The 72,089-nt window shown below is 45.5% G+C and overlaps 3 protein-coding genes across 3 annotated transcripts in view; all 3 read left to right on the top strand.

Annotated features, from left to right (window-relative positions):
- The window catches only part of LOC135912099 (trypsin-like), a 30,169-nt gene extending 23,231 nt beyond the window's left edge, over window positions 1-6,938 (top strand). The window contains exons 5-8 of the mRNA XM_065444481.2: window positions 587-719; window positions 1,416-1,530; window positions 1,997-2,148; window positions 6,526-6,938. Coding sequence (XP_065300553.1) covers window positions 587-719; window positions 1,416-1,530; window positions 1,997-2,148; window positions 6,526-6,699 — 574 coding nt within the window. The 3' untranslated portion in view covers window positions 6,700-6,938. The remainder of the gene's footprint in view (window positions 1-586; window positions 720-1,415; window positions 1,531-1,996; window positions 2,149-6,525) is intronic.
- Window positions 6,939-14,990: 8,052 nt separating this feature from the next.
- Window positions 14,991-48,781, top strand: LOC135912100 (venom peptide isomerase heavy chain-like). The gene is made up of 9 exons (XM_065444482.1): window positions 14,991-15,114; window positions 17,498-17,593; window positions 30,487-30,514; window positions 31,212-31,288; window positions 32,969-33,084; window positions 37,328-37,466; window positions 39,857-39,971; window positions 42,372-42,523; window positions 48,472-48,781. Exons 2-9 carry the CDS (start codon window positions 17,513-17,515, stop codon window positions 48,649-48,651), a joined length of 888 nt encoding a protein of 295 aa, XP_065300554.1. The 5' UTR covers window positions 14,991-15,114; window positions 17,498-17,512; the 3' UTR covers window positions 48,652-48,781.
- A 13,070-nt stretch (window positions 48,782-61,851) lies between these two features.
- Window positions 61,852-64,758, top strand: LOC135912141 (streptococcal hemagglutinin-like). The gene has a single exon (XM_065444530.1). The coding sequence runs from the start codon at window positions 61,852-61,854 to the stop codon at window positions 64,756-64,758; it is 2,907 nt and encodes a 968-aa protein (XP_065300602.1).
- Window positions 64,759-72,089: the final 7,331 nt, after the last annotated feature.

Here is a 72,089-nt window from a genome sequence, read left to right as displayed (position 1 = left end):
CACAGGTATTCTGTCACGCCAAACCGAAACGCGCACATTTTCGCTGGCTCAGTCGCCACTCCCAAAAACACATACATTCGTCAAGCATAAGCGTACACGTTTGCGTTAATTATTTACATACAATTGCTCTGCGGTCATGAAGAGAAATAATAATCAGTTGCAATGACATTCAGAGGTTCGGAGCACTTGGTGTTTCGGGGTTAAAGTTCAAGCATGTGTTGCACCAATTCCTCAGATGATGTAATAAAGGAGTGCTCATCAGCAATCCTGCATTATCCGACCATACCGTGTACAGATTTCCTCCTAGGAGCTGCAATTACATGAATTTTTCGTGGATAAAAAAGGGACTCGTCAATGATTACAATCACTATTTGTGTGCTTTGGTATATCTGTTAGGCGAGACATATTATCATAAGAAAGTGGTCAACTGATGTTAAGAACCGCCAGCTTTTTGACGTGGGGCTCGTGTTCGTCAGCTCTTCATAGTGATTACAACTTCAAGAAAGGAATTTCACGATGCCATGCATTCTATTTGCTCTTTCTGTCCTTTGCGGCAACTAAAACCTATCGTCCGCATTATTCCAAGACGCAGAGAACCACTGGGTGCTATCATCTACTACAATGAGACAAGGAGAAAGCAAGGACCCCGGCGCAGAGCTGAGTTGTTCATTCGTCATCCTTCGTTCAATAACCCAGCGAACGACATCGGTCTGATAAAGGTGCGGCACCCAAAGGCGGCCTCACGGGGCTCCGCAAAGCCACACTATCGTGTGCACAATCAAATGAAATGGCTATTCAGTAGCTTGGAACGACATGAGCTAAGTGCTCGCATATTTGTTCTTGTATATTAAAAAAGCCGCGAAAAGAAAGAGTCATGTGGCAATGCCAGACAATCATACCATCCGTTTCAGCTTTTATCATTACTCTATGCAGAAAACTTTTTCTGCGAAGAGCAATAACACTTTTCGTGCTGCTGTTAGAAGTGCTGTTCACTACTAGAGCAATTTGCTATCTATACTCTCAAATGAGAAGAAATCATGGTTGGGCTAAAGCATCCCTTGAGTTATATAGCACAAAAAATAACTTAAGGGATGTTTTCTTCCTCTACTAAATACAGCGTCTCTTCAAATTAGTGTTTTATTATGAGAACATGGCGGTCAGTGTGAATTCAGTGAAATATGTTCTCTAGCAGCATGAGGCATACTTACAAAGCATTTTGAACGCTAAAACTTGGCGACATCAAGAACTTCAAGAATTATCAAATGTCCACAGGTCTTTCTTATTGTATGTTGCTTACCACAAAGACGCTCAGAGCTTTTCTGAAGAGGTGACTTTTCAGTTACTTATGGCCTCAATTATGCATCTGCATTCAATTGTGCTTGTCTGTGTGTCCAGAGTATTTTCTATTTGTGCAGTTGCGGCGCCCTATTCCTTTCGACAGTTTTGTACATGCTGTCTGTCTACCAATAAGGAACTTCAATCTTGCAAGAAGGCATTCTCTTGTAGCAGGATGGGGAAGAATAGCAGAAAGCAAGTATCCAATTTTGTGTGGTCATTTATTAGACCTGCAAACGTTAGAAACATACACCTGATTATCGTTTACGCAGTTAGCGTCAGCGTCTTACCATTCTTTTTAGTAAAATGGTAATCTTATAAGTAATGTTCTGTATAATCTTCGGCCGACTTGAGCAATACGCTTTATTGGAGTCTGTGTTTGCCTATTGCTGAACTAGGCATATCGTTTTTTGCCGGAACATTCTACACGTGAACGAGAATACAGCGAAGTTAGCACAATACAGTTGCGAGATCACGATGAACAAAAAATGTGTGATGAGCAGAGCATGTGAAGAACTGATTAGGTTAATGCCCTAAAAATGGGTCTCATGTCGCGGAAATATCGCTGTCTTGTAACCGTGTTGATTATGGACTTCAATATTGTGCCAAAAATACTCCTTAAGAGTGTATAAACTTCCGATGAAATGCGCTCATTCTTCAGGTGGTCGATCATCGGATGACCTCCTCTACATTACAAGAGAAGTGCTTCCATTTGAATTGTGCAAAGCAACTTTCAACAGACCGAGCCTGCTGAGAAAACTGCACAGAGGCAATGTGATATGCACATCGTCCGTCTCCAAAGACAGCTGTAAGGTATTACTGAAATATTTTAATGCTTTAACTAATCTTGTTGATGTTGCGTGATGCGAGGTTCACTTCAGCTTTCATGCGTATTCCTGCTGTCAGCACAAAAACTGCAATCCTTACAATTATACTGCTTGAACAAAGGAGTGTCAGTTGCATTTCTTCAAACACATCATTCCAGAAAAGTAATGAAACCTTCATTTCGAAATATATGCATTGACTTTCATTCTATCAACATACAATCAGAATTCGCGATATTAGAAATTGAACATTACGAGCAATTTTCACACCAATATGAAATACAATATGTCTCGAGGAGCAACTACTGGCCAAATTGCATCTTCACCTCATCACATACCCAAACAGTAGATGCACTAAAAGACGAAAACAAACATTTTTTTTGTTTCTGCCTATAGAAATAGCTGCTTACTTTCTCGACAATAATTCCTAGCACGCACATTGAAACGGATCAGTCGTCATCTTTTAGGAACAATAGAACTGTAGATAGCTAAGTTACCGTTGATCATGGCTTACAATGCATTATTTGAATGGGGCAATCACCATAATTATTTGTAACCAACCGCACTGGTTGCATGTGGTCGACATATGGGATATTGTTACCTTGCTGTGTCACTGTGACAGCGGCAAGAACGCATTTTGTGGTATGAAATGATGATAAACTGCTCGTGACCATGCTTGAACTTGGAAATTTAAAAACGTTTGAAGCGTATTAAAAATCAAGGGTACATACTTTATAACCAGCCATTTTCATGGTCATCACATAGTTGCAGTGACCTTGAAAGGCATAAAAGTTCATTTAAGTACTTTGTTTTGTGCGGTGCAAATCCCGCAGATAGTTCTCGTGTTGAATTGAATTGCTTTGTTCTCGACCACACGAAGCACACAAAAACAGTTCTTTAAGGTGCTGCGAAAAATGCAATGAGAATAAAGCAGAAACAGGGCAAATCGCAAGGCCCTTAAAAGCACTCATTGAAAAGCGCCACGTATGCAGTACATTTGTGGCGCAGCCTGCTGAAGCCTCGGGTAGATGTCCTTCAGGAACTCTTGTTACCTGTGCTCGAGTCCACTCAGCATCGAACAAATTTAAACGATCTGTATTGTCATTCTGAATGGCACATTCCTAGGGGCACTTGCTACTTTGATACTTTGCTACTTTGATACTTTGCTACCCGAGTTGGCATCAGTGACCTTCAGAACAGCGGCACACGCCTACTACCACACACACCCAGTCGCCCAAATAGGCATCGCAGAACTTCATCGAAGGTCAGCACCGACCGAATGGCACATACGCAGTGATCCATGTCGGCGTCAGAGTTCCCTTGAACAGCAGCACCTAGCGGGTCCCGCATCTACAGTAACCCATGCCAGAGTTAAAGAGTTTCATGGAAAAGCGGCACTTATGTACGCATTGCCACATAGTTATCCAAGTTGGTGCAGATGTTTCGTTTCGAACCCTGTTCCCTCAGCAAAGTACTCGATCCGCTACTCATTCAATGCATGGACTACCCCTTTACCCAGGTAGGCGCGAAAATGGTTCCAAAGAAACTCTCATACATATATACGAACCTACATAAGAAGATAGCCCCCGAAAAGCACGTCAAGTGCTCTAAAAATGCTTAAACTTTCCTTTACCCCTATAGTTGCTCAATGTTCTCACAGTGGAAATGTGTGTCAGCGTGGGCGCATGTACTGGACATAACTACTGCAAGAACTATGTTTTTTAATAAAACTCCTCAGTGGTTATCTTATGGTAGTCCGGATAGGGCAACCGCTTCACTAGCGCACTCATTTCATGGGAGTATGCTAACGCTTACACAATGGGACAATCCCAACTTATCCTGTCTTGAAAAAAGCTTTATAAGCATATTACTGTTTAGAGCAGCCAATACCTATCAAGTTTGTCAGTGAGACATGTCAACATATATATTTAAAGGCCGATGAAAAATGTTATAACGTATAATGTCCTTGTTTTCTTGCTTTATTTCCTAAACGTGCTCCGCACGTTCGTTACAGCAACGAGGAAATCAACTATACGGAAACCTATGAACAGCACACTAGCGAAGCAGTGCGTCATTGCAGCAAGATGGCGCGTTGGTGTAGTTTGCGAATGCCTACTGTGATTCATGAAGCAAAACATCTGACAAGTTCAGAAACAAACGGGCACATAAAAAGAAAAAAAAACACAAATGCATTGTTGCATACAACAGTGCTTAGCTGAATGCCTTCCTACATGTTCACAAGAAAGGCAGAATACGGAGCAAGATGTACTTGAGCGCCGACACAGGCATTCGCCATTGCTCTTGCTCTGCACCATTAACGAGGCAGCGAATCCGCTCGGCCCTACGCGCGCAGCATTTCACCGTTCTCTCTCCCTTCGTTGATCTCCCTCTCTGCAATAGAAGTCCGCTAGTTTTTCTTCCCTACTCTTCTCCTTCAGGCTGCTAGCACTGATTTATAGCGCCACGTGCCGGCGAACTAGAATAAAGACCAACAAACTAAGGAGAGGCTTTGTCGATGCTGTTTTGGGGCCGCGTCGCAGACTATGAAGCAGACGACAAGAAAAGAAACAAATCTGTTCTCAGCCTGACGGAAAAAACGGAGTGTGCGCTCCCTCAGCTGCGTCGTGAGTGTCACCAACATAAATTGATTGCTTTCATTTGGAACTATCTTGTCTCGAGCGATTGTCGTGTCCGATGTGGACGCGGCGTGCTGTATCCTTTCTGCCGTGCTTGGAGTCTTCACTTGGCGCACAATGGTTCCCTTGTGTTTTGTTGAAGTGAAAGATGACGTTAAGTCACGCATGGGATGGTTTTAGGTTGTTCAAGCTCATTCCATGGTGCCTTATTGAACTGACACTCTGTTTCGTTCTCGGATGATGCTGAGGGAGGGCGGGACAGAGGATATGACAACTTTCCTCTTCCTGTCAGTCGCGAGAAAGGGTTCTTCAATGAGTGAAGCACATGTTTTCCTAAGAGCGCCTCGAGTGCTCTAAAGAATCTAGGTGCGAAACAAGTGCCGATGAAAGTTTAGTCTGTCGATAGCGCTTTTCTATTCCGTTGCTGTTCACATTTAGGTGGTCTTCCCTGCGAAGATTGCGGTTTTTCTTTTTTTCAAATGAACGTTGCGCCGTGATGTGCTTGTTCAAAGTCTCGCCAAGTCTGAAATATTATCGACACTTTATTTTAAAGCTAGCGCGAACAGGTCACGGCATGAAGTTGCAGGAAACATTACCCAACTAGTTTGCAAGGATGGAATCGTAACCACGTTGTGCCGTAAAATATTGCAATTCACTTTGCAGTTGTTAAGCGACAACATTTATCCAGACTGAATATGGCAAGCGAGCATTTATCAGACACTTTTATTAGTTCAGTCGGCTATTTTGGTTCAGACAGCTCTTGCGATTTAGGATGGTATACTCAGTTATGCCACCGAAAGATAAAGAAAAAAATCAGTGGCCGTCCGAAGCTTCGCATACCTTTCCGGCTCTTTTTCCCCCTCTCTCCACTAGAGGAAATTATATTGCTGGCCTTAACTCCCGAAACTGCACTTTATCAGAGTTACTACTGGGGCGGGGGAGGGGAGGGGGGGCTCCTAATTAGGTTCGAACGAGCTTGTGAGCAAAGCAAGATGCATGGCCATTACTATTTATTTTCTCACTTATTTATTTATTTGTTTGTTTGTTTGTTTGTTTGCTTGTTTGTTTGTTTGTTTGTTTGCTTCTTTGTTTGTTTGTTTGTTTGTTTCATAGTTGTAACTTCAAAACGTAAATGTAACCCGCCGTGGTTGCTCAGTGGCTATGGTGTTGGGCTGCTGAGCACGAGGCCGCGGGATCGAATCCCGGCCACGGCGGCCGCATTTCGATGGGGGCGAAATGCGAAAACACCCGTGTACTTAGATTTAGGTGCACGTTAAAGAACCACAGGTGGTCGAAATTTCCGGAGTCCTCCACTACGGCGTGCCTCATAATCAGAAAGTGGTTTTGGCACGTAAAACCCCAAATATTATTAAAACGTAAATGTAGACTGCCAGAAGCGACCTAGGTTGTGAGGACGCTGTGTTTGATTTTAGCGGCGTGGGGATTCGGCGAGCGCTTTTAAATTGCGCGCCTATCTGAATGTAGCTGCGGCGGCTGATAACCGAACCCGCGACGTCGCGCCCGGCAGACCACCACCATGGCCACTGAGCCGACGAAGGGGGGGGGGGGGGGTAGGGTTCCAGAGTCTCTTCATTCTGCGCCGTCCGGAATGCGGCAGCCGGGACTACAACCCGTAGTGCTGCCCAGCTTATACCGAACGAAGACAAGGCAAAAAAAAAGTGAAAACGTTGATGTCAATGAAATTACAGCCTGCCCCAAAATTGTTGCAGGGTGACTCGGGAGGCCCGCTGACCACGTGGCTGCACGGAGTTCGTTCGGTGCAAGTGGGCATCGTGTCCTTCGGCGTCGGATGCGCCAGGCCCGACAAGCCCGGTGTATACACGCGCGTATCCGCCTTCGTGCCCTGGATAAAATGGCAGATCGCTATAAACTACGATCTCTAGCTGCGCTTTGTGAAACACGAAACCCCTCCACCATAGTGCCAATATATTAGCCTACAAAAATACTGATTAAGATGCCTTCTAGATATACAGGTGCAAGCCATGAGTCTGCAGTAGCGCTCATGTTCACACAGTATGCCCTAAATAAACAGACGTTTGACACAAGGAAGACAAACCGTATTCGTTTATACATTACAAAGCAAAATAAATTGGCCTTCTAACAAAACTTTTCTGCATTTCTCAAAACTGTGCCAATAAAATAGCACTCCTGCAGAGACAGTTGGGTTAATGCGTACCCAGTGTTCTTGAAAAAATTATAACTATTTGCGAGCGCAGAACATCTCCAGCAAGACGAACGGCGTTCAAAAGCCGTTTTCGCTGGCTTGGCTTGGCTTGGCCATAAACCACCGGTAATAAAATACAAGGTGACATTCTTCAACAAGATATAGCCTGATTGCAACTTTAAATAGTGACTAAAGTGACAAAAAATAATATGTTTGAGCTTCTACCGCCAAGATGTTAAGCTTGTCCTAAGGAACAAGGCACAACAGCGGCCATTATACAGATGAGCACTGCGAATAATCTTGAAATGGCATCGACAGCCGTGCACTAAAACTATTCAAGAAGACGCAGGTTGTGTTTAGGTACCGCATCAGCGACTTCAACAGGTGTGTTGCCATGTTTTAGCCAATACCTGACTTATCATGAAAGACAACTGCAGCTTAATTACCACGCGTTTCTTACTTCTCGCGGCAAATTTGCCTTGTAAGCGAGCAGCTGCAGTGCATTCTTTGACATTTTTACATTTCTCATCTTTCAGGTAATTATCCAACAAAACTACTCAATCGTTTGTAGGCAAGCTTTTATAGCTTCACGTACGTTGCATAGCCAACGATGTGACCTTGAAATACTAAACGATAATTTATGGTACATTACAAAGACAGTTTAAATCTTCATGGTTTCCTCTCAATTATAATGCCAGTGGGTAGAATACTGTTATTGCGTGCTGCTATTAGAAAACCTATTTTCTGAGGTCCCCGTTCAACACGTAGCATATTAAAAAAATAGACCTTCTGATTCATCGATAACTCTGCTGGGTTAGACCTCCCACCCGGTTTCTGCCATCGTAAGTAGGTTGCGTTAGGGAGAATGCGTGCGGGAATGCATTGATGCCAGCTGCAACTTCTCATTGGGCTGCGGACCGTCGGTTAGCTTTTGACGCTACCTGTCTCTTCTGCCCTCGCTCAGCTGGCCTCACCGATCTACTACCCCTCTAGTGGAATGGTCCCGGACTGCGCTCATCAAAGTGTCACTACCTATCAAAACTAGGACTACACCTTGGCGTCCATGTGTCTACTAACTGTGGACATGTCGTCCTTACCATACGTCCGTGTTAGACTTCGTGAGACAAAAGCAATCGTGCCATATATCATGCATGCATCAAGCATCTTATGCGGCAAGGCAAACTTTCCACAAAGAATATTAACAAAAAAACACAATGCAAGCGAAGGGCCCAAATGCCCTTAAGATTATTGAAGGATAACCATTTAAATCGTGATTCTTATTAATCCTCTGTGAAATCCTAAATTATATTTGAAAATTCAGTTAGAATTTGTTTGCTAACTGCCGAAATTATTAAAGTTACCGCTGCAGTAAAATATTGTAAGGGCATTCACAGTCAGCGCGCACAATTTTTTTGCTACCGTGTAAAGCAAATTTCTGTATATAACGCCGAAACCAAGAATATTCGTTCGCACTACAATCTGCCTGAAAGCAGCACTGAAGAGAAACATCCAATCGTTTTAGATGGACGTTGTATCCTTGATAAAGTGTACTTTCGTTAATTTCGCAGTTTTAGGCTGAATATAAGAAGAGGAAATGACGGTTAGTGTTCTATATTTCAATTTGACCCCAAAGCCTGTTGCCGGTACGTCAATGTTACGTCACGTATTTAAATGTATGTTCTAGTCACGTCAAGCCAACACATAATCACACCAAAGAAAGCAAAGCTCACCGGTTTTTTTTTTTATTTACATGTAGAAATTATAAATGGAAATAAAAGTGGACGAAAAACAAGAGGCTGCAGGTGCGATCCGAACTCACGTCTCCGCATTAGAGGCACGATGTTTTTACCGTTTGTCCGACTGCGGCGCCATTTTCCTGTTCAGTATATTGAGTATTACACGTGCACTAAATCTAGAACTGAGAGCGATAGTCAGCGCCACAACTGACAGCCATGGCAGCGGACGTAGAACATATTTTCTGCCCCCAGCTGCCACATGATGTATTAACTTTAGAGAAGGCAAATGGCCAATAGGCTTTCGTATGCTACCTGAAGGCACTAAAGGCTAAACCCCATGAGAGCGATCTTGTCCGCGACAGCGACGAGCAAAGGCTTCGAGTGACGGATCGGGCCGTCGCTTGAACAGATCGCTCGGTCTTGTCGCCCGATTGCTCGGTTCTCCAAATCTAGAATTCGTCGCTCTTCACCCAGAAGTTCTACGAGCGACTAGCCAATAGCGCGAAACCGGAACTGGATGTACATAACTCAAGTACTACCGATTGTAGCACCGAACGAGCAAACAATTGAATTTTTATAGTGCAAGGATAAGAACGTGCTGGAAGACCTTCAAAAATATTTTACGCTCCTTTTTATAGTAAAACGCGTCAACTTAAGTTAATAAAGCACGCGTCACGCTAGTTTCGGCACTTATATTGCTGCCCTCATACCGGCAACACTGGGGAGACGTTGCTCGAAGTCATCGCTCGCGTGGGGTACGACTTCTAGGCGACAAGCAAACGCGACAGCCATCTCCATCGCGTCGCTTGTCTCTGTCGCGTGCAAGATCGCTTGCAAGGGGTTTATACTTAAAGCTGTGGAAGTTGAGACCTTCGTTACGTGAGTGAATGTATGTTTTATCATTTCGGCCATTGGTATTCACTGAAAATTTTTCACATTTCCTAGCTTCCGTCTCTTTTTAGAATACACTTAGCATTTTAACGATAAAAATTTAACTAGACCGCAGAACATGGCGTCCAAATCATTGACGTCAAGTCGAGAATACCAAAAAATACCAAAAAAGCCACTCTTACCGCCGGCATCGCCTCGGGCATTTTGGTAGCACAATTCAGATTATTTTTTTTGTTTAGTGACAATTTAAGACAGCACCGTGGTACTAACCTATACCGTAAAGAGAGAGAAGCAAGTGATCCGCTGACCCGGAGTAATCGCATGCAACTTTGTCTTGTTCTTTGGCTATTGTACACGGTAACAAATGGGAAAGGTTCAGGAAAGAATATGATTTCCACAACTGTATACCCTTAATAGGACCTGAAACTACACAGGAGCATAATTTTAATAACCTTCAAGTTCTTGAAGTGGTTAAATTATTTTACATTTGTCTTGCTAACCCACCTTAAATCGATCACTTGTGCCTAAATCTACGCGCTTTCAAAAAACACGTGTTACAATATTGGGTTACGATCGGACGAAGGAGGCCTCACGGTGGGACTTATCATCCAGAAACAAATAAGAAAAAATGTCAGCTTCAAAAAAAAATTAAAACTGTCGCAGTTTGCAGTAATGAGCGGAGGTGGCCCCTGTGTTACAGTGCCTGGCCATCGAAAATATTTCTTGTGAACACCTTGTGCAACGCTACTCGCAGAGGTACGTATATGTAAACCAAGCGTTCCTATATTATATAGGTAATGAAAATTTAAGTATAACAATGATATAGCGTCTTGTTTAAACTGATAATACTACTGCATTCTTTGTATCTGCGGTATTCTGTCATTGTCACATGCACTAGATTCGCTCCAGCATTTCATAGATCCACGTATCAGGTATAATGCCTATAATTTCTGACACAAATGAAGGTAATTGGGGCTATACATTAGGCAGTTAACGCTTTGTCGGGCCGATTTTCATGTGTTTCTTGCACAATTGCAAAACAATCGAACATAGACAACCAGTTCGTTAGCAGAAGAAGTCTTTCTATTCGCCATCACTTCGCGGTATCAGCTACTTAAAGCTGTGCAGGGTGATATGGGCTGGACTAGTTTTGAATTGAGGGAAGCTCGCAGTAAAATTGAGTGTAAAGAATGGCTGAGGAATATGGAAGAAGGTAAGTGGGCTGGGAGAGTGCTCAGGTATCTGTACACGACAAACATTAATTCACAGTGGAGGAAAAGAACTAGGAAGCCTACCAGCAAGCATGCGGCCTGTAGGGTGGGCAACACAGCAACAAAAATGGTGAAGCGGAAAGTCAGAGAGGGGGAATTATTCTCATGGGTGGCGGCAATGAAAAAAAAACCTGCCATAAGTAACTACTTAAGAGGGAAAAACAAAATCAGGAAAGAAACCTTTTATCAGGAAAGGAATCAGGAAAGAAACCAAACGGAAGCTCATTACAATTCGAAGCCAGATCGGGATGCCTTAGAACACGCACCTATAAAGCGAGATAGAAGAAGGAAGAAGCATGTGTTTGCTGCAGTAAAGCTGGGGAAACGACGGAGCATGTTTTATTAGAATGTGAAGACGTCTACCCAGCGGTCGATTTAGGCACCACTAGCCTCCTTGAAGCCCTTCGGTTCAGCGGAAGCAGTGGTAAAGCAAACATGCCCAAAATAGGCATTAGTAATAGGCGATTGGAGGATTGGTGGAAGAAAAGTAGGGAAGCGACAAAAGACGGAGACGTACAAAAGCACAGGTCGCAATAGGGGATCAGAAAATTTGGGCGTGGTAGTTCACAGTGTTTTTTTTCCTTTTTTCATTGCTTAACTTAGGTAAGACATTAGGCAGTATAATAACAAGAGCTTGGTGGCGCAACCCACCGCCCCGTTCCAAAGGGGGTGCTCATAAAATCCCTCCATCCATCCTGTGGTAGAGGCGACCGGAGGCGAAGGTGGAGAAAAAAAAAGAAAGCTGTACTTGCCGAGAAGCGTAACAGGCTGTCAGCGATCTTTCGATGCTATCGCGTTCCACTCTTAAAGACGAAGCTAAAGCGCCTTCCAAATTTTTATACTCCCCATACGTGGACCGATCCCGAAGGTAGTGCAATGCTGGGCCGACCCACGGCGGAGGTGAAGCAGGCGTTAAACACTCCTCATAAGTGGGCCGATACCAAAGATAGTGCAATGCCGGGTCGACCCGCGAAGGAGGTGCCATTTGCCACTAAGGGGCCCACATGTACAGCTTCGCTGGTCATACTTCTTCACAGAGTGGAAGGGCACTGAGATTTCAATTCCATTTGGCCTAACGGACACCTGCCATCCTCGTGGAAGAAAGTTCTTGTTACTCCAATTTTGAGACAGACTACCGATTCATCCGACGTATCAAGTTAGCGCCGGATAGCTCTCGCAAGCTTCATTGGTAAGCTTTTTGAAAGAAATGATAAATCGTCGCGTTTTACACTTCCTTGAATTTAACAAAATGCTTGACCATTTTCAGTGCGGCGTCCGAGAGGGTCAGCCCACAACTGATCCTCCCGTGCGCACTGGCGGAAATGTCCTGGATGCGTTAGCTCATAAACAGTTCTTCTTATCAATATTTCTCGATATGGAGAAGATATACGACACAGCGTGGCATTGCGGTATCTTGCGAGACCTGTCGGAAATAGGCATCGGTGGAAACATGCAAAAAATATTAGAAAGCTATTTGTCGAATCGTACCGTTCGTGTCAAAATCGGCAATGTTGTTTCGCGTCCACTTATACAAGAAACTGGTGTACCTCGGGGAGGCGTGCTCAGCTGCACACTCTTTATCGTTAAGATAAACATACTCCGTGCTTCATTACCACCAGATATGTTTTATTCCATCTACATAGACGACACGCAAATTGCCTTCAAATCATGTAGTCTTGCAGTGTGCGAGAGACAAGTACAGCAGGGCTTGAAAAAGATCTCTAAGTGGGCAGATGAAAACGGCTTTAAAGTTAGCCCTCACCAAAAAAAGAGAGGCCTGGTTGCGGATCCAAGTGTAGAACTGTATGGAGAAGAACTACCTCTGCACAAAGAACACACGTTTTTAGACATAATACGCGGAGCTAAGCTGACTTTCATAGCATACGTAAAACATCTCAAGGCAAAATGTTTAAAAATAAAAACCCTCCTGAAAATTTTATTACAGACAACATGGGGCAGTGACAAAGCGTTTGATCAACATCTACAGGAGCCTCATCCCATCATGACTGGAATATGCTGCCGTGGCATATCACTCTGCCGAGCCACGCGCGTTAAGGATGCTAGGTCCCGTCCACCATCTAGGCATCCGCCTGTCCACTGGGGCCTTCAGAACGAGTCCTATTGAAAGCCTTTACGTAGAATGTAATGAGTGGCCACTCAATCTGCAAAGAACATACATTAGCTTCACATAGCTTCTAAATGTTTACTGCAGCTGCGAATACCCTTCTTATGCTAAAAGTAATGATAGGACATATGCTACATGTTTTCATAATCGACCCTCTGTGAGACAGCTTTTCACACTGCGTGTGAGGAAATTGATCGAAGAAATGGATGTCCCACTTATCGAACATCGTCTAATGCTTCCAGCCAAGCTGTTACTGCCTAGGAAGTGGTAGGTGGTACCAATGTGACATATATTTTCTAGAAATCTCAAAGCGCGCTCCAGAGATTAAGTGCACATGTATTTCTTGGAGCTCCAGTCCAAGTACAGCTGCTCTGAATACTACACTGACGAATAAAAGTTATATGCCGGTGTGTCTTACGCAACAGTTGGTCCATCCTTCTCGGAGTCAAATATCTTGCATCCATAAATGTGTACCTTCATGGCTTACCCTATGAAGTATTGTCCGCTGTTAAACGCATCAAGAAAACTAAGATACAAAAAGCTGTTATATTAACTGACTTGTCAAGTGACGTAAGATCCATAATGTCCTTCACTAAACACAAAAATTCCGTGCTCAATTATCTTCGTTCGCTTCTGTGCACAATGTATATATCTAACCAGTGACTCACAACATGCTGGGTATCTGGCCATAGAAGTATTGAGGGCAATATGCTTGCAGGACGAAACCGCCACATCAGTGGCCACTAAAGCCACCAACATCTTTGTATGCTGCCCCTGCCACAGACTTGAAACCTCTCTTGGGAAAAAAACTTAGTAGCTGTTGGCGACGCTTATGGGACTCTGAAACGTCCAATAAGCTGCACATCACTAAACACGGTTGGGGAACTGGCCACCCATACTGAAAATAGGACGAACCCAGGTTACCATCTGTCCGCTGAGAATCGACCGCACATTTGCTACACACCCGTACTTGCCGACTGGTGATAAGCGACCTGCCTGTACTAAATGTGGCGAGACGGAGACGGTCCTGCACGTGTTGCTGAATTGTGTTGAATTACATGCTCTCAGAAAAAAAAAGACACTTCCGCTTACCACACCATCAACAAACACGTTCCATTACATCCAGCAATGTTCCTTAGCAACTGCCGGCTCCTTGAAGTTAAATCAACTTTAGCTTCTTTAAAGGATGCAAGTATATTGCAGGTTATACGCCTAAGTGATGCGTAGCGCAGCCTCATCAGAGGCTTCTGCTGCGAAAATAGTACTGGAGCATGTGCCTGCCGGTTCTTGTGCTCAGGGACCCGGGAAATGTTTTACTGCTGTTTCCATACTTCTACGTTTTTATCTTCTGATCACTTTGCAACGTATAATATATGGTCATAGAATATCTCACTTGTGAATGGCTTCTTTCTAGCACAGCACATATATATTTTATGCAATTACACACTGACTGTTTTTAGGCCCCTTTACAGCTATGGTACATCCTAGACTTCATTTACCATTGTTAACTCATTGTATCATGCGTTTGGCGCTCTTTTGCCAGAACTGGCCCTTCGGCCATTAAAACCCAATTTTCAATCAATTAGTCAATTACTTAAAGCTTTATTTTTTGTGTAGAGTGGGGAAGGGAGGTTCATGCATAAATTTATAATACAGGAATGACTCCAACTCCCAGCCTTTTAAAACATCTGCGCCCCTTAGTAGCTTACATTATTTCATTTCTTTTACAGTACCTCGCTTTGAGCAACATATTACTGAGAACCGAAATGGCTCCAGTCTCAGGTTTTCCGCACTATTAACGAACAGTGGCTTAAATGAGAAGCCTCGCAGGCGATATACCGTTGAGGACCTTCGTAAATCATCGCTCCGAAGACCCAGGTGCTGTGTGTCACATCGCATCAGTACTCATTTCGCGACACGCATGCGCATATGAATGGGCCTTTTCTCTTTCAACGCTGTCGCATCTCAATGGAGCTGCCGGACACGCGACGTCTGCGATTTAAAGAGCATCAGACCGGGCGTTGTTATTTCCAGCCATTCTGCGCCTAGCTGCTGCCTAGTTCCAGTGCGAACGCTTTTGAACCTCGCTCCACGTCAGTATCTGACAGCGAGTAAGTTGCATTCAGTTCTTTTAAGCTGTCTCATACGTGCCCGTATTTACTCTCGAGTTTTTGATGCAGAGTACATTAACGAGGTGATGCTTCCAAATTAAGCTCCTTGTTCGGAGGGGCCGGCTTGGTGCTGCAGTCATTTCCAACCGACTGTCGATGATATAAGCGCACCTCCATCCTCGTCTTGAATGTCTAAACGATCAAGTAATGAGTTGCTCTTACCATGCCTATACAACGGTGCAAAGAGAGCGGCCAATGAGTTGCGATAAGTTTGCTGCTAATGACGCTCGCTCTGCGTCGTTCTCCACAAACAATGCTCATCAGCTATCGTGAGCGCCTTTCTTGTCTTTACCGCTGACCGCCCGGCGCTTTGAATATGAAAATATCCACGGTGGCCCAGTGGCTATACCGTTGCCCCCTTGAGCACGTGGTCGCAAGATCGATTGCTGGCCACCCACAGTTCGACGAAGGCAAAATGTAAAAGCGTTCGTTAGCGTCCATTTGGTGCACGTAAGGAAGCGCAGGAGGTCAAAATTGATGACCAGTCCCCCACTGCGGCATGCGTCTTAACACAACGTGTACTTAAAGTACGCTGAGCACCGACTAGTTCCTTTTTGCTTTTCAGGTTACGGTTGGCATGTGAGTATTAGCGTGACATAGCGTTAATGTCAGGAAAGTGTAGCAACCGCCGAGAGTTGTATAAAACAAACAGATGCAAGATAGTTGATGGTTATACCGTTTCGGGACAAGATCTGCCCAAAACAAGGCAAATTTATTTAGAGTGATCTACGTATACATAGTGCATGTACATATGTAGTACCCAGACCAGAGCCGCACGTATCATATTGCCAAGCTCGCACTTATGAAATGTTTCAGCCTTAACAGATGAAAGACGTACAGCTAGACTATATCCGAAGCCATAATAACCGATTCGTGATGCCCACACCTCAGACCCCAGCTATGCCATTTACTTTGCTGAAACTCTCTGCGTGACTTGCCCGCTTGGTAGGGCGCGACGACAGGAAATATGTCATAAAGGAGAAGAGGGCTCTTGCAACAATCAACAGTGCATATTTCAAGACGTGATCGCGCTCTTTGCACTCAGTTATATAAGTAGCAAACGTAATACAGCGTTCTGCTCCTGGGGTGCTATAACGTAAAACTATTCCAAATTTTTCTATTCCATTTCTCCTATCAGCCCTCCGCGATTGGTAAAAAACTTTTTTCGACCAGCCCCACTTCACATGTCTGTCACGCGACGTCACGAAGACCGCAATACCTCCCCATCTGATATGATGTGTACACACTGATTATGCATGATTTGACAAAAAAAAGAAAAACAGTTATTTCTATATCGCTGCTGTTGCAAGTTACAGTATCTGAGATGTCTGATGTTAATCTGGAGTTAGCCACTATGCTGTGTCTTTGAGAACTGGTGGCTTGCATTCGCTTCGTTCAGCCTTTTTTTTTATCAAGCAAGAGAGTACTAAGTATAGAAATGCGTAAATAATAAAAGAGCAGTGCGCTTTGTTGACATCGATCTGCTCCTTGAGTGAAATATTTCATTCCGTAACGCGAACAGGACACACAGAGCGTGGACCGCTATAGTTATTCGAGGATTTCCGCCATTGCATATATCCGTGCACAGCGCAATCCATTCCCGCAAGAAACTTACTCGAGAGTAAAACTTCCTTTTAAAATATGTTTACTGGTATTCGAGAACCAATACAGGCAATTTTTAGGAGTTGATCATGGCGGCGGAGGAACGCTTATGGTAGGAGTACCTTGTCCGTTCATTAGACACGTGTTCTCTCGTGCAGCTCGGGCACCAATATTTGAAAAGGCGGAATTCGATGCAATGCAGCAGATAATATTTTCAAAGAAAGTTTACTTTTGGTTGCGAATCACGCGTTCACATCTTGCGTTCACCCGTAGCACAGTTATGCTTGCTAAGCATGTGAGCTTTTGTTCCACACAAACACAAACCAGCCTTTCAAAGAGAGTTGGCAGCAGGTGAACCTATGTAAACAATTTTTCCTTAAAATTTAACAGTAATTTTACTAAAGAAACACGAAAGCAGTAACTAGTCAAGGTGCTATACTTCAGGCATTATCCTGAAAGCAAAGAGACACGCAAGGTTAGATATCTTCTGACTGTACAAACTTTCTAAGGTATAAATAAGTGTTTGTATAGGGGCCGGAACTGTGTTGTAATGTTCCATAACCTTAAAAAATAAACTGTTTCCCATCTCAACATACCTGCCCTCACTTTTGCGTTGGGTGATTCGCTAGACATAACATAAACAAATTCCGCGAAACCTTTAAACGTTCCTCTGTCATTATATTCCAGCCTGTTAACCTCAACATTGTTCATAACATTGCAGATATTCCGACCACCTATGGTATCCGGAAAACGAAGAATTAAAAACGCGGCGAAAATAGTTCAAGCGTTCTGGATCCTTATCTACACACAGAACCAGGTAATTTCCGCCGGTTATTTAATACCTGTCATAAAATGGGCATGGAGACAGAGACCATACATTGAGGATACCGTCATCCTCATAACACACGCACATACGGCAAGTATATTGACGTATTATTCACCGAAAACAAGCATAAAAGTAAACTTGAGAAAAAATCCCGAACAACCAAACCCATATGCATCCGTACTGTGAAAGAGAGGCCGCATTCACAATGCTTTTTGTTGGTAAGTGCACTTGACCATTGCCCAGCTCCCTTCTTTAAAAACATGTCCCTCCTCGCGATTTACTAGAACATAATATTTCAGCATAAGAGCGTCATTGTGAATATGGGCCCGGAATTTCATGCCCAAGACACGCCAAAAACACTAATAATGCGCAAGCATTAGAGTGGTTTAGTTGAGCGTGTTTACGCTACGCTAAGCAGCTAAGCGGAGCGGAAGCGCGAATGCGCATGCACCGTCTGCTTAACCTTAAGCGGGCTAGCGGAGCGAGGAACACGGTCCGCTTAAGGCCAAGATATAGTCCGGCGTTATCGGCGCGCCAGGCCGCGGCAGGCGAAGTCGGATACGCTGCGCTAGCGACGCCAGGGGTGCAAGAAATTTGCTTCCTCTAGAGTTCGGCGTGCGCGCGCAGCTAAAGCCCCTCAATTTTCCAAAAGTAGCGCCATTCTTAGATGTTTCCGCCACCCCGCTCACCCAGGCGCTTCCTCCTCCACACCTCCTGTCGCCCCAGCCTCCTCCGCTCCCCCATTGGCCAATCTGTGTCACGTGAAAGTGGGCCCCGCGCTTTTGTATATTTTTTTTCTTTCCGTCGCAGAGCAGGCGCCGCGCTTTTGTATATCTTTTCTTTCCAGCGCGCTGCGACCCCCAATCTTGGGCCTGCGACCCCCATTCTTGGGCCTGCGCGACGAAGTACGGCAGGCGGTTTGAAGGAGCGCGGTAGCTTTATACAATGTGTTAGGGCCGAGTGCTTAATTGCGATGCCGTGCTGCTGCGCCTACGGTTGCCACAACAGACCCAGTGACGGCAAAAAGCTTTTTGTTTTACCATCCGCCGGGCGCAACGCAAAACGAAGAAAAGTGTGGATTCACAAGATCGGGCGGGCTGACTTCGAGCAAGTGGCAAAGAACGCGCGGCTTTGTGAAGTGACACGGCTCCTCCAACCTCTTCTTTTGACGCCCGTGTCAAAACGGGCCCGTGTCCAGTGCATTGGGGGTGCGTTAAAGAACCCCAGCTGCAAAAAAAATTAATCCAGAGCCCCCATTATGGCGTGCCTTATGAGATCGTGGTGTAGGGATGTAAAACCCAAGAATCAACTTTTCTTCTGTCTTGTGTGCCTTGACTGTTCCAGTTAACGCAACACTGCTTCCTTGTGAAAACTTACAACGCAAAAGAATACAGACGCACGTAGTATACAGAGATAAAATTAGCACTTCAACAAAAGTGTTGCTGGTGCCAATGAGGGAGGGGGATAATTATTTTCTGAACCTCTTTCCAGTTGTCCCATCAAGTTCCTTCTTTCTTTTCTATCAAATTTAACCATTTGCACTGTAATAAATAAATAACGATTTCATATGCTGGTAGGTTGTTAAAATTATCTATACCGCCTATGTGTGAAAACGTTGCTCATGGCCACCACAACCTGTGCATGAGCTACGTACATCTGTAAAAAGGCGCGGAACAGAAACGGCCCTGCTGCCAGGCATTGCTGACCGCAGACAGTCGGAATCTCTCACGCGCCGGCCGAACAAAAGCATCCTGCAGGTACGTAAATTAACCTACGAAACCACGTGCACATACTTTCGCGCTGTCAAAACCTGAAACTCTGGTAATTACTCGCGTGTCTGAGCACACCGCGTGCTTGTGTCGTGTTTCAGCAACACGAACTTTCAACGTGCGCGCGCTTTACGCCTTAAATACGCCTTGAATAATGGTGCTTTTCTCTATTTCTTCCGCAAATCCGACACGACATTCTTAAGGCCAGTTACCGACTGACAAAGCAAGATCTAGATTGAAAAAACTGCTCCGCAGGACTCGAACGAACTTTTCCGCGGATTTCCTCCCGTAGCGTGTTAGCCGTCGTCTGCTACGGCAGGCCCACCACCACTGGCGCCACCGTCGAGGCCGCGCCGAGCGGAGGAGGAGGGAAGTGAATGGCGCTACTTTGGGAGATTGAGGGGTTTTACCAGGCCCCGTACACTCTCAAGTTCAACTAATGGCCACAGAGGGCGAAAAAATCGACCGCGCGCCGCTGCTAACAAAGCCGACCTAGTAGGATCACCTCGGGATTCGTTCGTTAGTTCCAACATTTCCCGGTAGAGGCGTCGTAATAAGCGCAATTTTATCTTACAAACTTTCTCTTACAATTACCGAAGCATTTTCTTTTACATAAAAACAGGGCAAAATTATCATTGCTAATTAGATATTGTACTCTTTGTTAGTAAGTTTATTGTTTCTTCGCCATTATGAACGCAAATAGCGTTCAGCATCATCGATCTTTCACGTGACCTCTGGCCTGGATTTAAAATTTTTACCGGTATTTCCGAGTGCACGGCGGCACGGATTCATTCGTTCGTACACTCAAGACTGGTTGCTTCTTTGTTTCTAAAACTAGTTTCTTGCGCTTCTATGTAACTTGGGGTGAAGTTACGTGTTTGCAAGCGGACATGTAAGCCCGGCAGTTGGGTTTCGGTCGTGAGCCATTCGGAACAGGTCTGCATCGAAACGGGAGCTGGATTTTGCTGCGGCTGACAACGGCAATAACGGTGAGTCGTTTAACACCGCTGCTTCAATCGTTATATAATATCTGTCTCATTACCTTCCAGGCGGGCACAAGTTAACGAACTAGATCTTGCATTACATATGGGCAGTGAGGATCTCAGTTGCTGTTTCCTAAATAAACCTTTACTTGCGAGGCTGTCGTTTGGTTTACACACACAACCAGGAAAGAAAGAGCGATATCGGAACGCGCGTCTCATTTTTCATGTTATTGTAGCCGTGGTTGTAGGTGACTGAGTAGCCTTATCAATATACAGATTAAACTTTTTTTCGAGTCGGCCGGCAACGTCTGTCGTCCACAAAACCGAATAATCCTTTGGTAAAATGAAGTGAAAGTACAGAATTTAATGTATTAAACAGTTGCAAGCATGATACCCATATTTCGTACTTGTTGGTTCCAAATGTTCTTGCTGTTCAGATTGGTTTACCGTAGGGCATTTATTTTTGCAGTAGTGAAGCGGTGCGTCACGTTCGTGGAGAAAAATAATGCATCAGTTCTAATAGCTTCATGACTTTCATGCATTTGCTTGAGTAACTAGCAGTGTGATCACTTCTAGAGCATAAATGAACCCACAAATGTTCTCATTTGTGATCTTAATAGTACTTGCGCTGTTGACATGCATTGTAGTTAGGCAGACATCAATTTTATGGGCAATAGCAATATTTATTTAACATGCTGCTTAAGCACCCTAGAATAGACAGTGTACATTTGCATGTGTTCTGTATTCGCAAATCATTACAACATATATGTCACACCTTTTTGCATTTCATATTGCAAAACTTTGCTTTTTCAATTTCTGATTCAGTCAAAATTTCTGTTCCAGACATGCAGTAATGAGGACGGCACCAGTATAAAGCAACACACTCCACGCACTAAACAGAAGCTGCTGCCTGCTACGACAAGGTCATTGTGTGGACATTGGCTACTACTACAAGGTAAACAACATATGGTTCAGAAATAAATATGTTTGATCTATGCTGTATTGGCTTGCCGTTTGCAGCAGATATGAATGTTTGTTCATATATATGGTTCAGTATAATTGGTTCGAACATATAAAACCCACATAAATTTGGCTAATCTGTGCTATATCTCACGTGTCACCGTTTTGCCCCAACAGAGTCTATGCCAAGCACATCTTGGTCATCACAGGAGCTCCTATCTGCACCAACAGGAAGGGGCTGGAGCCGAATTTGCAAGGCTTTTACACCAAGAACAAAGAAGCACATGCACAAGAATATGGATGAGATATCAAGTCTGCAAAGGACTGTGTTAAGACTGCAAAGAGCTTCAGCCACCATTCCACCAGCACGGACATTTGGCTGAGTCATCCAAGTAACTCAAAAAGGACTTTCTAGAAATTCTTCGTCTTCAGATGCACCTGCAACATCTGACCAAGCACGGACGACGCTGGCCAAAAGATTGAGTTTCATCAGTTCGTCCTTAATCAGCTTCCAAGCCATGTTAATTCCGTTTGTGCGAAGTGTAATTTTTCTTCTATAAATGCAAGCTTTCTCATTGCCCATTTTTGTTAGAGGTTATTCATCCTCATCCAAATATAAAGGTCAACCTTTATATTTGGATATTTCGCTGATACTTAATACCAGTCACTGTCTAGCAGCCTAACATATCTGTAGCAGTATCTTCTAGTGTATGTTGTCATGCGCAATTACTCTCCTCAAATAGCTGATGCAGCATCGGCATGCGTCTTGCATTAACCTATGCACATGTGCTATGCACCATTTTACTTTTCTTGGTGTTTTTAGCCTTCAATGCTTGCAGAGCAGAGTGGCTTCTCTCTTGAATGCAAGCTTTCTCATTTTCCATATTCCTAGTCTCGTTGATGATTGCTCCTCTTCCTTGATAGCCTGGGTCTTTGTGCAAGCTACAGTGAAGTGATTGATTGCAGAATCTGGTTTTGCTGCCACACTTGGTTGTGGTAACTGTGTTACAGATGTGGGGGCCTGGTCAGTTGCATTGGTAAGCAGTCCCTCGAGGTAAGCATTTGCTCCTGCAGTCCGCAAAGCGACATAGACTCCCAGTATACACACACCGTAACTGGTGCGCCCCGTTCGTTCTGGCCTGCTGCAGCCATGGGCAAATTGTGCTTGTGGCCTACCTCGGCCATGATTTGCTCAAAACGGAGACCAGCATATGTGCTTACATGGTTCGAAGTGTATGAAGTTGATAGCCGTATGGGTGGAAAGGCCCGCAAGAATGGCTGCCGAAGGTGATGCCCACAAAAGCGACTTGTCCACATTGCGACAAAGTGGGACACAAAGTGTGAGCCACACATAGCGGCCCCCGAAAGAAAATAAATGTGCAGGTTGGAAAGGAGTTAACGCTAAAATGCCGGGTAGTCCATGTTGCTGTGTTGGTTGCGGCAGCAGATGCCTGCGTCACCTGATTGCTTCGCAATGGAAGTTGCTCATCTTCAACGGCAACTGTTGGTTCAAACAGGTGCAAGGCTCTGTCCAATCTGTTTGTACCGCAGGTTGTCGCTCGTTACCAGACCACCACATGTGACAAAGGCAAGCATTATGCCTGTAAGATGGTACGTAGCCAATGTATAATGTATTGTCAACCTCAAGCGGTGACTGATTGCCGTTTAATTTTGCTGTTATGTCACTTGGTTACGGTCGCAGTTTTATGTTTTTCGAATATTGCTGCCTGGTCGGTTGCACTGGGAAGCAGCCTCTCGAAGTAAGAATTTGATCCTGCAGTCTGCACAGCGACATAGACTCCCAATTTACGCACACCGTGATTCGTGCTCCCCGTTCACCCTTTCCTGCTGCAGCCATGGGCAAATTGTGCCTCTGGCCTTTCTCGGCCGCGATTAGGCATGAACGGAGACCAGCATAAGTGCTTACATGGTCGGACGTGTATGAAGTTGGGTGGAAAGGCCCGCAAAAGTGGCCGATGAAGGTGATGCCCACGAAAGCGACTTGTCCATATTGAGACAATGTGGGACACCAAGTGTGAGCCACACATTAGCGGCCTCCAAAAGAAAAGAAACATGCAGGCTGGAAAGGAGTCAATGCTAAAATGATGGGTAGTCCATGTCGCTGTGTAGGCTGCGGCAGCAGATGCCTGCGTCACCCGACTGCTTTGCACTGCAAGTTGCTCATCTTTAACAGCGACTGTCGCCGCAAACAGGTGGGACACTCTGTCCAATCTGTTTCTGCTGCTGGTTGTTGCTCGTTAGTAGACCACCACGTGCGACGAAGTCGGGCACTACGCCTGTAGGTAGGCAGCTCAATGTACCCTAAGAGACCCGTGTATGTGAATGCTCACTGTTGCCATATGGTTCGTCGCCAATGTATGATGTATTGTCTGAACCTCATGCGGTGACTGATTGCTGTTTAATTTTGCTGTTATGTCACTTGATTATGGTCGCAGTGTTATGTTTTTCGAATATTGCGGCCTGGTCGGTTGAACTGGGAAGCAGCCTCTCGAAGTAAGAATTTGATCCTGCAGTCTGCACAGCGACATAGACTCCCAATTTACGCACACCGTGATTCGTGCTCCCCATTCACCCTTTCCTGCTGCAGCCATGGGCAAATTGTGCCTCTGGCCTTTCTCGGCCGCGATTAGGCATGAACGGAGACCAGCATAAGTGCTTACATGGTCGGACCTGTATGAAGTTGGGTGGAAAGGCCCGCAAAAGTGGCTGATGAAGGTGATGCCCACGAAAGCGACTTGTCCATATTGAGACAATGTGGGACGCCAAGTGTGAGCCACACATTAGCGGCCTCCAAAAGAAAAGAAACATGCAGGCTGGAAAGGAGTCAATGCTAAAATGATGGGTAGTCCATGTCGCTGTGTAGGCTGCGGCAGCAGATGCCTGCGTCACCCGACTGCTTTGCACTGCAAGTTGCTCATCTTTAACAGCGACTGTCGCCGCAAACAGGTGGGACACTCTGTCCAATCTGTTTCTGCTGCTGGTTGTTGCTCGTTAGTAGACCACCACGTGCGACGAAGTCGGGCACTACGCCTGTAGGTAGGCAGCTCAATGTACCCTAAGAGACCCGTGTATGTGAATGCTCACTGTTGCCATATGGTTCGTCGCCAATGTATGATGTATTGTCTGAACCTCATGCGGTGACTGATTGCTGTTTAATTTTGCTGTTATGTCACTTGATTATGGTCGCAGTGTTATGTTTTTCGAATATTGCGGCCTGGTCGGTTGAACTGGGAAGCAGCCTCTCGAAGTAAGAATTTGATCCTGCAGTCTGCACAGCGACATAGACTCCCAATTTACGCATACCGTGATTCGTGCTCCCCATTCACCCTTTCCTGCTGCAGCCATGGGCAAATTGTGCCTCTGGCCTTTCTCGGCCGCGATGAGGCATGAACAGAGACCAGCATAAGTGCTTACATGGTCGGACCTGTATGAAGTTGGGTGGAAAGGCCCGCAAAAGTGGCTGATGAAGGTGATGCCCACGAAAGCGACTTGTCCATATTGAGACAATGTGGGACACCAAGTGTGAGCCACACATTAGCGGCCTCCAAAAGAAAGAAACATGCAGGCTGGAAAGGTGTCAATGCTAAAATGATGGGTAGTCCATGTCACTGTGTAGGCTGCGGCAGCAGATGCCTGCGTCACCCGACTGCTTTGCACTGCAAATTGCTCATCTTTAACAGCGACTGTCGCCGCAAACAGGTGGGACACTCTGTCCAATCTGTTTCTGCTGCTGGTTGTTGCTCGTTAGTAGACCACCACGTGCGACGAAGTCGGGCACTACGCCTGTAGGTAGGCAGCTCAATGTACCCTAAGAGACCCGTGTATGTGAATGCTCACTGTTGCCATATAGTTCGTCGCCAATGTATAACGTATTGTCTGAACCTCATGCGGTGACTGATTGCTGTTTAATTTTGCTGTTATGTCACTTGGTTATGGTCGCAGTGTTATGTTTTTAGAATATTGCGGCCTGGTCGGTTGCACTGGGAAGCAGTCTCTCGAAGTAAGCATTCGCTCCTGCAGCCTGCACAGCGACATAGACTCCCAATTTTCATGCACCGTGATTCGTGCTCCCCGTTCGCGCTTTCTTGCTGCAGCAATGGGCATATTGTGCCTCTGGCCTTTCTCGGCCGCGATTAGGCATGAACGGAGACCAGCATACGTGCTTACATAGTCCGATGCGTATGAAGTTGATAGCTACATGGGTGGAAAGGCCCGCAAAAGTAGCTGATGGAGGCGATGCCCACGAAAGCGACTTGTCCATAGCGAGACAATGTGAGACACCAAGTGTGAGCCACACATTAGCGGCCCCCGAAAGAAAAGAAACGTGCAGGTTGGAAAGGAGTGAACGGCTAAAATCTGGGGTAGCCCATGTCGCTGTGTAGGCTGCGGCAGCAGATGCCTGCGTCTCCCGATTGCTTCGCAATGCAATTTGGGCATTTTTAACGGCGACTGTCGCTGCAAATAAGTGGCACACTCTGTCCAATATGTTTCCGCTGCTGGTTCTTGCTCGTTAACCTGACCACCACGTGCGACGACGACGGTGAGCCGTTTACGAGCTCGCGTCAATGATTCCAGCGTATCTCGACATGCAAATTTTATTTCTGCTATTGCACGAGGATGTACACTGCTTGTCTTCTGCCAATAAAGTCGCGCGTTCTGTTCACTCACTTGTGGCTTGTTTGTATGGGCGTCAGTAGAGGCTCTTGGCAATTAGAACGCACCAGCTAAGCGGCAGCGAAGGCATTGAGGCATGCCGCATAGCCTGCAGGGCAAGCACGGCACGTACCAGCGTACGCGACCGGCAAAAAACGGCCATATTGAATTTTGCGCTAAAAAAAAAAGTTTGCACTTCCGCTTCCGGATTGAGCAACGTCATCTGGCGTCCCCGAAAGTTAGTTCCATGCGCTGCCGCTGCTTATTTTCGAACCACTGCCAAAGGTACAGTTCCCCTTCTCTAAAGTTGTTCTTTATTCTATGGTTTTACGCGCAGCTCGAGGCTGGCGCCATCTGTGCGTCCGGGAGCGCAACTTCGCCGCGGCGAACAGCTGTTTACATGGCGCATGCGCGTCGTTCGGGTAGCGCGCGCGCTTCTCGTTCCGCGCGCTGTTTGTGCGCTAAAATGAAAACTTTTGCGGGATGGCGTTAACTTGTCCTGACAGCCAGAAAAAAAAAACATAAGGTTTTACGTGCGAAAACCACTTTCTTTCTCACCTGGGCTTCTTTAACGTGTACCTAAATCTAAGCACACGGGTGTTTTTCGCATTTCGCCCCCATCGAAATGCGGCCGCCGTGCCTGACAGCCAGAACATTCCACTAATATTGCTAGTACTTTGGCTACGTCAAAAACGAAAGCGGACCATGTATGTACATGCGAAAGCTATTCGGCAAGCGCCCTCAACTCGGCGACTACCACCAGCTAGTACAGGAGCTGCGAAATGCAGCTTACCTGTGGCGAGACCACACTGCTTTCGTATAGCTTCCCACGCGTTGTTCTTGCGCTCTCTGTCGCGGTGGTCCATGCGTTTCACATCGTATACACATGGAAGGTTGCAAATCGCTTCAAGCAGGCGTGCTCACTCGCGCTGTCATCCCACACGGATGTTCAAAAAACCACAGCCGCACTGTCAGTACGCGCACCGCAGGCCGCCATTCTGCCTTCTGCTCGCTGCCGCTGCAGCGCGCACTGCATTCTGGTCTAGCGGCAGCCGCGTGAAATAGAACACGCTCTATGTGCGCGCCGGCGGCGTTGTGCTCGCCAAGCGCGCCTAAGCACGCCGGCTACGCCGGGACGCCGGACTGTAGAGTGCGCGCTTTTCACCGACGTCGCTTAACCGCGCCGCGCGTGGCCGCGCGGGCGCGTTACGCCGGACTATATCTCGATATAGTCACGCCGGCTAAGCACGCCGGCTACGCCGGGACGCCGGACTGTAGAGTGCGCGCTTTTCACCGACGTCGCTTAACCGCGCCGCGCGTGGCCGCGCGCGCGCGTTACGCCGGACTGAGAAAGAAAGTGGTTTTCGCACGTAAAACCTTATGTTTTTTTTTTTCTGGCTGTCAGGACAAGTTAACGCCATCCCGCAAAAGTTTTCATTTTAGCGCACAAACAGCGCGCGGAACGAGAAGCGCGCGCGCTACCCGAACGACGCGCATGCGCCATGTAAACAGCTGTTCGCCGCGGCGAAGTTGCGCTCCCGGACGCACAGATGGCGCCAGCCTCGAGCTGCGCGCGCACGCCGAACTCTAGAGGAAGCAAATTTCTTGCACCCCTGGCGTCGCTAGCGCAGCGTATCCGACTTCGCCTGCCGCGGCCTGGCGCGCCGATAACGCCGGACTGTATCTTTAGAAGCTGCCGAGCGGAGCGTGCTCCGCAGCGCTTTGGCTAGCGTTCGCGTCAGAAAGGATTGGATTGGCTGCAGAAAGCAAGCGCAGGATCTCACGTGGCGTTCCCCAAGACGGCGCTTTATTTTCGATTGGATAAAATCGACCGGTAACGCATTACAAGCGCACGTCTAGATACTTCATAGACAAATAAGTTGTATATATACATAGATACGTTTTACTGCATAAGAGTGATCAATAGGTGTTTTTATTTTCTTTCATTACCCTGAATTTGGACAGGGGGCGCTGCAACTACGAAAGGTGCGCTCCGACCGCTATGCTAAACGTATAACTAAAGCGTGAAAATCGCCCGCCGCTCCGCTGTGGCTTAGCGGAGCAGCTCGGAGCGTAGCGTACCGTAAAGACGCTCAATTAAAACACTCTATAACTTGACAAATTGTGCTGCCCCCCGTCATCAGGGAGCTGAGGCAGAAACCCGTGGCAGAAAATCGGCAAACAAATTACATTATCGTCCTCTCCATAAAAAAGGAAAAGCGGCCACTCTGAGGATTAGATCCAGTGCTCCACCACCACTGCTACTACTACGTAGCCAATGTAGCATTACGCCGCAGGTGCTACAGGCTACAGTGACGAATACCTTGGAGGCTATGCGTGTGGTTGGGTTCTGCATGGAGGGCGATTCACTAGGTGTCGCAAGATAGGAGTGGCGCCACTGTCGGCGTTATGGAGTCTTCAGCGCCCGAAGTTGAATCGCTCGCATCTACATCATCATATGAGGCAGCAAAGCGAGGCCAGGCGCGCCAGATCATTGCCGGCAAAGCACGAGACCATCGCTACCAAGCGAAACGTCCGAAGGGAGCTGTACAGCTCTGCTTCAGTCAGGAAGCACGTTCAACGCCAACTTTAATCGTCGCCGCCTACTGGGACAATTGACCACAATGGTGGATTCTCCTGCCATCCCCATAACTCGTTTTGCTGGATTCTTCCGCTCCCTTACCTCGTCTGCAGTGTTGTGGCGTGCGCGGCCACATTTCGCTACTGCCGAGGTTGCGGACCCCGACGATGTAGGTGCACGCTTCGGACCTCATAGCAACATGTGCTGCCCGAGCCAGCAAGCAGCAGAAGCCTGCGGCGCTGCCTCTGGCACCACGGGCCGGCATTCTAGAATGAATGTATGAACGAATGAATGAATGAATGAATGAATGAATGAATGAATGAATGAATGAATGAATGAATGAATGAAACATTCATGAGCGGCAATGGACGGCATTCAAGAGCAAGAGCGACGGTGACCTGGTGCGGCGGCGACGCCCTCTCCCCTCATGAAGAACCTGGCGCACCAGCGACGCAGGGGGCGTTCCCTTTCACCCTCTCTTCTCCGTCGAGGCGCGGTCGTGACGTGGCGTCGCGGCCAGTGGGCTTTAGGTGCCGTTTCGCTGCGACAGACTACAGACGCCGTTTTTTTTTTCTTTCAATGCACCATTTGATGCATTCTCATTAAAAGTACCCATTTCAGATTGGAAGATTCGACATTTGTAGTATAGCAAAACCAATGCCACGCGTCTGAGAGTGGCTCGCTGAATAATTAGTTCCAACAAAATTACTTTTCCTACTACATCAAGGCGCATCATTGTAACTCATTGTAACAGTAGTGTTGGGGAATCACACTTTGCCCTTGTACCCAAGCATAGATAGCTAAGCTTGTTCGCCATTCAAATCGCACGAAGACTACCGCATCAGAATGAAGGTGTTCGTACTGTCTTTCCCGTTCAACATTACACTATACGTCATTACGCCACTGAGATAGGCAACGACGGGAAAATATAAACCCGGCTACTCTTATTAATTGTGGAAGTTAGCGCTCTTAGACGAATAATGCCTACGTGACGTCACGCATGAAGGTTTCACTAATATGATTTCATGATAGTTTTTCCCGTCCCTCCGCCTTGTTTCACACTGCTCTACTTATCAGTGTAGTAACAACATGCTTGTAAGAGCGAAATAGTTACTGGGATCCGGTTTCTCTGTCATTGTCGCTATGATGGCGTCGTCATCACCTTTTTGTCATTGTCACACAGATATTTGTGTCATGGTCACTATTTCTTGCCTCATATGAAAGTTTTGTAGCATCCGTCAAGACCGCGCAAAACCAAAAATATAGAGACACTACAAGTGGGCTTCCTGGCCAAACATTACACTTTGCTCTACTCTAAACCAACACTCGTTCAGTATTGATCGCGACACAGCGTGGGACTTGGGTGATACCACTGCCCTGTTAATAATGTAGTGGAAAGAAGTAACACCACTGAGTCATTATATATTGTCTGGTTGTATGGTTAATTAAGCTAGGGAATGTTTTTATACCGTGTCCCTTATTTGTGCCAAACATCGTTTTTGCTCAAGGCAGTTCTGCAGTTCCTGTCAAAATATCCATTTAAGATATTTGAGAAGTGTAAAAGTTCTGAAACACTTAAAAAGTGTTTTTCCCTGGGCACATGCCTTTTAGCTTTTCCGTGCTAATACCCTGACTCATAATAAAACAATAGTTTTACATTAATTGAACAACATTGTGTAAATCGTGACGACAGCTCGTAGTGTAAAGCATTTCGACAGATTTGGCACCTTTCGAAGAAGAAATGCTTTAATGAAACCTTAAGAAAAGTTTTCGTGGCATTTTTCCAATCATTGCTACATATATATATAACCAAGCGAAGCTATCGCTGACTTTGACATTCATCAAGGATAGTTTCTGCCGCGTGCCTTCTTTATTGTTCAGTTAATTGTTCAGGCTGCCTGTATGACTCTTTTGCAGGTCGCTTCTGATGACATCAATAATAAAGGTAGGATAATTCGCAGTAGTAAACAACATTCAACTGTTTTTAACTAGGCAGCATAGACCATACATGATTGTTATGAGGCTGGAGATGAAAGATGACATCAACAGCCACGTTTTATGGGCCGTGTTTAGACTTAACACGCAATGTCATGTGGCAGCAATTATCAGGGAGACATATATAGTTAAACAGGTAAATTCCTTTAAACGAGCCACTGACTGCTTGGTTTGTGCAAGTAGTACAAAATTCAGGTTAAATATATCAAGAAACAAACGTTTTCAGGTTGTCTAAAATAACTGAATGCTCATTTCCATTCGTAACAATTTTTTAATGAACTCACCTGCTTCGAACAATAACCTCTGGCAGAATCCCACACTTGAATCGCATTGCAGTTGGTTAAGTGAGATGAAAATAAACAAACGGTATTGCCCATTACTTCTGAAGCGGATGGTAGTATGAGGAATGTTGGTCTTCAGAAATATTCATAGTCTCTACCAACTTTAAACTAGCACTTAAAAGGAAGGTTTTTTTCAAAGACACACTTGGTAACAAGTTTGGTGTCTAAGCACCTGATGTACCTATTAGGAATACAAATATGCATTGTATTTCTTGGATTCCTAACACAAACGCGCATTTCCATGGAATAAACCCTCATGCGCTCATGTCGTGTGATGTCATGCGCTCTAGAAAAAATTCATTTCAGGTTGCGGCATATTTTCCTCCTCTGGAAGAATTGTTGGTGGCCATCTCGTACATAGGAAGGACCAAGTACCATGGGTTGTAAGTACACAGTTAATGAATAAATATTAAAGCACGGGAAAATTTAAAAAACTAAAATGTTCTTGAGGTTCACAAATTTGAAAGACAAATGTAGTAAAATTATATACTGCAGACAATATTTCACAAGAAGTGCCTCGAACGTAGGCCTGCAACACAACTTTCAAAATATAGCGCAATAATTAGGTGTAATACTTGCTAAAGTATCTCTCTAAAACTGATACTTTAAATGAACATGGGAAGGGGCTTAAATATATCCAGACAAATATTTACATTACCCGCAGCAGTGGTTTCGTGGCACAAGGTCCAGGGTTTGATGCCTAGGCGTAGTAACCATACTTTGATCAGGATGAAATGATGAGGATGAAAAAAATGATGAGGATGAGGATGAAGGATGAGGATGAAGGATGAGGATGAAAAAAATGATGAAGCTGAAGATGACGATGAAGGATGAGGATGAAAAAAAATGATGAAGCTGAAGATGAGGATGAGGATGAAGGATGAGGATGAGGATAAAGGATGAGGATGAAAAAATGATGAAGCTGAAGATGAGGATGAAGGATGAGGATGAAAAAAATGATGAAGGTGCAGATGAGGATGAGGATGAAGGATGAGGACGAAAAAAATGATGAAGATGAAGGTGAGGATGAAGGATGAGGATGAGAATGAAAAAATGATCCTCGCTTACTGTGCGTTGGGCGCATGGTAACGAACTCCAGGTGGTCAAAATTATTCCGCAGCCCACCACTACGGCGGGACCAGTTATCATATCATTGTTTTTGGCTCGTTAAACCCAAGAATCTAATTGCTTTCTTTTTTTAATTTTGAGATTATTTTACTACATGAAGAGATGCAGCTGAGACAGCGATGGAACTGAATGTCGCCATGCTTTGTGCACGTGAACTGTTTCAATACTAAAGTTGCATTTCTTGTGAAGGTTTTTTTTTTTTTTGCTTAGGAAACGAGTTCAAAAATGTAATCAAAATATCCCAGACGCGATAATTGGGCAATTTTTTGAGGAGCGCTTTTACCACAAAGGCATACATTATAATATGATTCGAAGTACTAATTAGGAGAGTTATTTTTGAAGATTTCACAGTTCTCTTTACCCGCGAGATTGACGCAAATGGTGCTAATTCAAGAATCGGAGCCCGTCAGCCCAGAAATTTATTACTATAGCTCCAGAAATGAGAAAAATCTGGCGCCGCTAATTTGTGGCACCTGTTCGCATCTCGACAATGAGCTTACCAAAGCCGTTGCTAGGCTGTCAGAGAGCCAAATTAGCGCCTTTCGAGCGTATGGCGGTGACTAACATTCTTCTTTTGCGCCTCCTCTTGGGGGGAGCATGATACGAGAGTCTGTATCAGCCACAATCTCGTTCTTTTGTTATATGATGGACGTTCGTTTAGGCCACTTTGCCCTGAAAATAAATTTTTGAAAATTTGTTGCAAATCCTACATTTAACTCAGCTTCCTTTTTATTTGTGCCTCCTGCGCCCATCCTAAGCTGCGCCCCTGTCATGCTTTATTTACCTGGCAATCGGTGTAGACGCTTGGCGGTACCTACTTCGTAATCGAAAATATGTAAATTGACGAACAAACACTTTTAGCTCATTTTTTGCCGTGTTACAGCTGCCGCCATTAGGGCGCACTGCTCCTAACTTGTATGGCATTTTGTTTTCAGGTGCAATTAGGTTTGCCTTCCATGTACAACGCAACCTACAACGCCAGCAAGTTTTGTGGAGGAAGTATCATTTCCGCTCGCTTTGTACTCACTGCGAGCCATTGCATTGCCAAGCGGTAATTATACGCGTTATTTTCATGTTCCTGCCGGCCACAGCCAAATCTCAACTGTGCACAAAATCGAAACCCTTTATAACTCTCATTTTATTGATCTTGATATTTTTCATAGTTCGCTCTCATTGTGTTCTTTTTTTCTTTCAAGTTCGCATTCTTCTATCATAGTTTCAGACAGTGCTTAAGTTATTTCATACTGCTTTTTTCCATTACTTACCTTGCCTTCCATGGTATGCAAACGGTCATTTTCATAAATGTTTTTATAGTTTTTGCTTGTTTTCTTGTACTTTTCTCAATTTTTCTCACCCTTGCTTGTTTACGTTCCCTGTTTTTTTTTAATATTCGTGTAGTTTATCCTTATTTTTTTGCTAACTGCATGCGTGCGCCAGCATTCAAACTCTAGGGTTATTCCGGGGCAGGGTAAATATAGTATTAATTGATAATGACGATAATGAAGAGTAAGACTATTGTTGAGTGCGCGAGTTCAGCATTCTGCCACAGCCGCAGCCTTTCTTTGAAAGTGTACTGTACTTGATAATAGTCAGTGTTTTTATTGTGGCTCTATACATTTCTTTTAAATTACAAAGTTTGTTAAAACACATATATGATTTAATCATTTTATTGGCTAAGATCCGGGAAAGCACCCATAAACCACACCTAGACAGAAAGAAGAATTGATCGTTCGAACGCCAAAACATTATTGTCCTTGCTAGATCAATTCAGTTAAGAAACTTCATACGGCAGTTCCTGTATCGAAATGTACCTCCGTAACAAATTATCGAGCATGAAACTACTTGCCATTTGCACGAGCCATTGTTATTGTGTAATGCTTCTTTATTGATCGTGCACTCAGGTATTATATTACGCTGATTATACTAAGTATATTGCATGGGTGAGCAAAGAAGGTTTTGGTTTTCAATTATGGAGATCACTTATTGTGCACAATTGGCTATATGTTGTGTTGAACTCGTGTGCAATGGTGCTAGCATTGTCCCAAAATCGGGGAGAAATCAGAGAAACCAATATCATTAACGCGTAAGTAGAACAAGAGAAAATTCTATAAAGAGCAGGACATACCTAGCTTTGATGAAAAATTTTGAATACACATATGTATCGAAACATAATCTTCGCTCTTTTAACACTTAAGTGTTTTATGCCTGGGTCCACCATCAACTTCTCGTAACGGATGTCATGTCGGCGCGAAGGCGTAAAACTTGCTCTCTTGACAGCAATGGCACCGCCATCTAGGAGCGGTGAAGCGAAGTACTACATCATGACACTAACGAGCACCGCCATGAACGCGCGGGTCGTCTCAGTGCAGCGGTGGCTCCAACGCGGTATGGCCTGCTGTAGGCGGTGTAGGCCTTCCGCTGAGGCGACGATGCGGTTTCCGCCCATATGGTTCGTATTTCGCGTCCCATTAGCTTGTGACGCCTCTTCGCCTACGTAATGCAGCTTCAGAATTCATCAGCAATGCTTACAACACCGCCTACTGCCTCGCTTGTGATGACACCAACAAAGAAAATTGGCAGTGGCTTAGCTCGGCTATGCCAGGATATACGTCGCGGAAGCTAAGGCATAGCATGGTTAGCCTTGGTTATTCTTGATTGCGAGTCCAGGTTAGTCTGGTTGTCTAGCTAGGTTGCAGCGTATAGACAGTCGTTTGGCCCTGTTCGTCTGTTTCCTGAGTGATTCGTATCCTCTTCATCTCGTTCCGATGTCGATTGCAGGCCTCCTCCTGCTTATCAGAATTGTCAACGTCCATACTGCCCCCTGAACTGTGGTTGCGGCGCGCGCGAGCTCGCCTTTTCAATCCTCCGACATGTTATCAGGCGTGCGACACAGCTGGCGAAGCGAGCGGAGGCGAGCGCAACGACGAGGAACGCGCTGTGAATGTCATGCCAAACGGCGGTGGCAGAAAAGTGCGACGCTGAGCAGCGGCGGAACACCTGTGGCTCAGTGCTACTAGTGGCGCCCTCGCAGTAATGACTAGGGAGCGAGAGAGAGAGAAATATCTGCGACGAGGCACGCGTTGTGACGTCGTGTGCCTCCTCGGAGCACCACCATGGCAAAATCGCAAGTTCGCGGCCAGTAAAGCTTTCGCTTTAAAACTGCTGCGCATAGTGGCGCAGAAAGGCAACAGCGTCGACGGGCGAATCTCGCTTCCATGCGGCAAGAGATGCACTAGCGTGAAGCAGAAAGCCTTTGCGCATTCACGACGCACGCTGCGAACTCTGCCATTCGCATGCTTTAAGCTGAGCGCGTCGCAACTCAACTGGCTGTCCAAGACACTACGGAGCCGAACCAGAATGCTTGTACCTTCGTCCAAGTGACTCGACAACAAGGCGCCGCTCACCAACAGGGCGGCGCGCGCCATGCAAACCTGCAACACGGTCGGCGACCCGCAAATCGTGTGCCTTTCGCTGCACTGGACCATGAGTTCGCGAAGCAAACATGCAACAGCTTCTGTAAAGACATGTTTTACTTTCGTATTCTACCGATTCCTATGAAAGGGGGACCAGCCATATTTTTATGCGAAGCGTATTACTAGAGCTCAACCCAGCTCCTCAGGCGCGGCGGTGTCGCCTTCAATGACCTTGGACCCCATGCCATACCACGTGACACCGTGACGTCACGACAGAGGAGAAACGGGGCTCCAACTCGCGCCGTCGCTCGCGGCGTCGCCTTCAAGGCTGACCACGTGACACCGTGACGTTACGACAGAGGAGAAACGGGGCTCCAACTCGCGCTGTCGCTCGCGGCGTCGCGGCGGTATATAAGCAGCTGCGCTTGTTTCTAGGTGGCTTTGGCTCAACTCTTGCAAGATGGGCTGGGTGGGAATCGAACCAGGGTCTCCGGAGTGTGAGACGGAGACGCTACCACTGAGCCACGAGTACGATGCTTCAAAGCGGTACAAAAGCGCCTCTAGTGAATGCGGTGTAGCCTTAGAAACGAGCTGTTTCTAAGGCTCAGGCGTTCGTCGCTTGCTCAGGCGCACATTTCGTTGCCGCGCCGAACGCTGCGTTGCTCGACGCTTACCGCGTCCAATGCGGGGCGCGTAGTCGCTGCGCCGTAGCCCATTGTCTTACACCCCTTGGCGGGTCGACGGGAACGCTGTCGCGTTCCACTCTTGAAGGCGAAGCAGAGTAACGCATGAGTTGTTTCTTCGTCTAGCCGAACCAAATATAGCCAAGCAACAGCAGTTCACCAGGTTAAACAGTGGTTCAACAACTAAAATAAAGGCTAGTATGCTTCGCATCCTCGGCTTAACCTTAGCTAAGCCACAGCCATTTTTTTTTTCTGTACGGTGCGTTCCAGCTAACGTTAGCCGTGCTCTTGAAAATAAAATACGGAATATATGAGGACGCAACCAATGATAGCATGTCAGCGGTGAGGATTTTTGTTAATGATTGATCTATCGATAATTACATAATAATAATTTATGAACTTTTGAATTATTCAATTGATGTCACAAGTGTTGATATCACGGTAATCATCGTGTTTCAAAACAGCCGATTCAGTTGCTTGTTTTTGATTCAGTTCAGTTCAGTTTTTGATTCAGTTGATTGTTTTTTCCACGTTATAAAAAAAACGTGAGAAATATGAAAATAGCCGCATGATTACGCGTCCGCGCGCCGCCACTCCAGCGGTCCCAGGCGTTACTTGGAATTAACTCTGCTCAATGCCTTTGTCCTCCTCCTCGATGCCGCTGCGCACTCCATTGGCTTCGCGCTTCACGTGGGAAAGGCAGCTCGCCGTTCGCGGTGACCAACGCCGATACTGATCGATGCCTCATCGCTTTCACGTGGCCTCCAAGCCGGGCATTGCACAGAGTGCGCTTTCTTTACAACATCGAAAAAGTAATTACCTGACACATAGCCCACTGATAACAACTGAATATGGTGTGTTAAAATGCAAATACTACTTTTCCGACAAAATTCGAGCCCTCAATTCAGTAAACAAAAACGTTAATTTAAAAAATTTCAGCTATTTATCTATAGTTCAATTACGAAAAAATAACACCCGGGAGTGGTACGTCACTGCTGGCAGAATACCATCGGCTGCGTCGTCGTTTATCCTACTGTGTATTTCTAAGACCGTGGTTAACGTTAACCATGACACCCTGCATGTATATTATTCAAGTAAAATACTTTGTTGGCCCTGTGCTCTATTCGTATTTAACTTGAGTGCTGCAAGATAGCCAAAAACTGGAATCAATTCGTTTTCTCTTCTGATCTTCTTTTAGGCGGATCTACCTTGACGGAGCCGTAATTATCTACAACAGCACTGAAAAACTTCGAGGCTCAAGAGTTGGCATTGCCGCCTTATTCAGCCATCCTTCATACATTCCTGGAGAACTTGGTCATGACATCGCGTTGGCAAAGGTTAGTTCTCTTCCTCCGAGCCATCTCCGAAGCCTTGTTGCATTATCAATCAATCAAAACATTTTTTGTAAAGCCATCGTGTTACGATCCTCTTACGTATCCATTGATAACAACTGGCTTGTGGTACAGGCACGCTAGGCTAGTTTGCGCGCTCGCCGTTACTATGATGTCGCGAGGTGAATGACCGGCGCACGCATCCTATGCTGTGCGCGTGAGGGCAGGCTTGCAAGGATGAGCCGAGAGAGAGAGAGATCGTGCCAAGTCCCTAGGATCGTGGCTTGATGCGCACCGTCTTCCCGCGCACCCATTACCGAAGGTTACGTGATCGAGAGTGCGCTAATGGAGGCAAACACGTGTCGCGTCGTCTTGCCCGGCCGTGGCAGCGCATGGCTTCCCGTGTGGCTGAGTTCCTACGGGGCCTTCGCATTGTATCTTGGCGGACATCTGCACCGAATGCCAGGACTGCGGCCAAGCTGAGGTGGCTGTTGACCTTATGGGCGCTGCCTGCTTGTCGGCTAACGTTGGCTAGCCCGTAATATGAGTTTCCAAGACCCCTGTCGAAGCGGGAGGCTGCTCGAAGCGTACGCTCCATGCTACCGGCGTTTCTCATCACGCCAGCGTTATGAGAGCGAGTGATCGGGTTCACCGAGTGAGATCTTCTTTACGCTTGTCTGCGCGCTCGTGACACCATACTTGCTTAGATTCTAAGAAAATGTTTACGTTTACTGATATGACCGATACAACTAGGAAAGGTGCGTCGTGTAATTGTCTGATGCTTTGCGATCTCTATCAGTGCTTTGCCTTTCGAGCGAAACTGCGACTTTGTCTCGACTCTTTGCTATAACGACAACCACAACTTTTATGCACGCGGCATATCGCGAAGAAACCAGCACGGGCTCCCTTCAACCCCTGCGATACCCTCGTTTCTTCTGGCACAAAGATATTAGCGCCGACTTCGGCTGGCAGTGAGTTGCGGGCTATTTGGATATGTAGCCAAAAAAAATGGATAAGTTGCCAGGTAATCAACTCTTAGGAAATACATTCAAATGTGGCGAATGCGACGGTGATGACGACGACGACGGCAAAAATGCGCCTGAAGTGTCGATATAATTGCTACCGCAATCAAAAGTTAACGCGTGCATTTTCTAGCTGGTGCTGAAGACAGAAGATAGGGTACGCGTTCGTCCACAAAATTCACTGCCCATTTCATATCGTACTGTGGCACCGTGGCGAATATCTACACCGTCACGCTCGTCGTGTCTTCTCACTGGGCACGTATTATTGCTGGTAGGAGTACCACGCTCTCCGCCAGGTCAGCCATGTTGGTTGAGGGGCGCGTTTGTCACTGAAATCTGCAGCACCTCTTTTGTCCTAATGCGCAAGCTATCGCTTACCAAGGTACCAAACCAAGGTTTGTTCTGCCGTGGCCGGGCTGGGGCCCTAGAGCTTGCGTTCCAGCACGGCCGTGGTTTGGCCGGGAATTTTAGTTTTGAAGGTTTACGTCTGATCGTTCACGAGCTCAAACACTGCAGGAAAAAAATGCATTCCATCTCGCCTGTAGGATGCAACCATAGCTCCGGCAGCTTGACAAAACATCAGCAATTCCACCGACGATTGTATCTGAACAGTTATGACAGTTGTGAAGGCATAGTTTCAGAAATCGTCGTTTGCAGCCACGTTGAAAAAATAATAAAGCTAAGATTTTGTAACCGCATCACGGAATAGCTTATCCAAGAAAAATATTTATTACCATTGCCTTTCTTTTTTTTGTTTTTTAAGTACGAACCCTCTCTTGCTTTGAACTACAGAGTCTACTTCCTATGAATTTAATAGAAACACCGGAATGTTCAAGTTACGCCGAAGGCAGCACATTTGCTTCAAGATATTATAGCTTTACATTGAAAAGGCAGTAAGTAAAGTAAATAGCCATGAGAGGAAAAGACGGGCTCAATTTTCAATAATCACGAACTGATGAAGCTAACAAACAATGAAGCCTAAGCAAGGATACCGCAAATTGGGTGTATTTGTAATTAAAATATAGGAATAATAGGCGAAAAGGAAGAAGGATGGACACGAAAACACTTGTGGTCGCTGGGAAGCCGTATCCGCGTCTTCCGTGTTACAAGTGCGATGCTCCGCCAATCTAGCTGCGTCCAGCGGCTTTTCTTCCGTCTATAATCTTGAGTATTAGTGCACTATATCTGGTCCCGCTTGTGAGTGTTAGCGCCACTGATAGATTTGGCGCGGATGTGACACATCCTTTTAAACACCAGCTGTCACACAGTAAGTGAACTTAGCAGGCCAATGGTCAGAGAATGAGAACAATTTATGATTAATGGTATATAACACATCATAAGAGATGCCCTCCTAAGCCCCACTTTTTTGCGCAGACAACCGAACCGTTTAAGTTCGACAGATTTGTAAGACCGGTTTGCTTACCATGGAAACAAAGCAACCTTGCGGGAAGAAAAGCTGCAATTTCTGGCTGGGGGAGACTGTCCGCACGTGAGTAATCGCAGTGGTAAACCACTTGTCTGCTCCTCTGAGCTTAACCCACAGAGAACAGAGCATTTTGTCGTCCTATAGCGTTACTTATGACTGCAACTGTACCATTACTTTATTACTGTCACGTTTTACACGTGATGCCGAAGGTGAAGATTTGGGTATAATAGTCCAAACGGTGAGCTAAGAATGTAAACTACTTAAAGGCAAGTTGTGCCCAAAAGGACATACACTGAAATCACAACCATAGCGCCGAACGCCGTCCTCGGCCGTCGATTCTGTCTTGAGGCATTAAGCCAATCTGCGGTTCATACATGCACTAAAAAGCATTGACTAGTGCTCCCGTATAGCTCGATAGTACGCAAGAATGTTCGCGCGGCGAGTCCACTCTGGTAAAACATGACTCCTTCATTATACAAACTACCAACAGCATTCAAGAAATTTCCAATATGTGCCTCTCGCGCCCAGGGATAATTTCATCACTGCAATAGTCTGGTCAAAAAGAATAGCTAGCAAAAAGCAAAATAATGTACGCGTGAGAGTACTTGCGTAGTTTTCTCCGCGGTAAAATCAGCTTTGCAGTGACAGTCACCGAAAGCAGAAACAAATTTCAGCTCATTAAGTTCTACGTCGGAGTCAGCTGACGCAACTAGACGTGCCGTTGTTTCAGTAGCTCAACGTGCGCGGTGGCATCAGTTAATTTAGGCGTCGTTAAATCAAGTCGCTTGACGTGACCCACGGTACCTAATAGGCACATGGCCCTATTCTAACGACTCGTTTTAATCGGCAGTGTCGTGGATTTAAATATTGTGAACAAGGTCGCTGAAAACAAGACAAGCAACACTTCTACTCAAGATGCAACACATGTGCTAAGTAGCCTTTCATGTGAGTCTAGCTTCTCGAGTCTTAAGCTTTAAATTTTAAATTTTTTTTTGGACATAAATTTAGGTATGCACTAGACACTCATCGGTGAGCAAGCGAAATTGCCCAAGCCGGAGCAAACAAGTGTCACCATTAAAAGTGCCTGCACTTGCCACCCGCTTCTTTATTTGAAAAGAAATTGGTTTTCTCGAAGGGAGCTGGTAACAGCTCCTTAATTATCGACAATGCACATGTGTTTTTTCTAACGTATGGTTGGCTGGCTTTCTTCTTTTTCCTTGTGTTCCTACGTGTATTTATTCAAAATGTCTGACATTAAACTTTAGTTCGAAGATAGCGTTCGTGCCAGTAGGTTTGTGTGTTTCAGTGTTGTCCTAAAATGCTGCGCTAAAATTGGAAAGTCACGGATTAAAATTGTTGCGGAACATTGCTTTTCTATGTTATTTCCGTCTTATAATATAAGTTATAAGACAAGATTAACGCAACGCTGTGCAAGAAAAAGCAGCGCAATAATAAATAAGGTGAGCGCCAACACCCAGTAATGTCAACGTTCGGTTCGTGCCTCTGTGACATTCATCTGCTTCAATTAACCTGCAATGGTGTAAAAAAACAATGTTGAAATAGCTATTTTTATAATGCTAGGTAATGTAACCTTGAGATATTCCTGACCGTTAGATTAATCACACCCACCAACTGAAGCCGAAAAATGAGCACAAGTTCATGTGTTATGAGGACAATGACCAGTGATACCATTGCTGACTTTATGCCTTGAAAAGTTTCTGGTACATCACTTAATGTGCATGCTGTAAGAATTTGGTGGGCTCAGCTTTTCTCACGCTTCGTTAGGCCATTTTACAATCTACACTTGAGATTGCCATTCCTTGTAGCACTAGTTGCCTACGAGGAGTCACGCGTCTTATTGATAAACTTCCACAAGTACCAAAGGGTCAGAGCTGAAACCGCTACTCTCCGAGCTCCTGATGCATCTTCGAGAAAAGCGCATTATCATGGTTGTGGCAAGCGAATGGTTTTCTAAAATAAACTGAAGATTTCATCGTACCATTTTAGACATGTCGCCTCCTAGCTGTTCATTGTGATTTCCCTCAATTTTACGTAGTTTTGAAAACAGCTTAAAGCCACTTACACAATACGCTGACTGCGTTTCTTATGACCGGCGCTTCGTCCTGCAGCACATATTTTTAGCTCTTTTTTTACCCCGGCAATTTTAGGAAGCGATGCTGTAATGTCGCTGCTTTTAACACGAAGACATACGATGTGCATGTATGTCATGCCTTTTCGTTTTAACTAACAAGTGTATATGTTTTTAACGTGCTGATTTTCGTCAGGTACAATGCCCCCGTGAGGGAAACGTGGGGAATATTGTCTGTGGGGACGAGAGCTTTTTCAGTTTAATCTTTTGTGCGAATACCGATGAAGTTTCTTGCTTGTGCGAGTTGAATTCCTGATGTTTGCAGAACACGTCAGGATGAGCACAGTTCATACACTCGCTGTACATCCCAACAGGCAACAAGAGTGGCTTGGACTTGCTTCGCATCACCCAGATGATACTTCCTTACAACCGTTGTAAGGAAAGCTTCAGCAAAGAAGAGCTTGCCAAAAGGCTAACCCGGGACGACGTGTTGTGCGCGAGAAGAAAGGGAAAAGGAATATGCAAGGTGAGACCGATTCATCAAATTGTTCTCAGAGCAAAGCTGAGCGATACGGACACTTTCTAAAAGGAGGCTAACGAAAAACAGAAGATCATTTTAGACTAACCAAGCATTACTGCATTTTTTTTAAAAGCGTGGTAATATCTTTTATTATTAAGAAAATTTAAAAAACTAAGCTCAATGTTTCTCTTTCTTTAAACTCTGTAGCGAAACACCATCTACAGTACATCACTGCGGTGTAGTGTAGTTTTAAAGACTTTTGCCATACTTTGGCATTAGTGGCGCATGCAATACTTCTTGAAACTTTCTTAAATTCAGTCTTTGGCATTCTTACTGTACAATATAGTTCACTGTCACCGACAATTGGTTAACGCGGCGCGAGCGGCCAATCTCTAATACATAATGTCAAGTGGTACGAGCAGTCGAAGGTGGCGTCACGATCTGCATTATGGCCTAGCGGTTGTTCTGGCTCACCAAGCATCTTCTCACGGTACGAGTGCTCTTTTTTTAGTATTGGAGAAGCATAATTTAATTTATGATGGCTCAACCTAGGTTTTCCTTAAGTGTCCCTTTAAAGTTAGCACAACCTATGTTTTAGGAATCGCTATTTTAGAAACGAGTTCTTCACATTATATTCGCACAGGTGTAAAGAGTCAAATGTGTTTTTATTCCAGGTTTCGTTTTAAAAATTAGCAAAGTGAGGCTTTGTGAGCGATTCACCTTACAATTAGTACGAAATTAGTCGACATTATTCCGATAACACACCTCCGCTTTATATTCGTCCTCTCAAGTTCCTTGGCACTAGATCATCTGAAACCCCGTATTCTTGCCCTAGTGTTTTGTCACATGACGACATATGGCCTTAACACCCCTAAAAATACGATTACAGAAAAAATACCTACTGGTAATTCATAACATCGCTAACCCATTCGTGAGATATCTAGCAAAAAAATCTTGGGGCAGTTTTTATAACAGTTGAAGGTTTATTAACATACTAACAACACAATTGGGGACGAAGATAATAAGGGTAAGAGGACCGGCACGTTTAATATTGGTTTTTATTTTTCGCGGGTAAGTTCGCACGATACTCCCGAAACCCAGAGCCAATAAAACTGCACATTGCGCTCATTTTTTTGCATTATAACTGGGAAGTGATCGCTTAAAATGTTTATCCTGACTACAACATGACAGGCATGTCGTTGCATGGAAAATGGTTCTGTAATATTCATGCCACCAGTTCTTCAATGATTTCTATAGAAATTTTGACACTGTCAATTTAGGTCACTGTGTAGTCGCAGATGACAAAAAGCACCCGTTAAGTGTTTTCAAATATTGAAAATTGACATGAACATCGATGATATAGCATCAAAATGACAACCGATGAGAACTATAAACGTGGGCTGGTCCAAATTTAAACGCGTTAAATGTTTCTTGAGTTGAATGTTTCGAGTTAGAAGTTTTGTTGAGTTTGTGGTTCAACGAGTTCAAAGTTTTTGCTAGCCCATGTCTCTATCTTCTCATTCGTGTGCATTCTATTCTAATAATAAACTAATTAAGAAAATACAATAACAAAACCACAAGAAACTGAGAGGGACCTTGAACGCGACCGAGCTTTATAGCTGCTGAATGGAGTCGAATTAAAAAAAAACCGCATCAGATACAACTCATGAGAAGAACTCATCGGATAGTGTCCTGCACCAGGTGTGCAAATACCCTATGTGGAATTGGCTTTAAGCGGAGAGAGAAGCCGGTACAGAGGTCAAACTTTTGACTAAAGGTCTCTCCAATGTGTCATTCGGTGATCTATGCGTTTGCTTCACGATTCGTCAATGGAACAAAGCCAGCAGTGCCCATACGTTGTTTACCACATGAAGCATGCGAGGGGGCTAAGCCGAGCTAGTCTGTGTACGATCGAGAGGCACGCAGCAGCAAGATACTAAACAACCATGCCGTCTTTTGTGACACAGTGAAGCTTTTAGCCTCTAGTTTGTCGGGATTTTTCGTGGGCTCGTTCTGTGCTCGAAGAAAAACAGTACCGCACCTACTGACCGCGGTGGCTCAGACAAACGTCAAATGGCAGCTGAAGAAGAGCTCTGTCTGTGAGTTTTTCGTTTAACAAAATGATGTTTTTCTCGTGACTGCGAACTACGAGGCGAAACTACCATCTCTTCAGCTTGTGTGGAAATCGTACTTTACGAACTGTCTCACGCAATTTACTTAGGAAAATTTCCTGAGTTCAATAAGGCACTTGCGCTTGGTGGAGAGTCTAGAATTACGAGGACGTATGCAGCACTTACGCGCACGAGCGTGCGCGTGGGACGCGCGTCGCTTGTGGTAGTGGCGGTGCTTGTGTTACGTTGTCCAACGTCAGTTGGTGTGGTGGTACTTGTCTGACGTCGACAACAGCTACGCTGTACATCCACTTTCACGGGATGGAATGGAGGCGAATTTGTTTGTCTCTAGCGTGTCGGGTAACATTGTTCGTCGGCTTACGCCTGCCAACGGCTACAGCAGCGCGTTGTTCCGCTGAGCATAGGCTAACTCGAAAGCTTGCAGGTCGACTAAAGATGTCTAGAGCTGTTTTTAGGGAATGTAGTTTTGCAACGCGGACGTCTGCACTGGTTTGAATAGGAAATTCGTTCTACTTCTGCCAATATTAGAATGTGGAAAAATTCTTGAAGGGATATTGTTTTTCCTTCTTGCTGAATGTATGCTGATATTGTTGTGCTACGTGGAAAGTATATGAAGTTTAGCCTCTATTTTCGATCTATCAGCTGCCATGAAAACCTCAGATTGTGCATTGATATATCTCTCCATTGCCTCGCACTTCATTCAGGACGCTGAAGTGGGTCATGTTTTTCTTCGGGTTTAGTTTACTTATGGGATGTTCAGTTTTCTTTTTTATATCGCAGAAACGATCTATCATAATGACATGTTTCGCCATCAGTGCAAGTAAATAATTTATCAGAATTTAGCGCTGCAAATGAATTATGTTTTTACACTAATGATGGTTGATTCTCTGTAGTCGTAGCAAAAAAATACTGACCGCTTGCGCATCGCTCTTTATATTGTGAGCAATAAATTTTCTTGGAATCTCATAAGCCAGTGGCGTGTTATCAAATACAATTTAATATTCAACGGCCACTATGCCACAATTTCCATATGTGCCTTAGGGACACCTTCATTTTTTTTGTATATGCACAATGCGCAGTAGACTGCAGGGTCAACCGATAGTATTCCAGTACCCGCCGCTTAACTCTGGTATTTCCATCGCCCTGCGACCGCATCAACCACGGTGTACACATCTGTGCACGTCCGTTATTTTAGCCAGTTTTGCCCGGTCTTGCCAAGGAATAGACGGCGGTGTTTAGACTGAACCCACTTCTTATCCAACATATCTCGAGTTCACTTCAGACAGCACCTTATCGCTAGACATGCTCACTGTACTAAAGGAACTACAGGGTTCGACGGGATGTACCGCGTGTGCGGTTCTCGCCCCAATTGGTAAGAAATGTGTTTTTTTACATGAAACGTCCCTAAAAGACTAAATGTAAGTGAAAGCGATGTAATGAAAACAGGTTGTAACAGCGCAACTAACAGCCTAAAATATTAGCAGTCATACAACTGACACCCCACGCTTTGATATCGTTGTGTAGAGGGAAGGAGCCATTACCTGATCATATAGGCGTCATGTGCGCTCATGACACCGTTATCACGCCACGCATGACTCGATAGGAGGTGAATTTAGCGCCGTGCGCGGTGTTCAGAGGAGCGTATCTCGGCATCATAGGTTTCTCCATCCGAACGGGTATGGTTTCAGTCCATAGAGCTGTAGCTGTAGCTGTTTCAGTCCATATGCTGTAGTAGGTGTAATTTAATAACCCTCAAACTAGCATTCCTAATGAGTTGTGAGGACTGCAATTCTGTAGTTCGTTGCGAAAATGTCCTGCTATATATCGGGTATCCCTCCTCCCCCCCCCCCTCCCAGCGTTCAGTTCAAGAATGGCATTTAGACACTCTGGCAGCAAGACAGGGCAACATCCAAGCTGTCTGATCGAGGCGGAACGTGTACGCCTCCACGGTGAATGCAAGTGCAGGAGATTGAAGCAAGCGCAGGAGTCACAGCCATATACGCGTGCGGTGGGCTCGAGTGGCGCAAGGCCCACTCGGATGCCATCACATGAGGGGAGGGTGTTATTTCTTTACCCTATAGTGCTCAAGCACCCTCTGCAAAACAAGCGAACCCACTAAAACATAGACTGTTGCAAAATTAGACCGTAAGGTATGCGCTAGCTGCGACACAAGTTAGGCATGTAACCTTTCTTGTGCGTGGGTAAATCGGACTTGCGTATTTGTATACTTCCCTTCTGCAAGCCTTGTGCCCTTAAATCGCCAGCAGCAAACGCAAGACATTCAACGTACCACACCGCGGCTGCGTCCCTGACAAAGCCTACCCTATTTTTCCCATTTGAAAAGCATTCAGCCGATAATTACCCTGTGCTTGAGCTTTGAACCGACGATTAAGGTGTTCTTTTGAAAATATGTAACGTTACTTACTTCAGAACAGGCTAAAATGCAATTAGCCTGTTGTTAAGAGGAGTGTCTAGAAAATCTACGCGCGATCACATTCTCCCTTTTGATTTTCTGTCAGTACAATCGGCAGCGACAAAGAAAAAAAATTGTGTAAGATACAGACGTCTATTGGCAAACCATCATAATTCATTACTAAAGTGAAAAATAGCGCCGCCGTTTATTTGCTATATTTGTGTTAAATAATACCCTCTTGACACCAAAAGTTATTTCTATTTATTTAAATTCAATATCGTTATTTTTCTTTTACAATAAAGGAAAGGAGTATTCACTAAAATCTACTCCATTTAGTAGCCTGACAAGATGAATGCCACCACGACACGACGGCAATAGATATGGCACATACGCTGGTGATCAGTTTGTAAGTTTTACAGAATTTTTTGAAATCGCCTTTGGCAGATAGCATAATTCTCGTCATTGAGCTGGATTATTCGCAGAGGCAGATATCGCTATCACCAGAAACTGAGCACATTCAAATAATTGATAAAAAATTATAATTAACTCTTCAAATATTTACTTCTCCCGCACATATTGCAATAAGCTAATTGTACCCGGTGAGCTTGCAAGCCGTATCCACCTGAAATTAATTTCCAGGATAACTCCAGTTCCGAGATACTACTTTCGAAAGTGTCGGACGAAATACACGCGAGATTCAGTTACTTTTGTAATTCAGTGCATAAAAAAGCGTTTTGTTCAAAAATAAGTGAAACAACTGAGCAATTTTACGCCGAGTTTGATAGGGCATATCTCCAAATTGGGATCAGTCTGGAAATTCATTGCAATGGTATATGTCTTGTAAACTCAGCAGCTACGGTTAGGAAATTACAATATCGGTGAATTATTTTGTATGAAGTTGATTAGTGAATTTTTGTTATTAGTTATAATGCGTGTTTCAATTTTCCATGCAAGTAATGTCCTCTTCTCTGGATAATTCAACTAAAAGACTGGAACTGTATTATCTGTAACAGACAATTAAAAAAAACCATGAAAATAAAAAAACTATCACTTTCGTAGCCGTAATAAAGAAGGTACATTGGTGCCGAGGTCCAATAGAAAACTTACTGAAATGTACACATAATGCACGCAGCCGTTTCTGCTTGTAAACAGGGCAAACAAAGTCAAATAAACACAACAGAAAGCATGTACATTATACAACAGATTAGACGTTTGGAGTCAGAGAATTACCAGCATAGCCTCCAGCAGAAAAAGTCGGAAAAGAACGCTGCCTTTTTATTAAACATGGTCATCCCACAAACGTCTCACAGCACTTTTAGGGCTATCGTTGTTATCTCAATGCCCTTGTTTTGAAGACGTTCGCTTAGCAGGATGGTGAGCCCCATGTGTGATGGCTATGTGTCCTACAGGGAGATTCCGGCGGGCCACTCACCGTCCTCGGCAAAGGCGGCAAAGCGGTTCAAGTGGGCGTCGCCGCTTTCGCCTACGGCTGCGCCCATCCGACCAAGGCGGATTTCTACACGCGCGTCTCGACGTACGTTCCTTGGATAAGAGAGCAGCTGGCAGCGTCTGAGGAAAGCGGCAGCTAGGAAGCCAACGCAGAGCGGAGAGGAAACACAAGAGTCATCATCAGGTTGCAATTAATAACGAAATGGAATGTGCACAAGATTTTAGTTTGTCTTTATTTTTTTTTACCAAATAAATGTGACGAAAATGTGACGGAGTATCTCGATTGAGGCTGAAATTGAAAAACAGTATGAGGTTTTCCCAGAATCCATATATGGTAATAGAAGGAGTACGAAGAGGTCACTATTATTATAAAGAACCTTCAACTCAAGACAAACTAATAGAGACCGTTTCTCGAACAACCCGTACCATCTAATCTTATGGTTGTAGGTCGAAGTTAACCACGATTGTGCTTTGACAAACTGCCAAGCCCGAAGGGGCACGGAATCAAATTCTGGCAGCAGCGGTCGCACATCAATGGGGGTGAAATCCAATAATGCCCCTGTACCATACAATCGGTCCACTTGTTCCAGAGTCTTCCACTAGGGCGCGCTTCGTGATACGATCGTGGTTTTAGCACGTAAGACCCCAGAATGTAACTTCCTTCTCGTGGCCTTTTTGAAGTTGTTCTTTTATCAGGAAATCTCTGACGTTTGCGTAATATTAATTTTGTTGCGCTCTGACGGCTTACTATCTGAGGAAAGTCACTAGGCCATAGGTACCCTTAACTTACTTTGACCGAGTCACTGGTCAGCGCTTCATTTGTAAGCAGACTGCGGCCCGCAAGGCCGTTCAAAAGCCGAAGCTCTCAGCAGCATGAGCCATGACAGCCTCACGTCTAGGAATCTGAAGCATGTACAATTAATTAGCGCCAATTGTCAACAGTAAGTACGAATCGGTCGCCTCGCTAATTGTTCAACGTACGCTATAAAACGACTGCGGCCTAAAGCCCTGGGTGACGCATGCGGACGCGCGCAAGATCGCGTCCACACTCCCACGCACGCGCAGATGGTGCGGCATGGCTCGTACGCGTCGAAACGCGTCGTTGATCTCCGGGACCAGCCCTTCTCTGTTATCGCGCGCTTGGACTGCCTCGCGTCGGCGTGCCTAGTTACTCAGCTACGGCGCGGTCTATTTAACTCTCATTGAAGCAGATTTGTATCGTGCAAGAAATTGCTTCTTCTTTTCTTTCTGTGCGGATCTAACAGCTATAAAAATATGACAATTACGTTTATAGATATTGAAGCATTTTGAAGCGCTGTCAATAACAAACTACGACGCGGCATCTGCCGAGGCGTCTGTGAGTGAGCACAGTGAGCCCGCGCTGACGCGTGGCTTTGTGGATGCAAACCGCCATTCCTCGCGAGGCGTGGCAGACGCCAGGCGCGTAGACACGAGCTTCCACGCATCCGCAAGCGTACATGTGGTGAGGGCTTAACGCTTCTCCATATATACTCAGACCATATTTCTGACAAAAGGTGCAAGGCATCACATCATTTCGGGGCAAGGCTGACTTACGAAATTTTTGAGAAACAGTGACACCCATGTGCTCATTGAAGGCCTGAACGGGCAGATTCAGAAAGCTCACTTGTGTAAAGGCTGTAATTAGTTTACACATTACCCGCTACCAGTCCCTACATTTTTCTGAATATAAAGAAAAGGTGGCTTGCATATTTTATGGAAGGCAGCATGGAAACGTAGCACGAAACTCACATAGCGCAAGAAAATAGGAATGAATGATGATTCAATAATTATTGTCAAAGGTTCTAACTGCCTAGGAACGTTAAAATCTCGCCATGCTTTACACGTAAAATGACCCCCTCTTCACCACATATAAACTTTCTGTAGCGTTACATCGGGGCATGGGCAAGCATTGCTGAAAGATAATTCTGGGTGCTGCGATCGCTCAGAAAAAAGTAGCAGGATGGAAGTTTGTGTGGGTGACTGGCGGGAAAATTTTTGCCCGTAAGGACGAGCGAACCACAAGCCACAGAATTAGCAACGTTGCTGACATAGAGCAGATAATTGTATAAAAAAACTGTACAAGCTGTACAGTGCAAAACAGCTCAAATGGAAGACATACCACAGGAATGCCACTATTATGAATGTGATCATTTTAATGAAAAATACAAAAAAAGGTGAAAGAAAGTTTTCAGCAATTTATCTAAATATGAGAAGCCTTAAAAATAAGGTTCAAGATCTTGAAATGTTTCTGCAGTCACTTAGCTTAAAATTTACCGTTATAGTACTCACGGAAACTTGGCTGTCAGATGAAATCGAACCCCCCTACCTTCAAGGTTACAAATGGGAAAGCATAAGTAGAAAAAACAAAAGAGGTGGTGGGATAGCCATTTACTTAAAAGATAATTTACCGCACAAGGTATTAGACAGCATGTGCAGAATGGATGAAAATGTCGAGAGCTTATCGGTGAAAGTGCTTAACACCATTGTCTGCGCCGTGTACAGGCCACCTTCTGGCTGCGTATCTGAATTCATGTCATTTTTTGAAAATTCACTTAGCTCTTTTAGCTCGGCGAATGCACCGTTTATGATTCTTGGAGATATAAATATTGACACAATATCCGGTAATTTACATGCTAACACATTTCGAGACGCTGTTCACCAGTACGCGTGCAACAATGTGATAACACTGCCCACTAGGGTGACCGTTGACACGGCCACATCCCTTGACATCTGCGTCACAAACATAGATAGCGATGATCTTTCCGCTGGTGTAATCTTGAATGACATCAGCGATCACCTGCCCGTGTTTTGCCTAACAAATGCATCCTACAAGGAACACCATAATGATGAAGGAAACCTCTTGCTCCGCACGGTAAACGAAACTACGCTAAACATGTTCAGCTGCCTTATCAACCAAGAAAGCTGGCAGGCCGTTTATGATGAGCCTAACCGTAGAACTACGTACAAGATCTTCTTGGATAAATTTAAACAGTGCTACAATACAGCCTTCCCTCTGCGAAAGCAGAAAAAAAGAAATAAAAAAGTTAGAAAACCATGGATAACTGCGGACTTATACAAACGAATACGTAAAAAAAATAATTTGTACCACAGTTTCATTAGCTCTCGTAATTGTGACATATTGACTGAGTTTAAAAAATTCAGAAATAAATTAAACTTCGATTTGAAAAAGGCAAGGGGTGAATATTACGAAAGAAAATTTTACAAAATTCAAAACGATCAACGTAGACTGTGGAATACAGTGAACGATATAACCGGACGAGGGCGGAAAACGCATATCGTGAATGAAATTGAAATCGATAACGCCAGTGTAGTTGGGCAACAGCTTGTTGATGAAATGAATCGACACTTTGTTGGCACAGGGGTATATAGTGGACAAGACTTGGAAGCGGATATTTTCATGACTGCAGGGCAGGTTGATTCCATTATGCTTACACCAGCGACTCCTACTGAAATTGAAGAAATTATCATGACCCTAGAAAACAAAGCTGCAGGCGGGGAAGACGAAATAAAGGCCTTACCTGTCAAATATGTCGCTCATCTTATAAGTCCTGTATTAACCTATATAATAAATGAGATGCTTACACGCGGCGAGTTCCCAGATGAATTAAAATAGCTAAGGTCACCCCTGTCTACAAGGGTGGCGATGAGAAAAAGCTTACCAACTACAGGCCGATATCTGTTTTGCCGGTGCTTTCCAAGATATTTGAGCGTGTTATTAATGAAAGACTGACGTCTTTTTTTCATAAACACAAAATAATCACGAAGTCGCAGTATGGCTTTCAAAAGGATAAGTCTTCAGAACTAGCTTTAACAAACATAAAGGACAAAATAATTGAAAATATTGAGAACAAACTGCTCACTCTGGGGATTTTCTTGGATTTAAAAAAAGCATTTGACACTGTGCAGCACGATATCCTCTTAAAGAAGCTTGCTGCGTATGGTGTTCGAGGAGTAGCACAGAATTTAATTACATCATATCTCTCAAATCGGTATCAGTATGTATGCGTCGACAATCTGGTATCACAAAAATTGAAAGTCAAATATGGCGTTCCTCAAGAATCAATCTTAGGACCCCTCTTATTTCTTGTATACATAAATGATATAACGTCGATACCAAACTCCCCTGAAATAATAATGTATGCTGACGACACTAATATCTTCTTTACTGGCACTACAAAAGAGGTCATAGAATCATCAGCTAACAGTTACCTCTTACACCTCTCCAGGTGGCTTAAAAGCAACCGGCTGAGTTTAAACACAAGCAAAACCAAATATATAATTTTTAAGCCAGCAAATAAAAGAGACCCCTATTGTGTTCATCTGCACTTTGAGGACACGTTACTGGAACAAGTTACAGAGCAAAAGTTCTTGGGCGTATGGTTTACAGAGGACCTTACTTGGAATACTCATGTTGACAAATTAAAAAGTGACCTATCTCGAGTTACTGGCTGCATGTATAAAATACAAAATATACTACCCACCTGGTTGAAACAAACATTATATTACTCACTTTTCTATTCAAAACTCAGTTATGGCATTTTAGTCTGGCGAACTACGACGGCTTCAAACTACAACAAACTAATCCTTGTACAAAAGAAAATATTGAGAATGTGTGAAAACTATGTGGGTGACAAACGAGGACTCCGAACAAAACCGCTCTTCATTAAATATAGCATGCTTAAAGCAGATCAAGTTTATTATTTCAAACTACTCCAGTGGATATATAAAAATAGGCTGCACACAATACCTGTCGACAGTTGCGCCTCATACCCAATACGTAAACCACACTATGTAAAGCCCGCCACAAGAACTAATTACGGAAAGCAAACATTGAATTATCAAACGATTAATATATTAAACAGTAATCACTTTAACGTACAATACACACAATCCTTCCACAGCTTCAAAAATGACTGTAAAAACCTATTAGCAGGCAGTGACATTGCATTTTCATTTTGAGTAACTTGTGCTCATCCCTGATAACACATGTAACCTCAGTTATGTTACAGATTTTTCTCGGCGCTTGTAACTCATGTTTGCCATTGTTTCGGCATTTACATTGTGTATCAGTCTAAACCTTCGTTTTTTTTTTTTCTGAAATGTTTCCATGTACTGATCTACTTACTGTATGTGCTATTTATTTTCGAGCAAGTGATTCTATGGTTTTATTTTCTTTGTTGATTTCTGGTGTAAGCCAATATTATTGTTATGTAATACTTATTGCGTATGTATCTTCTGCTTTTTCGAAATCTATCCCGTTGAATCAAAAGTAATGCTTTGGAGACTTGTGTTCTGAATAATTGAATTTTTTGTTGCTGTGTGCTGTAAAAGATATGTTCGACAAATATGTAGGTGAATGATATGCCATGCTGCCTTGAACTGTAGGAGCGCAGAGGCTCTGTCAGGCATTTTGCCTTTACCTCTGCCCCCTACACGGAGAGAATCCATGAAACAAACAAGAAAGAAAGAAAGAAAGAAAGAAAGAAAGAAAGAAAGAAAGAAAGAAAGAAAGAAAGAAAGAAAGAAAGAAAGAAAGAAAGAAAGAAAGAAAGAAAGAAAGAAAGAAAGAAAGAAAGAAAGAAAGAAAGAAAGAAAGAAAGAAAGAAAGAAAGCAGCCGTACGACACCTTCTAACAATTGCTTAAAGAATTTTTGCAGAAGCTGTAATAGGTCGACACGTCTTCGACTTCACACAGAGATATTCCATGACCACAATGCCATTTTCACTAGAGTGAGTCGCGATGCCAACTGTAATTATCCCAGGTCTACGGACTAATTTCCATGCTGCTCGCAAAACACATGAAAAACACTCCGTAGTGCCTGCGTAAGCTTTTTGTTGCAAAGACACCCATCACCTACAATCTGGCACTTACTTTCGCAAAATATAAAAAATGTGTCTAGTTTAGTCCCACAAGAACACCTGGCGGACCGCATATAACGCATAACTACACAAAAAGAACTTGGTGTCAATAATTATTTGGAACGTTCCTAAATAAGCAATAAAAGTTAGTTTCGCCTCACAGTGCACTTACGGTACTCCTTATTCGTGCTAAATAACCACTTGGTAGAACGCGCAGTTCTCACTGGAGATTTCGAAATAGAACTGGTAATGGCCATGTGTCACTTCGGAACATTTCACACAAATTTTTACCAAGCGCTGTACTTTATGCCCGGCATGGAAATTCGTGTACTGATTTTGCCTAGTTTTTCCCACATTATTGCCAAGTTTGAACTCGGTTTTATTTGCGTTTAAAATCCAGTTTCACTTACGTTCCGAATCAGGGCCAAGTTTAAGCTTGACCAATCCAGCGTTTTTCCTTACTTTTAATTTTACAATACAGCGCAGACGGAGTCAGGAAGTCGATGACCTTTTTTACGGCATTTAAATCGTTTCATTTGCTTTCTTTTCGATCCAGTTAAAATTTGCATCACCAGTTTCTTAGCTTTGAGACATTATTTCGCTCCAACTAAACCGGCCTCAGCGTGCCACACAAAATACCCAAGTCGAGCGCTTCGGCCTCCATACAAGCCATTATCGCTCTGATGAGAGCCAGGAAAGCAATGGAAACTCATTACCGTTTACTAAGCCATTTGTACAAAAGGATTGTAGCGACGAACGTTAGCGCGGACAATATTTTTTGTCGCCACTAGCCGCAAGAACAGCGTATTCTTTCAACATTGAATAGCAAATCGCTCCGACGTGGCAGCTGAACGGAAAGACCCGATGGAACAAGTCACATCGAACGGCACGGGCCGCAAAATGTTCATGACTTTGTTTAGGTATGTCAGCGGTGGTTGTTGCAGCCATTACAAATGTTATGCTTGCTTGTGCAGTGTTTAGAGGCTGAAAACATGCGTTGGCTGTTACGAAACATTGGTTGAGTGGTTTGTAGCGCGAGAAAATGAATATTGTGGATAAGGAATGGGCAATAACTGCGTCTGCACTTGCGGGCACGAAGCCTCTCTTGGGAGAAATTCAGTTTGTATTCATTTGAATGTCTTAGAAAATGGGATGAAGTTTAGGGTTCTTGTTATCTGTGTTCTCTTTATGCGCTGCTGGTTCTCATTGCCCGTAATAGAATAATTTTATTATAGACCACACGCATTCCGCATTTTCAGTGCCGAAGCTCGCATTGCTTTGTGCGTAGCATCATATGCACTGCAATTTACTCGGCAATGCACTTTCAGAACAGTTCAGTGTTCACTTCGGAAGATGAGCGCAGTTAGCTGAGTGAAAAACGTAAAGCAAGAAAATTGTAACTTACTGAAACATCATGGCCTGTCTCCCATTACTGGATGCGTTTACCTGAGGATAAAGGTTCTGAAGACATATCAACACTTAGAATTGCCCTAGCGTAATATTTATTTCATGTTTACGTAGCTGAAGTGATTGTGTATAGGGTTTATAATTTTATTCCTAAACATTTGCTCATTTGCTCGTGATTGCTTCCTGATGATTAGCTGTTTTTGCTCTCAGTTCCTTAGGGTTGGATGCCTTGTGTGGGAAAGAAGCGAGTCCGTTGGTGTCGCTGATCTTTCTCGCTCAAACTTCGTGTGGTTGTACTTACACGCTGTGTTGGGTTGACAGAAATGTCACTTGTTAGGCAACTCAAGTGACTCTAATAATAAAATCATGAGCGATTCCACTGTGTCAAGCTGGATGACCAGCGAAGCTGTTGAGCACACGACGCAAAGGTGGCACGGAACTTTGAGCAAAGGTACGACCCCATTTATTGTCCTGATCCGTGGTCATCGTAACGATAGGTACGCACACACATTCTTGTATCACCTCTGCGGTTATTATATCAATTCCATCCCATTCGCGCCTATAGTCCGGACTCCCCATGAGCAACTCACCTACGAACAGCGACGGAAAGAACCGAGACGAGAATACGACCGCCTGCCTAAGGAGCCGGAGGAAACTAGACATGCGCGATGTTTCGACGGCAGCGCCAACACGGTAGAGCGGAAGGAAACGAAACTAGACACGCAAGCTCTTCGAACGCTTACAACGAGAGGGCGTTGCGAACGTAGAAATGTCCAACGCGGGTGCACCTTTTGGGCTAAGGTCCGATCGTTACTTGTGTTATAAGTACTCGAATAAAATGTCTTCTTTCCCTTGTGCCTGGGATCTCTTTGGGTCCCAAGTGTGACAAAGGTAGTTCAAGGGCGCGTTACAGGTACCATTAGTCCACCAGGTGGAGTCCACCGGCGTATGTGCAAATGCGCTTGAACCCTTTCTGCACTTTCACCAGGATGGGACAACATTTTTGCTTATGGAGTTGAAAAATCTACGGAACCTTAGCTATAACCAGCTTCGCTGAAAACAAATATATTGTGGCAGATAAAACGTCCTTCTTGCTACGCCACACAAAGTTTCTTTTTTAATCGTTTCAATAAACAATTACGAAATAGGAATATGAAGCATGCAGTCGGAATGTATTTCATACTTACGTCATTGTTTGCGCCGTAGCACCATTGCTACACCATATGTAAGCTCATATGGCCTCATTGTATGCAACATTTATGCAGCGGTGTGTTGCAGGCTAATCTAATGTTTGACAAGCTTTGAAGGAACATTGCGAGCAGCTGTGTATGCACAGAGAAGTATAAAACAAAGATCGCTGTTTAACGCTTCAACAACTTTGATGAAAACGTGATCAATCCCACCGACCACACAGCCCAAGCCATTGCGGTGACTTCCCCCTAAGAGTTTACCGTGAGTTTTCCTTCGTCTTTTGTAAATGCGTATTTTTTTTTCAATTTTGTTACGTTCGTGGCTGCCGTCTACATATTTTTATATGTTTGTTTTATATTTTTGCTAGTGTTAAAGCTGTTCAGATTGTACTGTCCATGTCTCAGCGTGCTTCGATGTAAATATGGTTTAAACGCATGAACACAATGGCGCTACGGCAGTTCATTGTACACTTCAGTGAAAGTATCCTAGCAATAACACAACTTACTTTTAATGCGAAAGCATTATGTGCCCCATGAAGCAGAAAATTCGGCGAGCGCCTCGCGTTAACATCCGATGTTGCTCAAACCTACGTGACCAAGTAATGGCGTCACGTTCTCGTTCCCTAGTTGTCCATTATGCAATAGGGTGCTTAGAAGTTGAAGAGGTAAATATTATTACATACGAGGGTTGTTCAATAAAGATTTCTGGTTAACCATTGCACTTTGGCGTGCATGAAAGAAATTTTACAAGTTGCTAGACGTGCATCTCATCAGCTATCTTTGTTTTGTCGGACTGAGGAAGCTGGGCGCGAGACGTCAGTGGCGCACAGGGCAGTTAATAATTTTCTGAATCTCAACGGCAACGCACGCAAGCACATTGCCAGGAAATAACGACAGTGCTCGTTCTATGACGTAACTACACATTGGCATCGGTAGTAATGTTGATGGAACATGGTCGCAAACCTCACCGACTTGCGGCCGACCTCATTCAGCCATCGATGGGGAAACTGTTACACAAGTGGAGACTGTCATTTGAAAGATCAACGCATAACCATTCATTAACTATACTCGCGGACAACTTTTCTTGCCTATGAAGCGAAAGCTACGGGGGCGGAGCTCCTGTACATGACTGTATTCGTGCGCAATGTAGTCCGGGCGCGCTCAGCACCAGTTTCGGTTTCGCCGGCCTCGCAGAACCTCTTTAGTCAAGGCAGATACTATACCTCGGCGTCAAGCAATGTTTATTCACATCCGATATGTATACCAAGTTCTGAACAGCGAGCATGGCAACCTGCGTCGCAGCTCCGAATCAGCCGTACAGCGTCGGTTAGGACTTCGACGCGCAACCGACGCTGCCGTTAGTAGAGCCGGCACAGCAGTCGGCTCGCTCACTCGTTTGCACATACCGATGGTTGCGATTTCCAGAAGGGTTCGCTTGGTTTCCGCGCAGACGCTGGAAAAACTTTTTCTTTGTGCGCTTCAACAGTCTTTTGCTGCTAAAGTTGGTGAACGGCCTCTTAGGGGAGTTGACTGGCAGGACAGCAAGCTACGAACACTCACCAAAGACGCGGGCGTCATTTCGCGTTTGATGAATGTGCAAAACGTGCGATGGTCTCGGGTGTGCGAAAACTCGAAAGAGCAAACTAAAAATGCAATACGGATACCAATAGTTAACTGGTGAATGTTACGTATTGTTTCAAATTAGGTACTATAACAAACAAACTATTGTTTCTTATTTCCTACCTTAGAAAACGAGAGAATAACTGCGGGCCTACTTCCAACAGCGATGAAAGAGGCGTGCTTAATTTCCATAGCCTTCGCATCATCACCAAGAAAAGTTGTCCGCGAGTATAGCTGAAACTTTCAAGAACTGTGTAGGCCTGTAGGAAATATTATTAAGGAACATCTGCACAAACGAAAGGTATCGGCACGTTGGGTTCCTCGCTGACTTTCCACTTTTCGCAACGAGCACTCAGTAGCCTACAACAGTAAAAGTTTTGCTACGTGCCGTAAGAACGAAGATGCGTTGTCAGATTTATTACACTGAATGAAACATGCTAATATTGTTATAATCAAATAGCTAAGGCTAAGCCCAGGATGCGAAGCATACCAGCCTTTATTTTAACGCGACAGCGTTAAGGAGCTCGTGTCGCAGAGAAGCCGGTGTCGTCGGCGTCGGCTCAGGCGTGCGGCGCTTGCTCAGGCGCACATTTCGTTGTCGCGCCGAACGCTGCTTTGCTCGACGCTCACCGCGTCCGATGCGGGGCGCGTAGTCGCTGCGCCGTAGCAAAGCCACCTAGAAACAGTCTCTGTAGCACGCCGCAACCTTCGCTTCTCATTCCAACGAGCAGCTCTGTCTTCAGGAGGCATCTCACCTCGTGAGTGTCTAGCAGAGGCAAGCGCAGCTGCTTATATACCGCCGCGACGCCGCGAGCGACGGCGCGAGTTGGAGCCCCGTTTCTCCTCTGTCGTGACGTCACGGTGTCACGTGGTATTGAAGGCAACACCGCCGCGCCTGAGGAGCTGGGTTGAGCTCTAGTAATATGCTTCGCATAAAAACGATATTCCAGTCTTACGAATTGCAGGACTTAGGCTGGCCAATTCTAAAAAAAGACACGGTGCGACCTTCAAGCTACCAAGGTGATCCTGACTGTTTTTTAGAACAGCAAGAAGTTCTCGTGGCAGATTTTCTGCCGAAAGGTGCCACCGTAATGCAGACCTGCTATGCTAGCTTGCTGACCAAATTAAGGAAAGCCATCAAATTCATCGCGCCTAGCATGCTGTCAAAATACGTCCTGCTCTTGAAAGAGAATGCTTCAGATCTCGTCTCGCATTTTGCGCGAATGCAAGCACACTCCTGTGGATAGGAAACTGTTCACCATCCCACGCGCTTCCTCGATTTTGCTCCCACAAAGTTCCACTTCTTTCCAAATATTAAGTTACCTTCGAAAAGCGGGCACTTTCCTGATGAAAACGCGCTCATCGCCGAAGTCATGGGGTCAAAGCAAACCTGAGCACTTCTACAAGAGCAGCGTCTCCAAGAGAGCAAAACTATGGCAGAAGCTCGTGGCACTCGGTGGCATACATGTCGAGAGATACAAACAAATATCGCAACTTTCGAGCTCATTTGCTCACAGGAAGACAGTCAGTGGAAATCTTTGTTGAAAGCGACTCGTGGGTACAATGGTACCAGATCTAACGTAAACGCTGGAATCTATATGTGAAGCGAAACTCTCGTGATGCGGTAACTGATATGCTCTAAACTTTCCTACAGAACATACGTCCCCATGAATGTCGCCGTTGATGCTATTCGCATTGAAGCAATGCAACACACCGTGCTGCCACCGCAGAGACGCGTTATCATGAGGCATGTATGCAGCTGGGCTCCGTTCTCATGCTTTCTTTTGCACACGCTCCGCCACGTAGCGGTTCGGCCGCGAATTTCACGCGTGTTGCGTGTGTGCATAAACATATTTAGTCAAGAATGACAGAATATTTAGGACGCCGTTTTGATCCCTCTCTGCACCGGAAAAGTTTTAAATAATTATTTGTCATTGAAAAGCCGCGCATCGACAATGGTATATACCCACTGACGAAAGTTGGTGCTAAAGAGGTTATTGAAGTGTGACACATAACCAGTGTCACACACCCCGTGCCCCTAGTTGGCCCGACGGTTGGTTTTGAAACCGGCTTCCTCACTATTGCAGGCTTATCTCCTGGGTCTTCGAAAAATAGCGAAAGGCTTTCAAGTCGCCGCCGAGCTACGTGATATGAAGATAAATTCAGCGCGCCCCCTGGGGAGCAGCTTGTAGACAGCAAGCGCCTCGGGGGTATCTTACTCTATTCTCAACCACGCTTGCACCCGGAGGTGCATTTTGATATGATGTGATGCGATATGACATTTGATACGACAACAATTTTTGCAGTTGCCTGGCTCGGCCCCGTTTGTTCACGCAAAGGGAAAGGTAAGGGAGTGTACGCTTTTAAGAGAGACTCCGAACTGCCGGAATGGCTACCAAATGTCACACAGCCGCCTAATGCAGGGTGGCTGGTAGGGCTCGCGCACGTAAATCATTTTTGTCTTGGAGCAAACCATTGGCCCTGCCAACAGTTGTTGCCACCTTTAAAAAACTCAATGGCTTTACTGCAGCTCAATGCTCTACTGATTAAACCATGCACTACCCACAGACCCATGTTGGCGTCAGAATGGTTAGAGACATGAACAGACAGGCAGATGGACACAGGAAAGTTCGTCAAGTATCGTGTGTTATTGGCATTGACTCTGTTCATTTTCTGCATCATATATTGTAGAATTTGGACTAATGGCCCTAGCGTAGCATCACAGTGGCCAATTTTGCTCTTGCACTATCTCCACGATGTGATGTAATGTGATGAGGCGCCCTATACTCCCCGGCATTGCATCGCGGCAGTGCGTGATGTGGTCAACCATCATGGCCTGCTCTTCACACTCTCATTCATCAAAGTGAACTTTTCAGACATCGCATGTGTCACACTGGGAAGCACTCGTTCACGCTCAAGAAATCTTAAGTTTCATGTTGCTAACCCCCCAAAATGGGTGAAGACATAATTGAAAGCCAAAGTCTTTCTTTCTACAATATAGTACGTGTGTGAACTTGTGGCTCTTTAACGTACACCCCATAAAATACTGCAAGGGGGCTGTTTTCAAAAGAAAACAGCCCCATTACCATCACGTTCCCTTCGTACCACGAAGGTCCCATTGTGGGTATCTGCCGATGTCTGGAAACATCATCATCATTATCGCCTCACGCAGAACGAGCCGCGTCAGGGGTCGAAGAATAAGGATCCCTCAATACCACAGCCATGGCTGGAATGGCATGGACCTTGCACCCTGCGCTCTTCTACGAGAAATACGGTACGGTGCTGGTCCAGCTCTGGGATTCGGGCGCCATGAGCACCCTCTTCCGGCCAGTGAGACGTCTCTCCAAAACCATCGGCGACGCCCTCGCCGCTCGCCGTCGCCGCTCGTGCACCGCCGAACCAGACGTCCCGGAGGGAGAGACATCGGCGCTGCAACTGACGGACGAAACCGTCCCCACCAGCGACGAGGCACAGGGCAGGGCGTACTTCGTGCCGGGCGACACTTCCTCTTCTCCCAGCTCGTCCGAGGAGAATGAACTGGCCTTTCAGGGGGACGTGTACACGCAGATGCGGCGAAGCCGACGGCAGGCCGAACGCACCAAGAAGATACGCGAAGCCCGCAAGCAGTTTCTCGAAGGCACCAGCGGTCGCAGGTCTGCCAAGCGTCGTCGCAGCCGCCGGCGGTCCTCTCTTCTCATGTCCTCGAGTGTGCGCCAGACGCTCCATGGTACCGGCACGCCGCTGACTGAAATAGAAGATTCCGAGAAGCCTCGAGTAATCATTGCGGATGCTGCGAGCTCTCCTACTCCTGCAAGCGGGGAGCTCTCTCCAGAGATGAGCGAAGGCGCCAAAGAGGGTGCCGCTGATGACGGTGCAGGTCGCGGGCCGGCTGTAGGCCCGGCCGAACTTATGGACGACAACGACAGCCTCCGCAGGTTCAGGGCGATCCATGGCCGCAAGACGGTGAGCCGTTCGCCGCCACCATGCGTCACGAGTGATTCGTCGGACTCGGTGACTGACCTCGACCGAGGTGTCGCTAGTGGCCACGTGATCGTTCCTCAAGACCTTCTACCAGACAACGACAGCGTCTATAAGTTCAGGGCTATACACGGCCGCATGACAATCGCTAATCCTTCGCTTTCGGAAGACAGCAGCCTTCAGCCGGAACCGATGGGAGACCTTCGCCGAGGCGGCAAGCCTGCCCAGACGATCACCCCCGACGAGCTTCTACCAGACAACGACAGCGTCTATAAGTTCAGGGCCATACACGGCCGCATGAAAATCGCTACTCCTTCGCTTTCGGAAGACAGCAGCCTTCAGCCGAAACCGATGGGAGACCTTCGCCGAGGCGGCAAGCCTGCTCATACGATCACCCCTGACGAGCTTCTGCCGGACAACGACAGTCTTTGGAAGTTTAGGGCCACTCACGCAGAGAAGGCAAGGTCCTCTCAATCACTTAGCGCCAGTTCTCAGTTGGAATCGCAGACGGAGTTTCAGCCTGCACAGATCCGGTTGGCTGCTAGATCGGTAGTAGATGGCCCAATATCAGATTCTCAGGATATCACTGCGATGGAAGGCAGAACTATGAAATCAGCCGTCGGAAAGACACAAGCCAGGGCGTTACTCGAGGCATCAAATCTAGACCGCTCCAAAGACAGCAGCACACTTTCGATGCAGATCTCGCCACCTGACACAGATATCCAGAACTCCTCGTCACGACAAAATGAAGTACCCACCTCGCCCCTGAAGGCATCAAAAAAGAAAATAACAGAAGCAAATGGCGATTCGGGACAACTCAAGACGGTCAGTGAAACTTTGAAAGGGAAGAAGTCAAAGCGTTCTCATGATAGACAAAAGCCCTTGGAGTACGCGAGTGGCCTAGACGCCACTGGAGTAGGAACACCTGCCGCCAGAAGCGGAGAAACGACGAGGAACAACAGCGCGCTGTCGACCGAATGTCTGTCAGGTGGGGCCAGGACGCAGATAGAAGGTCAAGACGTGGAGGCTAAGCGTCGTCCAATAGTTGTCGAAACTAGAGCCGAGATTAAAGAAGCCTCCGAAAAGGACTCTGCTTTGCCACTCGCTGAAAGATCCGCGGAGGTACAACGCGCTCCTGGCAACGTGCAGGCCTCGGCAAGTGGAACTTTTGGGTTGCACCCAGAATCTGAAGGGTCCAATCAAGATGTCAGGGCTCACACTGAGAGTCAACAGATATGGAAAAGTTCCGAACCGCCACAACGCGCCGAGACGGGGATACGTATGTCGGTTTCCGAGGAAGACCAAAAAAACAGGCCAACAGAAGCCGCTACGCCATCAGTATCGTCAATTTCCATCGGCACCACCATCCACGAGAGCGACGACTTGGGGCAAGCCACCTCAACCGACGAGACTGTAGGAAAGCCCCGAAAGAAGACCAACTCTGTGAAATGGGGAAAACGCCATGTAAAGCGACACAAGAAGCGGCACAAAAGGTGCCCTCCAGTGTCATTCACTTTCGAGAACACGTCGCAGGCGTTGGGCACGTCGAGGCGATCGGTGCTGGACAGCACTAGTACCGAAGGTTCCGCGCAGAGTCCGTCACTGGCGATTTCGGCATCGCAGGCCGCAGGGACATCGGGTCGTCATGGGCGGCGTCAAAGTGGCAGGCGCAGTTCTAAAGGGCAGACCAAGGAAGACACCGAGATCCAGTTCCGCAAAGCAAAAAAGCGCTCGGACAAGAAATCGAGGGCCAAGCCGGTCGTGACGGGTCCTGATACTGGCGCGGATGCCGTTTCGCCTGAGACAAAACAGGAGGCGTCCAGAACAGCGAGCAGCCCGGCTTTTAAATCCACAAGTACGGCGCTCGCTTCCGGGGTAGTCTCCGAGACGGCGAGCAGAGATTCCGTCAGAGAGGTGCAGGTGGGCAGCAGCCAGACTACAGTGCCGAGCAGTTGTTCTGAGCCCTCGGTATCGGAGACCACCGTTACGCCAGTCTTGGCAACCGCTGGTCCTTCGAGCAGAGCGCAGCCACAGCAGCACGCAGCAAAGCTGCAAGGAAAGGACCCGACACGGCGGCGTGACGATCCGAGCCGGGACAACAATGGGCCCACTTCCTGGCCGTTTAGTCCTAATCCTTCGACGAAGAAATGATTTGTCTGTATCACCATTCAGCAACGGGCACGCTCTTGCACGGTTGCCAGCGCTGTCTTGTGACGCAATTTGATTTGCTACCGCATCGTACGAGGGAGGCAGCCCATTGGCCTTAAATGCCCGTTTAATAAACTGACATATTTACGTCACGTGGCGCTCGAGTTTATTATTCGCGTCGGTAAGAGTTGGAGGCCAAGGATAAGAAATGGCTGTAGTTTTGTTTCTGTGAAACAATAATGACTGAAAGAAGGTCGTAGTATTATGCTGAATGTATATTTTATGCTAATGTATATCCGAAGGGAACGTATATAAAAGGCTAGTTTATTTTGTGCTCAGAAGGTAAACGCGCGTAACCGCACAGCAATATTTCTTGCATGAATGCCATATCTCTCATTTCTAGGTGCGAAATGTTTTAAGAAAAATTGCTGCTTTTTCCCACAAGTGCTTTGCTTCCTACTGATGATGATGACTGTAATGTCTTTGGCGCATACCCACTCACGGGGATCGGCCAAGAGTGGGGCAGAGTTCGTATATCTGTTAAAGTAATGAATTTAAAAATCTACAATTCTGGTGAATAAATTAAAGCGTGGAAAGCTCAAAACGATTCAGTAGACAGTTATTCAATAAAAAACGTACATTTAATATAAACGAGGCAATAAAGGAAGAATGAAATTTATAATACGGTCAACACTAAGATCGGTTTGATTCAATAAAGATTTTTTCTATGGCGATGCATACATTCGTGTGTGAATGCCCAAGCACAGATGCTCCGAAAACTAGCAGTGCCGGAGTGTTCAATGGCAGGCCGAGCTGTGGCAAAGTAATTTCCATTGTCCTTTTTTTTCAGGGTGGAAAAATGACGGTATTCCATTAATTAAGGCCCTACCGTTTCTAATGACTTGCAAAAATCGCACAAAGGGAAACTGCCAGACCAGATTGGTGCATTTTAAATTTATGGGTGGAACTCGACAACGCAGTCTCTTTAATGTCACTCCCGTCTGACTGGTTTTGCGAAATTTCCTGCTCCAGGAGATGCGCAAGTGGCGTCGTTCCGAGGGTGCTGTTATATTTGATTTTGATGTTAAAAGGATGTATCTTCTCAACCTGACATACGGGATAAAACCCGTTGTTGGAAGAAGGGTGAGCACAGGGCCTCTGATAGAAGCCTTGGCCAAGATGTCTGCCACTTCATTCACAAAGATGCCTTTGGGCCCCGGTACCCATATTTATTGTACACTACGCAAATTACTTGGAGCTGGTGAGTGCAATGTTTTTAATATATAACACTCGGCGGGAGCAGTAAGTCAGGTGTGCAGCGATAAAGAATCTGTGATTATAACCGTGGTTGTCCTGGAAGCTTGCACCTTACACAAAGCTAGGACAACAGCTAGGAATTTCGCTAGGAATATTGGAGTGAAGTCTGGGAGTCGAACAGAAAAAGGCCAATCCAATGACGGCAAAAAGAATCCAACACTGGCCTTTTCCTCACTCTGCGAAACATCTGTTGCTATAATTACGTTCGGGTGGAGCTGATTCAAGTGATGCTGGAGTAAACCATCAAGAATATGCGGGGGAAGTTGCTTTGCATTCTTGGAATATCTCTCATCACAATTATTAACCAATGAATTTGAGATACTCTTTAGTGTGGTTACATCATCTATATGCACAGTTAAGGAACTCAATAACGATTGGGTTATCGTCACTTGTGGCGAGTGAAACTGAGGCCATCAGTCTCCAAAAAATTAGGCTGGTTGATTGACAAAGATTTACTGGGCCCTCGTTCGTGGGGATTCATAGAGCCTTATGAATGTTTGAACGGTGAGTATTTTAAATCTCATTTCAAGTGAAGGTATTCGTGATTCCTTGTAGAGCACAGCGTTTGCTGCAAAGTTTGGTAGCCCCAAGCTTAAGCAAAGCACTTCCCGCTCCAACAAAACTAGTGTACGTATCTTATAAGCAGAGGCGCCGGAGAATAACACACAGCCAAACTCTAGTATAGGTCTGGTATACATGCGGTAAATCATTACGAGCGTGTCACTGCGCATTCTCCATCGATTATTGCTTATCCTTCTTAATATCCCCTTTGCACGGGAAGCTTTTAAAGTAATCTGTTCAATATTATGAAGACGCATGTCGAGCAGTCCCGCCAGGGCAGAAAAAAACGTCCTTTGGTAATGTCGGCCTCGATCAGTAGTTATGCGCAAAGGGCAACCGTACCACGACACCCACATAGCAACAAATTCTTCTGCCACTGCTTCGGCCGTGATTTCTTGCAAGAGGCGTCGCTTCAGGCCACCTTGAGTACTGGTCCACACATGAGAACAGGTACCTCAAACCTTGGCAGGGTGGGAAGGGTCCTTGCAAGTCTAAATATGCGAGATCTAAACGGCTCTCTAATGCTCGAAACGGCTGCACCGATGAACGCATGTGCCGGGTCACTTTCACTGCTTGATAGGCTTGGCAACTTCGTGCCCAGCTTCGAACATCTTTGTTTATTCCTGGCCAAACAAAGCCGTCCGTGATAAACCTCTGTGTCGCTCTCATGCCAGGATGGCTTAGCCCGTGCAGTGAGCCGAATATTGGCCGCCGAAACTGATGAGGCACGACCGGGCAAGGAGATGCATACAATATGTCGCACGTGACCAATGTTGTTGTGTAGAGAAGCGGCACCACCGCAAACTAGAGCAACAAACCTTTTTCCCGCAATTGGCACAGCTCGGGGTCGTTTTGCTGAGCACAGGCTAGAGCTTGGAAATCCACAGGATCACCAGGCACACTGCCGACCCGCGACAATGCGTGAGCTGCCTCATTTTCGGTCCCAAAGATATGACCCATGTTCGTAGATAATTCGGAGATAAAGGAAAGTTCCCGAAGCTCACCTCCTGAGTTCGAAGAACTGTTGTTCTTGAAAACGAAGGTTAACGGCTTCTGGTCGGTTAGAGTGTAAAAGCTACGGCCTTCAAACAAAAACTGAAATGCTCGACAGCGCAATAGATGACCAACGTCGCCCTCGCGAAGGTGCTATAGCGAGTTTCTGCAGGTTTGAGGGCTTTGAGATGTCGAGCGGCCTCCAATCTGTGCCATCGTGCTGTTGCAGTGCTGCACCCGCTGCTGAGGTCAACGCGTCTACCATGAGGCGAGTTGGTGCGCCGGGCAACGGATGAATCGGCAACACGTCAGTCGACAACAGTGCTTGGTCCGCCTGGAATGAAATAATTAGAACTGACTAGCATGAATTGCAAGTTTTATTTAACGAAAACAATTCTGTGGTCGTGCTCCGAGAACAAGTGGAAGGTAAGCGTCTTTTTTTTATGAGTCGCGGTGCAGCAGATCGGTAAGCGGCTGAATAGTAGGATGGTGTCAAGCTCCTGTGAAAATTTATGCTCCCCAGAAACTGTCGCAACTTTCGAAAGGAGGTTGGAGAGGGGAAGTGCTCTATTTCCCACACCGATGGTTTCAGTGGCTTGATGCCTTGGGGTGAAATACGATAGCCGAGTTCGGTTTGGCGGAGGCAAGAAATACACGTTTTGACAGCTTGAGAATGCGGAGTGGACTGGCTTTATTCAAAAGTAAAAGCAGACTTGTCAAGTGGCTGTGCAGGCACCCCAGTCGGGCAGCCATCTCGGTCCCAATAAAAAGCAGGGGGCAGTGACCCCACCACGAAGCAAGGCGAGGCGAACTAGATTTCCGGAGCAAGGGGCATTGACCCCCTCGGCGAGGCATGCCAAAGTGACGGTCGCCACAGATGGATCAAAAACTTTCATCGATCCAGAAAACTCAAACATTCACGCCGAGTATTTTAAGCCACCTATTGAGAAACCAGCAATGCTTAACATTTTGCATGAATATGTAGCAGCACTAAAGCTTGGAACTTTGCTTACTAAATTTTGGGGGCATGTTTGTACTGAAATCCTCCAACTACATAAAACTAGAGCTGACTAGCATGGATTGCCAGTACTATTTAATGAAAACAGTTCTGTTTTTTGTCACGTGCACAAGAAATATGATAATAAACCGCTTTTTCATGTCGTGTTTTCATAAATGTGAAGCGATGTAATATGGCACGTATTTGTTGCCAACGAAATTCGCTTTACCATGGAACATGACACCCATGTATAGACAGGTAGCTGCGCTTGTCCTCTGTGCCTATGTGTAGCTTTCCGTTAAGAAGGTGCAATTTTGATGAAAATTTGCGAACTAGCCTAACAAAATTTAATAATGTATCTGTCTTTACCGGTTCTACACCGCCGCAGGGAGGCCAAAGCGAAAGATATGACACCACATACCGGACGCATCTTCAACGGACTGAGGAATGATACAAAAAGGTATCACAAGTCAGTGAAGTTGAACAGGTGCCGAAAAATTACTACGGGGGAAGAACTAGAGAAGTTGAGGAGGCATAATGTGAGCCCAGAGTTCTACCAACGCTTGCAGTCCCAGGTGACCCTCCATTATCGCAGGAGGAAGAGAATGACATGGAGAAATATATTCCAGAGAACGTTGGCATGGTCGCGCACTTTTGCGGTGTGACCACTGTACTGAAGATAAGCTAAACAACAGGGAACTATAAGAACTTTTTTGCCCTAATAAGTGTCGCATAGACCTGCTGCAGTAGTTCTGCTATGCGTGGCTTGTGCTCCATATAAACTACATCAATATAGATCTCAAGAACAGCGTGAGAGAAAACCCGCTGCAAAAAGAAAGCTCCAAAAGCTTGAAAATTAAGAAAAAATTGTCGTACTGATATTTTATTCTCCAATTCCTATAGCTCTTAGAGCGATCTCCTGATTGCCCCATCTTCAGAAAATATTTTCGCATATCTCAATATATGCATAACCATCGTGCAGTGCATTCTTTAGGCAGACAATCACTGCTTCCACACTTGCACCCTCCTCTTTAACAATTACTACATAGCTACCATACACGGATCTTCGGAGGCTAGAATCTTCTTGGGCTTACTCTAATAAAGTTGTGCAAACACTAATGTTGTTCCACACTCTTGATATCAGTGGCTTTATTCATTAAATATTTCAAAAGTGAGAGTGCAGAAATCGTCTGGGTGCGCGTGCCAACTTCATAACTTGTGCAGCAATTGTTCCCTTATGGCGAATAAACGAGACTGCACGGAACTTCACGGCTTCCATGTCCTTTGTTTCTTATGCGCATGAATGAGCCGCATTGGAGTACTGGTGACCGCGAATCCTTCTAGAACGACGCTTTAGGTACGGTTTGACCTCCGTAGGGCTTTAGTATTGGAAATTGTGCCGAGCAGGCAAAAAAATGGCTGTGGCTTAGGTAAGGTTAAGCCCAGGATACGAAGCGTACTAGCCTTTATTTTAGTTGTTGAACCACTGTTTAGCTTGGTGAACTGCTGTTGCTTGGCTATATTTGGTTCGGCTAGACGAAGAAACAACTCATGCGTTACTCTGCTTCGCCTTGGACGCCCCGCATTGGACGCGGTGAGCGTCGAGCAACGCAGCGTTCGGCGCGGCAACGAAATGTGCGCCTGAGCAAGCGACGCACGCCTGAGCCTTAGAAACAGCTCGTTTCTAAGGCAACACCGCAATCACTAGAGGCGCTTTTGTACCGCTTTGAAGCATCGTACTTGTGGCTCAGTGGTAGCGTCTCCGTCTCACACTCCGGAGACCTTGGTTCGATTCCCACCCAGCCCATCTTGCAAGAGTTGAGCCAAAGCCACTTCTCCTCTGTCGTGACGTCACGGTGTCACGTGGTATTCAAGGCGACACCGCCGCGCCTGAGGAGCTGGGTTGAGCCCTCGTAATATGCTTCGCATAAAAATAATTACGCCGAAAGGAAGGGCACTGTTATATGTTTTTATCGCAGTCTTGCAATGCGGAAAGGCAAGACGCACACTGTCACTTAGTTCACGTGAACAAAAGGAATACCCACCCGAGCAAGCTTGCTGGACACAGCTAGTCTACTCTATTTAAAGCCGCTATCCTATAGTGTCCTTTCTCAGGCGCCGAGGAGACGTAAAGGAGGGAAGCCGGCCTCAGTATGTGGATCGTTGGCCATGGGTGGAGAGGGCGAATGGGACGCGACGTGGAGAGACGCGATGAGATAGGAGAGAGAGCACCGGATGCCAGCATGAATAGATCATTCGGGGTCACTATGCTCCCACATTGAATGAGCCCACACGTGTTTCAGCACTCCTTATGCAGCTACGGAAAGCTTCACTGTATATAGATTCCAACAGGGCACGTTTAATTTGCTGCATTTTTTCTTCTTCCTTGATTTCTTTTTGTCGAGACGTTACATATTCAGCGCAGCCGAAAAAATTACATGCACACACGCGCGCACACACACACGCGCGCGCGCGCGCACTCACGCATGCATGCACGCACACGCACACATGCTAGCACAAAGGAGAGAGGTTTTCTCATTGAGGGACGGCACATTGCAAACAAGTATGTGCAAATTGCATGAAAAGGCAAACGAGACTCAGTGACTGATACTCACATGAATAGGTAGCTTAACCACAGAGCTTATTTTGGCCACGCCCCCTTTCCCCTTTATCAAGCACACCTGATACTACTAATCAATTTATTGGTGGAAGAGTCCCAAATATCAGCAATTTTGCCTGAGCAGACCAACTTTTGACAGGCGATTAAACCTCGATGGATTACACCACATTGCCATGTCTTCGTCGCACAGCACTACTTATGACGGGGCGCAGATGGTGGGGGTAGGGGTTTAGGAAGCATAAAGCAGGGCAAAAGCAGCGTCGCTGGTTTGTACTCCTATTACTCATACCAAATTTCAGGGTCGATGTTAACCGAGGCTCTCACGATGGCATATCTTTTAACGCCTCGGTTGACGTTTTTAAATAACATAGCGTAGCACTGCCATGTGCGCAAGATGCGAATGGACAAAAGCTCGATACTTTGGGGTGATGGGGACTTGTGTTCGAAATCTGCATAAAATTTCATCTAGTGGCGATGACCATGTATGACCGGAGTCACTAGGTAGGCTAGAAGAGCTAAGTAGTGGGTCATTTTATTTGACCTCGAGAGATATAATTCGAGAGACATAACCATTCTTTCTACCTCACCATTTACCTACAGATTCAGTGTGCTGACGCTGCTGTGACCAATATGTTAGCGCAAGTCCAGGTTCTGATAAGAGGCATGGAGAAAATGTCTACTGTAATCTACCAGCAATTAAATTTTACCAAACAGTCCTCATCGTTCACTGTCTTCGAGTAGCATGGTCAAAGAACTATAAAACTTCAGCGCAATGTCCTCGGGCTAGATCGCAAATGAATCTAAGGTAACGTGTTCACCGAGCCAAACGCATGTTGACAAAAGCCA

This window comes from Dermacentor albipictus, chromosome 10 (genome assembly GCF_038994185.2).
Source record: "Dermacentor albipictus isolate Rhodes 1998 colony chromosome 10, USDA_Dalb.pri_finalv2, whole genome shotgun sequence".
Lineage (NCBI taxonomy): Eukaryota > Metazoa > Arthropoda > Arachnida > Ixodida > Ixodidae > Dermacentor > Dermacentor albipictus.
The sequence above is the reverse complement of the archived record's forward strand: the minus strand, read 5'-3'. Positions and strand labels throughout refer to the sequence as shown.

Coding starts and splice junctions, on each gene's coding strand:
- LOC135912141 (XM_065444530.1), top strand. CDS start 61,852: ATGGCTGGAATGGCATGGACCTTGCACCCTGCGCTCTTCTACGAGAAA.
- LOC135912100 (XM_065444482.1), top strand. CDS start 17,513: ATGGTATCCGGAAAACGAAGAATTAAAAACGCGGCGAAAATAGTTCAA. Junction 17,594..30,486: donor TTATCTACACACAGAACCAG/GTAATTTCCGCC, acceptor ACTCTTTTGCAG/GTCGCTTCTGATGACATCAA. Junction 42,524..48,471: donor AGGGAAAAGGAATATGCAAG/GTGAGACCGATT, acceptor TGTGTCCTACAG/GGAGATTCCGGCGGGCCACT.